Source organism: Drosophila rhopaloa, unplaced genomic scaffold (assembly GCF_018152115.1).
Source record: "Drosophila rhopaloa isolate 14029-0021.01 unplaced genomic scaffold, ASM1815211v1 contig_190, whole genome shotgun sequence".
NCBI classification, from domain to species: domain Eukaryota; kingdom Metazoa; phylum Arthropoda; class Insecta; order Diptera; family Drosophilidae; genus Drosophila; species Drosophila rhopaloa.
The window spans coordinates 1,537,947-1,610,035 of NW_025335073.1; the positions used below are offsets into that span (position 1 = coordinate 1,537,947).

The 72,089-nt window shown below is 43.7% G+C and overlaps 2 pseudogenes; both read right to left on the reverse strand.

Annotated features, from left to right (window-relative positions):
- Positions 1–17,631: 17,631 nt before the first annotated feature.
- LOC123037654 lies at positions 17,632–32,956 on the reverse strand (annotated as a pseudogene).
- A 15,071-nt stretch (positions 32,957–48,027) lies between these two features.
- On the reverse strand, positions 48,028–49,588 carry LOC123037655 (annotated as a pseudogene).
- Positions 49,589–72,089: the final 22,501 nt, after the last annotated feature.

The window sequence follows — 72,089 nt, forward strand, 5'->3', positions numbered from 1 at the left end:
AGCCACCTACAAAAAAGGTTCCCTATCCGAAGACCTGTACCAGCACCGGTGCCCCAACAATGAAGTAGTAGCAGCCTATGTAGCCAGCACCGGTCACGTTCAGCGCGCCAAGCCGGGCATATATATATATCTTTATGCATCTGCGATGCAATTTATAATTAAAGCAAGTTGTGCAGCCCAGGCAGTTTCTAGCTACGGGTCCTCATTTTTTTTTCCTAGGTAGGGATACATGTAATACATTATTATCTCCAGAAAATTAAAAAAAAACTATAAATGCCTGTTACAAAAAAAAATTAATAAGAAAAAAAATGAGAGGGGGTCAGAAAAACTTCCTAAATCTAAAGATAAGGGAATTAAATAGGCTGAAAATACCATCCCAGTACCCTGGGAGGAAAATGTAAAAATTTAAAAAAGAGCTAGTGAATATGTACAGAGAGTTAGATGGGTATAAAAATAAGAAAGATATGAAAGAATAAGATTGTAAAGGTCCTTTTGAAAATACAGATTGCGAATATACATGTATCAGCAAAAACTAAATAAATGAAAATAAAATAAACATTTAATATGAATGAACATTTTTTTTAATGTACAGTAACGCAATATCTAAAACAAAATTTTAATACAGTACAGGAATAATACCCAAAAAGGATCTAATTGACACTAATACAGTGGACTCCACTGCTAACGTAATTAATAAAATCGAATCAAAAACTATTGATACCGATCTAACAAACATATTAGTATCAATAATTGTTTTCATTATGAGTGCATACATTTTGTTTATAGCCTATATGTACCACAATAAGTGTGTATCATAAGATCTAAATTAATAAAGCACAAATAATTGTTATAAAAATATGATTTAAAATAAAAAAGGAGAATTAAATGTTGTCTAAGAAAATGTCCCTTTTGAAAAAGAAATAAAAATGAATAAAAACTAAAAAATAATACACTGGACTGCATTAGAATTACAATGAACCAAATTTTGAGAATAGGGTATTAGCCGTAGTTAGAAACAGAGCAGAGCCCATATTAATTTCAGATTTTGAACATGAGTATATGAATAGGTACAATCTAGTATTTTCCCCGCGTATTCATTGCAGCCGCACGCAAAAAACAATAGTACTGTCCACCGTAAGAAACTGTAAAGTATTCTCGGAAATAGACACATACCCCGTATTAGGACACAAAAATGTGCTAAAAATTATGCACAATTAATACACAAAAAAATAAAAATTAAAATTTTAGTATGGAATGGGAGCAATTAACTCTCCATTTACGAGAATTAAAGGACACCATTGATAAGTCTTACAAATGTATAACCCAAAATAGGCCTATACATTAAGATACAATTAATAAACATGCATTGACTCTTGTAGATTCTTTCCATTCGGCAAGAACCCTAGTTCATGAAAATAGGAAATAAATAAAATGAATTGGTCAAAATTATCTAGTTACGTACAAATCCAGTTACGTACAAATCTAATAACTGTCAAAGATAGGTATAATTTAAATATATCGATACCGACAATTTTAAATACCTTTTGACAATAGATCAAGAAATATACCTAAAAAAAAGATCTACATGATTTAACATTTCCTGCAGTTATAACAGTAACAGAAGCAGAAGAAGAAGACTATATAGAAGGAGATATAAGTGTGGCAGACATAAAAGAAAACATAATGGCAGATCCAGCAGCCCAAAGGGCATATATAAAAGATATCTCGAATGCCATCCCGGAATTTAAGGGACAAAAGATACACCTTCAAAGATTTATAAAAGACAACAAACGACAGCCGGAGAGTGCAGACGTGCTTTGCGCAAGCTCCGGAAAAAAAACCGCTCAAAAGTGAAAAACAATAACTAAAAATACTGGAGTGGTGTAATAAAGGCAATTTTATTGCTTAAAACAGAAAATAATAATTAGTGCTATGTATAAAACTAGTGCAAAGTTATTATAAAAACTAAGAAGTGCCACGAGTGATAGCTCAATGAGCGGCGATTCAGAAAATGAGCGTAGAAGCTCCGTAGACCAGAGAAACAGTTATATCTCTTATTTCTCAACCCGTGATACAGAAGTAGAAAGAAGTTCTTCAAAGAGCAACTCAGCGCTACTGACTATTGACAGTGCGAGAGCACGGTCTTGTTCTCCCGCCCTACTCACACCAACTCCCACTTCATGGAGCTTGCAGTGTAGAACCCCACCCCCAGCTTCGACTCACCAGCCACGAGTACTGCGACCTCGTTAATTTCTGCAACCGCAGCCACTGCAACAACAACATCAACGGTCGCCGTTAACAACAACGCGATTTCGAATGCGTTTGCAACATCTGCAGCGCCAAATAAAACTACAAAGCCAATTGTAAGTACGAGTGCCCATATCGGCAATATCAAACAACAACAAGTGGTTCCGGCTATACAGACTGGCATGGACCGTTACATCCAAATCAAACGGAAGCTAAGTCCGCAAAATAAAATGGTTGGAAATAAACGAAAACAAAATTGCCCTAATAAAGGCAGCGAACAACCAGGGGCATCTAGTAACAACAGATTCGCCCTATTGTCGGAAATTGATAATAATCAATCCGAATCTGGACAGGCTGTTCAAAAGAAAACATTATTAATATTATCAACAAAAATAAAAAAATATTATTAATATTATCAACAGAAATAAAAAGCAACCACTCTTTAAGGCCGAACTGGAGCCAGAAAGCAGAGCCTTGAAGAAAAATGAAGTGCACCCGAACTATAAACTGTAATTCCTGTTGCACAGAAGGATTACTGTTGAAGAACCGCATAAGCGGAATGGCCCGCTGCAATGCACAAACTACCAAGAGTATGGACACACCAGAAACAACTGCGGGCTTCTTTCAGTCTGCGTAGCTTGTGGTGGCTTCCACAAATCCGAACCTTGCCCTGCAAGCAAGGAAGACCCTAAGACAAAGAAATGCGCTAACTGTGGAGATAACCATACCACAAACTACAGAGGCTGCCCGGTCTATAAAGAGCTGAAGAGTCAGTTTCAACAAGCAAAACAAGCACGCTCCCAGAATGCACGAAATGCGTACGTGCAATCCCAAACCACACCTAATGTTTTCTTTGCGAAAGCAGCCAGATCTTCATTTGGGCCCCTCAACACAAATGGGGGAGTTTCGTTCGCCAGTGCCCTAAAATCAGGACTTGCCAATCAGACGGGGTTCCCACAAGCTCAATGCTCTGAGCAAAATATAATAACACCTCAGCAAGCAATAGGACAAATACCAAACAGCTGGAAACCATGATGACTTTACAAGAGGGTTTGATAGAATTTATGTCCTTCATGAAAACAACAATGACAAACCTTATACAAAATCAAAACATTTAAATAAATTTGCTCACATCCCAACAATCTAAATAATCGATGTCTTGTCTTCGAATATCCATTGGGAATGCCAATGGCGTTTCACGCCACAAACTTGAAATAACTCAATTCCTCAATGAAAACCAAATAGATGTAATGGTGCTGGCAGAAACGTATCTCACAAATAAATACAACTTCCAAATAAGAGGTTATACTTCATACTGCACAGATCATCCGGACGGAAAGGCTCACGGAGGAACTGGAATCCTAATCAGGGAACGCATTAAGCACCACTTTCACCAGAGGTTGGCAACAAATTATTTGCAGGCTACATCTATAAAACTACAAGCAGGCAACGGCAGTATCACTATAGCCGCTGTCTATTGCCCGCGTTTTACAATAACTGAAGAGCAATTCTTGGACTTCTACAATTCACTCGGAGATCTCTTTATAGCAGGAGGAGACTACAACGCCAAGCACACGCACTGGGGATCAAGACTCTTGACGCCCAAAGGAAGACAACTGCATAAAGCAATCATAAATTTGAGCAACAAACTCGACTATGTCTCTCCTGGCAGCCCCACATATTGGCCAGCTGACCCCAGCAAACTCCCGGACTTAATTGACTTCGCTGTGACCAAGAACATCCCAAGAAATTTAGTAAGCGCCAAATCGCTATCGGACTTATCATCGGACCACTCGCCTGTTTTAATAACTCTTCTTCAGAGCCCGAAAGTAATCGAGCACCCCTTCAGGCTGACCTCGACTAGAACTAACTGGCTAAAGTACAAAAAGTACGTAAGTTCCCACATAGAACTAACACCACAGTTAAACATAGAGAACGACATCGACTTCTGTGCTGATGCCCTGGAGTTAGTACTCGTGGCAGCAGCCAAAATCTCAACACCAGAAGAGACAATCGTGCGTAGCAACTTGCTCGGGAAAAACGACGTCTACGACGCGTTTGGCAATCCTGCAGATTGCCCCATTCGAAGCAACTCTATAATGATGCCACCTGCAGACTCACCAAAACCCTCAAGCAAGAAGAGGAGCTTGCGCAGCGCCGGTACATCGAGAAACTGTCGCCGACCAGTACAAAGCATCTTTTGTGGAGAGCTCACCCAATTTTAAGCTCTCCGATAGGGGTCAGAAAAACTTCCTAAATCTAAAGATAAGGGAATTAAATAGGCTGAAAATACCATCCCAGTACCCTGGGAGGAAAATGTAAAAATTTAAAAAAGAGCTAGTGAATATGTACAGAGAGTTAGATGGGTATAAAAATAAGAAAGATATGAAAGAATAAGATTGTAAAGGTCCTTTTGAAAATACAGATTGCGAATATACATGTATCAGTAAAAACTAAATAAATGAAAATAAAATAAACATTTAATATGAATGAACATTTTTTTTAATGTACAGTAACGCAATATCTAAAACAAAATTTTAATACAGTACAGGAATAATACCCAAAAAGGATCTAATTGACACTAATACAGTGGACTCCACTGCTAACGTAATTAATAAAATCGAATCAAAAACTATTGATACCGATCTAACAAACATATTAGTATCAATAATTGTTTTCATTATGAGTGCATACATTTTGTTTATAGCCTATATGTACCACAATAAGTGTGTATCATAAGATCTAAATTAATAAAGCACAAATAATTGTTATAAAAATATGATTTAAAATAAAAAAGGAGAATTAAATGTTGTCTAAGAAAATGTCCCTTTTGAAAAAGAAATAAAAATGAATAAAAACTAAAAAATAATACACTGGACTGCATTAGAATTACAATGAACCAAATTTTGAGAATAGGGTATTAGCCGTAGTTAGAAACAGAGCAGAGCCCATATTAATTTCAGATTTTGAACATGAGTATATGAATAGGTACAATCTAGTATTTTCCCCGCGTATTCATTGCAGCCGCACATAAAAAACAATAGTACTGTCCACCGTAAGAAACTGTAAAGTATTCTCGGAAATAGACACATACCCCGTATTAGGACACAAAAATGTGCTAAAAATTATGCACAATTAATACACAAAAAAATAAAAATTAAAATTTTAGTATGGAATGGGAGCAATTAACTCTCCATTTACGAGAATTAAAGGACACCATTGATAAGTCTTACAAATGTATAACCCAAAATAGGCCTATACATTAAGATACAATTAATAAACATGCATTGACTCTTGTAGATTCTTTCCATTCGGCAAGAACCCTAGTTCATGAAAATAGGAAATAAATAAAATGAATTGGTCAAAATTATCTAGTTACGTACAAATCCAGTTACGTACAAATCTAATAACTGTCAAAGATAGGTATAATTTAAATATATCGATACCGACAATTTTAAATACCTTTTGACAATAGATCAAGAAATATACCTAAAAAAAGATCTACATGATTTAACATTTCCTGCAGTTATAACAGTAACAGAAGCAGAAGAAGAAGACTATATAGAAGGAGATATAAGTGTGGCAGACATAAAAGAAAACATAATGGCAGATCCAGCAGCCCAAAGGGCATATATAAAAGATATCTCGAATGCCATCCCGGAATTTAAGGGACAAAAGATACACCTTCAAAGATTTATAAAAGACAACAAACGACAGCCGGAGAGTGCAGACGTGCTTTGCGCAAGCTCCGGAAAAAAACCGCTCAAAAGTGAAAAACAATAACTAAAAATACTGGAGTGGTGTAATAAAGGCAATTTTATTGCTTAAAACAGAAAATAATAATTAGTGCTATGTATAAAACTAGTGCAAAGTTATTATAAAAACTAAGAAGTGCCACGAGTGATAGCTCAATGAGCGGCGATTCAGAAAATGAGCGTAGAAGCTCCGTAGACCAGAGAAACAGTTATATCTCTTATTTCTCAACCCGTGATACAGAAGTAGAAAGAAGTTCTTCAAAGAGCAACTCAGCGCTACTGACTATTGACAGTGCGAGAGCACGGTCTTGTTCTCCCGCCCTACTCACACCAACTCCCACTTCATGGAGCTTGCAGTGTAGAACCCCACCCCCAGCTTCGACTCACCAGCCACGAGTACTGCAACCTCGTTAATTTCTGCAACCGCAGCCACTGCAACAACAACATCAACGGTCGCCGTTAACAACAACGCGATTTCGAATGCGTTTGCAACATCTGCAGCGCCAAATAAAACTACAAAGCCAATTGTAAGTACGAGTGCCCATATCGGCAATATCAAACAACAACAAGTGGTTCCGGCTATACAGACTGGCATGGACCGTTACATCCAAATCAAACGGAAGCTAAGTCCGCAAAATAAAATGGTTGGAAATAAACGAAAACAAAATTGCCCTAATAAAGGCAGCGAACAACCAGGGGCATCTAGTAACAACAGATCGGAAATTGATAATAATCAATCCGAATCTGGACAGGCTGTTCAAAAGAAAATATTATTAATATTATCAACAAAAATAAAAAAATATTATTAATATTATCAACAGAAATAAAAAGCAACCACTCTTTAAGGCCGAACTGGAGCCAGAAAGCAGAGCCTTGAAGAAAAATGAAGTGCACCCGAACTATAAACTGTAATTCCTGTTGCACAGAAGGATTACTGTTGAAGAACCGCATAAGCGGAATGGCCCGCTGCAATGCACAAACTACCAAGAGTATGGACACACCAGAAACAACTGCGGGCTTCTTTCAGTCTGCGTAGCTTGTGGTGGCTTCCACAAATCCGAACCTTGCCCTGCAAGCAAGGAAGACCCTAAGACAAAGAAATGCGCTAACTGTGGAGATAACCATACCACAAACTACAGAGGCTGCCCGGTCTATAAAGAGCTGAAGAGTCAGTTTCAACAAGCAAAACAAGCACGCTCCCAGAATGCGCGAAATGCGTACGTGCAATCCCAAACCACACCTAATGTTTTCTTTGCGAAAGCAGCCAGATCTTCATTTGGGCCCCTCAACACAAATGGGGGAGTTTCGTTCGCCAGTGCCCTAAAATCAGGACTTGCCAATCAGATGGGGTTCCCACAAGCTCAATGCTCTGAGCAAAATATAATAACACCTCAGCAAGCAATAGGACAAATACCAAACAGCTGGAAACCATGATGACTTTACAAGAGGGTTTGATAGAATTTATGTCCTTCATGAAAACAACAATGACAAACCTTATACAAAATCAAAACATTTAAATAAATTTGCTCACATCCCAACAATCTAAATAATCGATGTCTTGTCTTCGAATATCCATTGGGAATGCCAATGGCGTTTCACGCCACAAACTTGAAATAACTCAATTCCTCAATGAAAACCAAATAGATGTAATGGTGCTGGCAGAAACGTATCTCACAAATAAATACAACTTCCAAATAAGAGGTTATACTTCATACTGCACAGATCATCCGGACGGAAAGGCTCACGGAGGAACTGGAATCCTAATCAGGGAACGCATTAAGCACCACTTTCACCAGAGGTTGGCAACAAATTATTTGCAGGCTACATCTATAAAACTACAAGCAGGCAACGGCAGTATCACTATAGCCGCTGTCTATTGCCCGCGTTTTACAATAACTGAAGAGCAATTCTTGGACTTCTACAATTCACTCGGAGATCTCTTTATAGCAGGAGGAGACTACAACGCCAAGCACACGCACTGGGGATCAAGACTCGTGACGCCCAAAGGAAGACAACTGCATAAAGCAATCATAAATTTGAGCAACAAACTCGACTATGTCTCTCCTGGCAGCCCCACATATTGGCCAGCTGACCCCAGCAAACTCCCGGACTTAATTGACTTCGCTGTGACCAAGAACATCCCAAGAAATTTAGTAAGCGCCAAATCGCTATCGGACTTATCATCGGACCACTCGCCTGTTTTAATAACTCTTCTTCAGAGCCCGAAAGTAATCGAGCACCCCTTCAGGCTGACCTCGACTAGAACTAACTGGCTAAAGTACAAAAAGTACGTAAGTTCCCACATAGAACTAACACCACAGTTAAACATAGAGAACGACATCGACTTCTGTGCTGATGCCCTGGAGTCAGTACTCGTGGCAGCAGCCAAAATCTCAACACCAGAAGAGACAATCGTGCGTAGCAACTTGCTCGGGAAAAACGACGTCTACGACGCGTTTGGCAATCCTGCAGATCGCCCCATTCGAAGCAACTCTATAATGATGCCACCTGCAGACTCACCAAAACCCTCAAGCAAGAAGAGGAGCTTGCGCAGCGCCGGTACATCGAGAAACTGTCGCCGACCAGTACAAAGCATCTTTTGTGGAGAGCTCACCCAATTTTAAGCTCTCCGATAGAATCAGTCACTCCGATTAGAAACTCCTCGGGTACTTGGGCCCGCAGTGACGAAGACAGAGCCGAAACATTTGCTTTACACCTACGAAATGTATTTCAGCCGAACGCCGCCACAAACTCTCTTCAACTACCGCCGCTTAGCTCTGAAATTGCAATTAACCCGATTTTGTTTCAAGCACCTGAAATTGCTAACGTCATTAGGAAGCAAATAAAACCGAAAAAGGCTCCAGGGGCGACCTAATAACCCCAAAAATGATAATTGAACTTCCAAACTGCGCAGTGGATGTTATATGCAAGCTATTTAACGGGATCACAAAACTTGGCTACTACCCCAAAAAATGGAAAAAGTCCGTGGAAAGACCACACAATTCCATCATCGTACAGGCCAAGAAAGCTTACTATCGTGCCTGTTCAAATTACTGGAAAAATGCCTGCTCACGCGCATTACACCATATTTAAGAGAACAAAACTTAATCCCGGCACATCAATTCGGGTTTCGGAAATCTTCAGAAATTCGTACAGCCTTCGAACATCGGGAATATTGTAGTGCGATATTCCTCGACGTCTCTCAGGTATTCGACCGAGTGTGGCTTGAAGGCCTTATGCATAAAATCATAACATTACTTCCAGAAAACACTCATAAGTTACTTAAGTCGTACCTCTACCACAGAGTCATTGAGGTTAGATGCAATACAACGACATCCAACGAGTATAACATTGAAGCCGGAGTCCCACAAGGTAGCGCCCTGGGCCCTACCCTGTTTGTCCTATACACAGCAGACATCCCTACGAACGAGAGGCTGACTACGTCAACATTTGCTGACGACACCGCAATCCTGATTTGGTGGTAGTTGAAAAGTGGCTATCAGACTGGCGAATCAAAATTAATGAACAAAAGTGTAAACATATAACGTTGACCATTAAGAGACAATCGTGCCCCCCGCTAACTTTGAATAGTACGCAGATTAAAGTTCTTCTCTACAAGCTTAGTGCATATTTAATTGAAATCTTGTGCGGTGTTATTTCATTTGGGCTTCACCAAAGGTTAGCGTTAGTGAAAAAGCTCACTTACCAATCACAAATATTGCTCGAATATTACTGAGAGTTCCGACGTTGATTTATCCGTCAATAGTGAACTAAATAATATCCAGTTGGAATTTTCAAACCAAGTAGAAAGAATGAAAGAAAATATAATAAACTAGAGCACCCGGAGAACTTTTATAACCTTAGAGTAATAATAAAAAACTGGTATTTCAAATTTCATAAAAATTAATTTGACTCGGAATCAGTGGAGAGCGATGTGATAAACAATATTTTTTGTTTTGTTATCCGGTGCAAAAATAAATAATGATGACGGCTTTCCCATACGCGAACGGGCTACGTATAACTGCCCATGTGAAAAACATTGATATTCCAGATTAATCCCGCAGACATCCAACGATTGGCCTTGCGACTTATTGATTGTCATCGCAAATGCCAATCGAACTGGGAACTGAATCCTCTTGAATTGGAATGGAAGATCTGTTGGAATAATCGGAATTCGTGGGATAAGAACTTCCTCTCCTTTACATTTGCCCTTAATAATCGTCGCATGAATCACGTTGTTCATCAGTTTTTTAACGGACAACAGCGTACCGTTGCATAATCTCGGATGATATAGATTCCGCAGCATTATAATAATTGATCCCACTTTCAGTTGCAAATTATGCGGCGGAGTTCCTGGCACATCCAGAGTTCAAAAATTCTGTCGGATAGGTGGTCGCTTCATCCTCGTCGGTCACGCTGTCAACGGATCTGTATGAATGCAGTTCTCCAGCGATTTGACTTTGAATAACGAAATTCAAACTATCTACGTCCTTATTCTTTGCTGCTAGTATTGCCCGTTCACTAATCCAATCGAGATTTTTATAATTTTGTGCAATGAGTTCCTTTGTGATGAGTTCCTCTTTCGACGATGTGAACTCGCAAAAATTTGCTGGGAACGATATTAGTCCAGTAGAAAAATCAACAGGAATTTCGTAATTGCCAAGCGCCAGCAGTTGTCTCGAGTATTCAGCAGCGGAGGGGTCATTATGAAATGCGACTCTCATATTCGTGGACAATTTAATTTTCTTGACATATCGCCACAAAGAGGACGATTTTAGGCATGCATTAACTTCATCGGCAGCCGTAGATTTCGGGATGACGGGAAGTGTTTGACGAAAATCTCCGGACAGCAATATCAAAGCCCCACCAAATAGTTTCGAATCCCCTCGTAAATCCTTCATCGTTCGGTCAACTGCCTCCAAAGCTCGTTTATGCGCCATTGTGCATTCATCCAAAATGATTATTTTGCATTCTCGCATCAATTTCGCTGTCGCCGAATTCTTGCTCATCGTGCACGTTGGCTGGTCAACAGTCAGAAGATTCATGGGTAGCTTCAAAGCGGAATGTGCAGTTCGACCGCCTTCCAACAATGTAGCAGCAATGCCAGATGATGCAACAGCCAACGCAATTTGAGATCTTGACCGAATCGTTGCCAGAATCAACGAAACCAAAAACCTGATTTTTGCCGAAAAATTCGATATATTAGTTATTATAAAATGAAAAAAAAAATCGACGTCAGTACCAGAGGCTTTAGGTAAAAAAAAAAATAAATGAGCCGTTCTCAGCCAAGCTCCGTAGGCGCCTCCAAGAGAAAAGGTTAAAAAATTTTTGTTTTTTTAATTGTTTACTAGTTAAGATGTTTCTAAAGGTAACTACGTTAAGTTTTTATACCCGTTACTCGTAGAGTAAAAGGGTATATTGTATTCGTGCAAAAGTATGTAACAGCTAGAAGGAAGCGTTTCCGACCCTATAAAGTATATATATTCTTGATCAGGGTCACTAGCCGAGTCGATATAGCCATGTCCGTCTGTCCGTCTGTCCGTCTGTCCGTCTGTCCGTCTGTCTGTCCGTCTGTCTGTCTGTCTGTCCGTATGAACGCTGAGATCTCGGAAACTATAAAAGCTAGAAGATTGGCATTTTGCATGCAGATTCTAGGAGTTCCTACGCAGCGCAAGTTTGTTTCAAAAAGGTGCCACGCCCCCTTTAACGCCCACAATCGCTTATATACGATTTTAAAAATTTAAATATTTCGGAAAAGTAAAAATGCAGTTTTATTGTGTTTATCAATACCTATCGAAATGTAGAAGAAATTTTTCAAATCGGACCATTCGTTAAAAAGTTATGCGTGATCAAAGTTTCTATCTCCATCTCCCTCGCACTCCCTTTACCTGAGTAACGGGTATCTGATAGTCGGGGCACTCGACTATAGCGTTCTCTCTTGTTTTTTTATTAAATTTTGTGATTTTTGGCACGCTTTGAATTCAAAAACTTGATTTTACCTTAAAAACTCGATATATTAGTTATTATAAAATGAAAAACAAAACTCTACGTCAGTACCTGAGGATTTAGATACTATGTGGATTTTATGGGAAATTTATACCAAAATTGTAAATGTAGTTAAACCTATGACCATGACGATTCTTTTAACCACAGATGCTAGCAATATAGCCATAGGAGCAGTCCTATCACAAAATCATAAACCAACGCCAGTAGAACATTGAACGAACATGAAATAAATTATTTTACAATAGAAAAATAATTTTTGCTATCGTATGGGCTTCAAAATATTTCAGATCATACTTGTTTCGCAGTGATCACAAACCCTTAGTTTGGTTGAGTAACATAAGAGAACACAACATGAAATTACAAAGATGGAAAATTAAATAAAATGAATTCGATTATCAAATTAAATTATTTGTCAGGAAAAGAAAATTATGTAGCTGATGCATTATCAAGGGTTAAAATAGAAGAAAAGATGTTAGGAGAAGTTGCTAACAGCGTAGATGCAACAGTACATAGTGCTCACGAAGATAATCAAAATTACATTTCAATACGGGAAAGACCTTTTAATTATTTTTTTCGACAAATTGGATTTATAAAAGGAATTGAAGAAATCAGGGATGTACAATATTATTTTCATAAATTTTAATTTAATTAAATTAACTTACAAAGAAATGACAAGAAATGACTTTCGCAAAAGATACCATCAGATTTTCTTATATTCCTTCAAGCTTATGTAGAAATAATCAATCCAAATCATTTAACAAAAGTAGTAGGATGCACTAAGAAGTTAAAAGATTTCCTTACGTACGCAGAGTTTAAAGAAAAGATATTAAAAAGGCATAAATATTTACTACATCCAGGAATTGAAAAAAACTGCTAATTGGTTTAGGGAAGAATATTATTTTCCAGACTATCAAAAACAGAACATTATTAACGAATGTGAAATTGTAACGTTGCTAAAACAGATCATAGGGACACAAGCTTATCTTTCGAAACTACCCCAGAAATACAAAATTTAAGAGAAATATTTGAAAAATTTGTTTTATATTTTTATATTTCCTACCAGCAATTCTTGTCATGCATTCGCCACTCTTGTTGAGGTCACAAGTTAAGATTGGTTAGAAGATAAAAGGGCCATAATAAAAGTATTTAATGAAATGGGAAAACCGCAAGAAACTAAAGCCGACAAAGATTCGGCAATTATTTGTGTAGCTCTACATAATTGGTTAAATTCAAAAGGAGTCAAGATTCAAGTTACTAAAAGTAAAAATGGTATATCATATATAGAAAGGTTTCATAAAATTGTAAACAAAATTGGAATACTAAGTTTAAATTAATTTTATAATCATAAAAGTAAACATAATGCGACAAATAGAATATCAGCTGACATATTTTTGTATGTAGCAAATTCCGAGTATAACGCACAAGAAAGAAAAACAAAGAAAATTTACAAAATAAATGAAAAAACGTCATGATTTTGAAATATACCCAAGATTTAAACAATCACCATAGTAAAATCAAAAACTACTTACCCATTTAAAAAGACAGGAAGCTTGAGGAATGTAGATGGAAAACATTTCGAAGAAACAAATAGAGGCAGGATAATATCTCAATTCGGCCAATTGAACGTCGGTGTGCAGACGTGTTTTTCCTGTCTTCTTATCGTCAACGAAAATTTAAATAAAAGCAGTGCAAGCTCTAAACAACAATACACAGTGGGGAAAAGACGCTCAGTGTGATGAACTTCGTACTTTTTGTGTAAATAAACAAGAAGAAAATCTAAAACATTAAACTATGAGTGAATTCGACACTCATACGGTGCTCCGAAGTATTTAAACGACAATAAAAAAAACTTCTACACGTACCAGTTAAAAAGCAGTAAAGGCCAGCAAGTAGTACTTAAAGGTATTGAACCGGAGGTAAAATCAGCTGAAGTTACAGGCGCACTGAAGAAGAAAGGTTTTAATGTAAAAAATGTTATTAACATTTTGAATAGAGAAAGAAAGCCACAACCTCTTTTCAAGGTAGAACTTGAACCCGAAACCAAATCCAAGCCTCTGAAAAAAATATGAAGTGCATCCAATTTTTACTCTCCAGTTCCTACTACACCGCAGAATAACCGCAGAAGAGCCGCATAAAAGAAATGGGCTGGTGCAGTGTAATAATTGTCAGGAATATGGCCACACAAGGTCTTATTGCACGCTTTGTCTAGTATGCGTTGCTTGTGGAGACCTTCATGACTCCGAAAAATGCCAAAAAATAAAGAGGATCCCAGCAGCAAAAAGTGTGGAAACTTTGGAGGTAACCATACGGCTAACTACAGGGGCTGTCCAGTCTACAAGGAACTGAAAAGTCTTACACACCAAAGAGTGACCACTGCTCGCTCACATATAACACCTATGAAATCTACGCGTGATGTCTTCCCCCCTACAGCCGTTAAATCTTCAGCTAATAATGAGTTCACCGACAAACACGACTAAGTAATCAATGGCTTCACTCCGTATATTATTGTGGAACAGCGCAAACTCGAGTTAACTCAATTCCTTAATAATAACCATATCGATGTAATGCTACTCGCAGAAACTCTTCTTACAAATAAATACAATTTCCAAATTCGAGCCCTCTAAATTCTCAACGCAAAATAACAATGCTAGCCTAGCTGGAATAGAAACGCCCATGAACTCAAACCGATTTAAAATCTTGGAAGACGCCTATGACGTTGAGGCGGCCGAATCCACTGAAGTCGAGAAAAAGAAGCCAAAACCTCCACCTATTAATATTCGAGAAAAAAGTTCCAATGTTCTTGTCAACAAAATTATCGAGCTTATTGGAAAGGATAACTTCCACATAATACCTCTAGTAAAGGGCAACATCCAAGAAACAAATGTTCAAATGAAGTCTGAAGATAATTACAGAGTGAAGAGTTGGGGCGTCGGGGGTGTTCGTCGTTTGGGGGCAGCTTCGTCGGACGTTGCGGCTGTTGCACGTAGCCGGGCAAGCTGTGGAATAGAAGGTGAAAAACACTCGACGATCGCGGTGCGCAAGAAAAAGAACAAGAGAAACTCGTGGGACTTTTCGTGTTATAGCGCGGACCGGCCGAGCGATGTATCCGATGTAGGTCCCCGTATCTGTCGACCACGGTGTCCGAGAGCTCTCGGATGGGGGTGCGGATGCGGACGTTCGGCTCCACTTTCAAGACCACCTCTAGCTTGAAGCCGTTGTCGCACTTCGACCGAATTGTCGCCGTGCAGATGCTCTCGTCGCCGACGGTCGTAGTCGGCAAGCGCAACGCTGACGCCAATGATGCGTCGATGCAGCTCGTCGGCGTACACGGGTCGATGAGGGCGGCCGTGTCGAAGGTCTTCAGCCCGGTCTCCAAAGTGACCATGGCCGTCAGCAGGACATTCACGCTGTGCCGTTGAAGGATGGACGCAAGTGACGGAGCCGGTGCCGAGGAGGCTGAGCGCGGCGGAGAGGCAAGCGCTCTGCGAGTTGGCGGATCTTGCCGGCGCGAGCGGTGCTGAGAAGCGGCGGATGCCGAGCGCCTTGCCGGGGACAGCGCTTGGCGAGTTGGCGGATTCTGCCGGCGCGAACGCTGTTGAGTAGCCGACGGCAGGGGACGCTCGTGCATATGGAGGAGCGTGTGGTGCTTCCCGTTGCACGTTTTACATTTGTCGCCACTGAGACAACTCCCGTCGGAGTGCTCGTGGGCGAGACAATTTGAGCAGTACTTATTAATAAGCACTGCCCGAAGCCGCTTCTCTGCGCTTAGCTTTAGGAATGGATTACACGGTAGACTCGGCATCGGTAGGAATGTATACCTCGAGTACGTCTGCTTTCCAATGCCTGAGCGCTGCGTGGACGAGGAACCATGATGTGATCTGGTAGTGAGTAATGGATAAAAAAAAAAAGATGATTTGAAACTGCTTAGATGGCGAGGATTGTTGGGAATTATGTGGAGGATGTTGGTTGAGAAAGACGGTTGGAGTGTTCTCCTGGCAGAAGAACCACCTTGGTCACGGGACGCTTGATAATCCTGCGTGCCGTGAGAATGCTGACGACACGGACATTGCCGTCAGCCCCCGGAAAGACAGAGTCGATTCTGCCAAGGCGCCACTCATTCGAGGGCAGATTGTCCTTCTTGACGACTACCATGTCGCCAACGCGGAGATTTGCGGTCGGGGACTGCCACTTGTTACGCTTGTGGAGCTCTTTGAGATACTCCTCTTTCCATCGAGCTTGGAATTGTTGATGGAGCGCCTTTAAGTGTTGCCACCGATTCACAATGGACTTGGATTCCCCTTTTAATTCGGGTTCCACTATGGACAGAAGAGGTCCGCCGACTAGAAAATGCCCTGGCGTCAACGCTAAGAGATCATTGCGATCTTCAGACATAGGAGATAGCGGTCTGGAATTTAGACAAGCTTCAATTTTCGCTAGGAGGGTTGAAAGTGCTTTTGCTATTCGCCGTACTTTCCATATCTATTTCGAGGAAATCGGCATTTAAAAGATGATCGGTTCCGATATGAGCCAGAACTCCTTTGTGGTTGGAGGTCCATTTCCTCAATGGAAAACCAGCCGAATCGAGGGCACTCTGCAACTCGCGAATGGTGAGGTGAGCCTCTTCTGCAGAGTCAGCTCCCGAAAGGACATCATCGACATACATGCAACCACGAATAACTTTACTCGCCCTCGGATGGGTTAGTTGCACGTCGGTCGCCAGCTGTTGCAGTACCCGAATTGCCAGGAACGGTGCGCAATTGACCCCAAACGTAACAGTTTTTAGCTTAAAATCTCGATTGTATCCTTCCCTATCGCGGAATAAGATACGTTGGAACGCTGTCTGCTTCGGATCTACCCAGATCTGCCGGTACATTTTCTCGATGTCAGCACTATACACAAATCGGAAATATCGCCACTTCAGGATCTGGATGGTTAGATCGGACTGTAGGACCGGGCCAGCATGAAGGATATCATTTAAGCTGACCCCATTGTCTGAAGGGCTGTAGGCGTTGAATACCACTCGAAGTTTGGTGGTCGTACTCTCCGGTTTTAGCACTGCGTGGTGTGGCAGGTAGTAACACGCTGAATCGTGGGTAGGAAGGACTTCTCTCATGTGATTGAGGTCGAGATATTCTTGAATAACTGAGTCGTACTTGGAACGACGTACTGTCCCTTTTTAGCCGCTGCTCGTTTCTTAAGAATTGAGCCAGCGCCTGGGATCTGGAATGTCCTAAAGAGCAATTAATGTTCTCAGGATCTCGAAAAGGAAGACTCACGACATACCTGCCTGTCTCGTCCTTTATGGTGGTCCGAAGGAAATTGTCCTCACAAATCACGTCGGATTATTTTGCCACCTTTACTGGCAGATCCTCCACCTCCCAGAGTTTTGTGAGGAGTTTATCGAGGGACGCTTTATACGTGTGTGCAACTTGCGTAGAAAAGGATGATATTTGATCCTGCCTCGGAGCGGGTACTGGTCCTGTTAGAATCCAGCCGAAAATGGTCTCTTGACCGAGAAGTGAGCCACAGATGTTCGCTCGGGTACCGCTTAGTAGAATGGATGGAAGTATATCGGCCCCGATTAGAATATCTATTTGTGCGCTCTCATAAAACTTTGGATCCGCTAGCGGAAGTTCGGGAAGGCCTCGCTGGAAATGTTGCGGAAGCGGACATGAAGGAAGATTTCCGGCTATTTGTGGAAGCACGTAGGCAGTGGTGTTTAACTGCAAACTAGGCCGGGTCGGAGAACGGATTGTGAATTGACAGATCTTTTTGGTCTCAGCGGAGACCGTTTGATTAAGTCCTGAGACCTGTGCTCGGATAACCTGGAACGGCAGTTTAATCGGGTTCAAAAGGCGCTCAGTGATGAAGGTTGCCTCAGATCCGGAGTCTATTAAGGCTCGCGCTTGGAAATTGGAACCTCGATGGCATATATTAATTATAGCCTAGGAGGACTGACCTAGTGCCTGCCGCAAAATAATTCTGAAGCGTTGACTGCGTGCCACTGGCAGCCGAGGGACCGAGAGTATTTGGTCTGGATCTGGGCGTTGGCGTTGGATTTGCGCGCGCTGGGGATGGGCTGCCTCGGTGTAGGAGGGTGTGATGGCGGCCGCGGCACGTGAAGCAGTTATGTGCGCTTTCGCAGTCGCGCAACTGATGTGTCCGCGCAAAGCAGTTTAAACACAGCTGTTTTCTTTTTCTGGAGAAATTTGGCGCATGTGCGTACAGGATGATTTCCTCTTTTACAGAGATCGCACCCTCTAGGTTGCCTAGGTGCTACCCTTGTCTCATATGAATTTATTCTTCGAGACGCCGAGTTGGAAGTGGATGCCCTGGGCTGAGTCTGACTAGAACCTGATGGTCGAACATCATCTATGGCTTCTAGTGTCCTGTGACGCTCCGTTAGGATAACGTTCAGCTCGTGCCACGTAGGGATCTAGGCTTTGTTATGAAGGGACTGCTCCCATAGGGAAAGCGTAAGCTTTGGGAGTTTGGACGAGCACATATACACCAAGAGGCAATCCCAAGTTTCGACCTGAATACGGGACATTTCTAGTGCAGTAAGGCAACCCTGGATGGTACTTTGAAGTTCTTCCTGTGTGACGGACGGTACATTGAAAAGTATCTTTAATTAACTGTTTACTAACAAACGCTTGTTTTCGAAACGCTCAGTGAGGTTATCCCACGCTGATCGAAAGCCATCATTAGTAAGGGGTGAATTTGAAACTATATTGTGAGCGTCGGCACTCGTTTTAGCATTAAGGTGAAATAATTTTTCTACAGGAGTGAGTCCGGGGTTGTTGATATAAATTGCCGTGAATAGATCCCTAAAGGTTGGCCAACGAAGATAGTCGCCGGTAAAAACCTCGGTATCGCACGGCGGAAGCCGGCAGCCTGACGGAATGCATGTCTGAGAAGGATCAGCTGGCGTTGGGGGAGGTTGCGGAAGTTGCGGGGTTTGCGCTATCATATCTGCTATCTGGGCGCCGCACCTTTCGTACGCGCTGTAGCCATACCCGTACTTGGCCTTGAGGACTGGCAAGCTGTCAGCTGCACCTTCTCCGGCTGCTACAAGGCATGCGGTACAGGCATCGTATTCTTTTTTGATGCGGACCCATACCTTTTGGATTTCGTCTCGGCGAATATTGAGGACGGATAACGTTGGAGGGACCGCCGAGGGAATATTTATTCGCGATTCCAATTCGGACAGTCGATCCGAGACTTCAATAAACTGGCTCATAGCGAGGTCGGCAGCCGTTGCAACCATTTTTGTGCTGGCTCGCGTGGTTCTTTCGATGGAAGAAGGAGCCTTTTTGGGAGGTGGCGTCTTGACCTTTTTAGGTGTGGGCGTCCTTACCGTGATTTTTGGTATTTTCGGTGATGGAACAGGGGATAGTTTGTTGGAACTTTCCTGGACATACCAAACTAGGATGCTGTTAGGATGGAATGTGCGCGCTGATATTTCGGACAAAAATCAGAGAAACAATTACGGACCCACTTATGGACCGGTGGAAATAGGGTATCGACTAACTCAAAAAATAGTCGATATGCGTGGCTGAAATATTGTTAAAATTTTCCCCAGGCTTTTGGTGGAACGATGGAGCAAGAATGGAAAAAAAAGACCAAAAAAATACCACAAAATAAAAATACTGAAAAAATACTGTATTTGATGAGGTATTTGTCGTTTAGTATTTTATAGGCGGTGGTTGGCCGAATTAGGATGGGATTGGATGTCCCCGGCAGTGTTTGGAGATTATTGGTTTTGTTTTTCTTTATTTTAAAAAATATTCGGAGACAAAAAAAAAAAAAATACCTTGCAGTGGTATGCGGGTGGTATTTTTTTTTCAATTTTTCTTTTTTATCCCCCAAAAGAAAAAATCGAGTATCGATATATATGTAGATTTACCAAGCTCAATAAATAAGAAAAAAAAACTGGAATGGGCGTTTTTTGGAAAAAATGTGAAACCGAAGAAACAAATTAATAAATCAATAAATTAATAAATTGATTCCACTAGTTCCGCGATGGCGTCAGTATTTTATATATCTCCCCTTTTTTTTTTTTTTTTGGAACTGGCAGTAATTCTCAGTATTTGTTTAATTATATTGGAGTTTATTTATGGGATGATTGAAAAACAACTGCCCGAACTTTTGCGGGCTGTGTATTGGTGACCCTGGAATGCGCGGTATTATCGAGCTTTTTGCGGTACTGCAATTCGCGTGTATGTGTAGATGTATGGATGGATAGTGAACAAAATATGTAGATGAGAAAAACACACTGAGACACAAAAGTTATTTCACGTCGGCTTTAGGAATTTATTTAATATATATTTATTGGATGGCCGACGGAAATACTTGAGCTTTCGGAATTGGGGTGTAGTTATGTAGAAAAATATGTATAAATGTATGTATGTATATATATATGGAAAATGTAATATATGTAATATGGATGTTATATATGTAATATGGATGTAATATATGTAATCAATATGGCGGAAAATTTTATTGTAAATTTTGCCGGCGGGTATGTGTTGTAAATTTTCGATTTATTGTGGACTGTATTTGGATTTTTAATAATGTAAGCAAATATTGTCACAGCGGATGTACAATAAAAAATTAATATCAAAAATATTTGTGGGCCGAAATTGGCGGAACACTTAATTTTTGTTTCACTTTTTTGTGGAAAATTAATTTGAATTCAATTTTGAAATTAATTTATTTTTCACTGTTCACTGAATTTTTTTGAAATTAATTTATTTTTCACTGTACGCTTGACTTTTTATTTGCACACTTTAATTTGGATTTATATTTTTTATTTTCTTCGATTTGATGTTGGATGTATATTTAATGGATGTACGGCCAAAAGCGAATATGAAACTTGTACATCAATATGCACACGAAAAGGAATTAGAAAATAGGCAATATGGCCGCACGTTAAAAGAGAACGAAGAAATAAAAGACGGAATTGGAATTGTAATTTACTAACTGCCGTCGTCGGATTAAATCGGACTTGGATTTTAGACAAATCGTACAGAAAGTCAAACGAATTATGTTCTTCGGATGGCTGACTGTCGACCGGCAGTTAATAAAAAAAATTAATAAATTGGCACTTATCCGGCTGGAAGGACCAAAAAATGAAGAGTTGGGTCGTCGGGGGTGTTCGTCGCTTGGGGGCAGCTTCGTCGGACGTTGCGGCTGTTGCACGTAGCCGGGCAAGCTGTGGAATAGAAGGTGAAAAACACTCGACGATCGCGGTGCGCAAGAAAAAGAACAAAAGAAACTCGTGGGACTTTTCGTGTTATAGCGCGGACCGGCCGGCCGATGTATTTCAGTAATGAGACAATGAAAGACTAACTTAAGCCTAATTGAGCGCTGCGTTTCAAAGCGCAGTGGAGAGATTCCGGGAGCGGGAAGGCGGGAGAGCCTGGAATCGCAAGCGTCCAGTGCGGAAAGCGGGAGAGCCTGGAGTCGCGAGCATCCAGTGCGGGCGAGTAGGCATTCGCTACGAGGGAAGCGCGGGCAGTTTAAAAGAGGGGAGAGCGGCGTAAACACAGAGTATTATCGAAATATCTTACCGAGAATAAAAAGAACTTTTACACGTATCAGCTAAAAAGTAGCAAGGGCCTGAAAGTCGTACTTAAGGGCATAGAGTCCTACGTAACGCCTGCAGAGATAACAAAGGCGCTTCAAGAGAGGCGCATCCACCAGAGAGGAACTTCCGCCCGCACCCAAAATAAACTGATGACAGCTTCCAGATCAAACCCTGAAGTCTTCTTCTCGACTGCAGCCAGATCCTCACTAGGACCCTTAAACTCTGATAAAAATGTGACTTACGCAAGCGCCTTAAAATCAGGACTGGCTAACCCTGTCTCAAAAAGTTCATTTCTGCAATCAGCATACTAAGAACCGAACACGGCTCAGCAGCAACAATTCCCGGAGCAGTCAAAAAGCATTTTTGAAGATATGATATACAGCCTGCAACAAAGCCTTACGGAGTTTATGTCGTTTATGCGCACAACTATGCAAGATTTAATGCGAAACCAAAATCTGGTTTCACAACAATCCTAATAATGACATCCCTAAGGATATCTACGTGGAACGCTAACGTCGTCTCACAGCATAAACTTGAGTTAGCTCAATTCCTACTCGACAACCATATCGACTTAATGCTGCTTTCAGAAACACACGTTACAAACAAATACAATTTTCAACTACGAGGTTATTCATTCTACGGAACAAATCATCCAGATGGTAAAGCACATGGTGGGACTGGAATTCTAATCAGAAGCCGTATTAAGCACCACTATCATAACAAATTTGCTAAAAATTGCCTACAGGCCACATCTATAAATATACAAATAAATACTGGCAACCAACTTACACTAGCCGTCGTATACTGCCCCCCTTGCTTCACTATAGCTAAAGATGAGTTTATGCAGTTTTTCAACTTACTAGGAGACCACTTCATAGCAGTAGGGGACTACAATGCCTAGCACACACACTGGGGATATCGTCTCGTGACTCCAAAAGGAAAACAGCTCAATAATGCAGTTATAAAAGCCAAGAACAAGCTGGACTATGATTCTCCTGACAGACCAACATACTGGCCGGCAGATTCCAAGAAACTACCCGATTTAATAGACTTTGCAATTACCAAAAACATTCCTAAAAATCTGATAAGCACCGAATGCCTCTCGGATCTTTCATCTGATCACTCGCCTGTCCTGTTTATTCACTCCGACATCCAGGCGCATTGGAGCAATCGTTTAAATTGACATCACAGAAAACCAATTGGGTTAAGTACAAGAAATACATTAGCTCACACATTGAGCTATGTCCTAATCTCAACGATGAAGCCAACGTAGACAGATTTGTTAAAACACTGGAGTCTGTACTCGTCTCTGCAGCTCGAGTTTCAACACCCCAAGCTACAAGAACGCAAAGCAACCAAAAGAAGACAAATCTACAAATAGAACAGCTCGTCCTTGAAAAGCGACGCTTACGTCGAGAGTGGCAACTCCACAGATCGCCATCTGCTAGGCAACGCTTAAAATATGCCTCACGTCAACTCACAAAAGCTTTACAGCAAGAAGAAGCACATGTCCATCGACGCTACATAGAGCAATCGTCAACATCTAGTACAAAACACTCACTATAAAGAGCTCACCCTACTCTAAGCTCACCGAAAGTAGCCTATTAGAAATCCCACAGGCGGCTGGGCGCGCAGCGATGCAGACAGCCAGCACGTTTGCCTACCACCTTAAAAATGTCTTCCAACCAAATCCTGCCACTAGTGCGTTCACTTTGCCGACTTAATCATATGAGCCTCAGCTTCAACATTAGCCAATTGAGTTTCGCCCAAACGAAATCGTTAACATCATCAAAGATCAGCTAAATCCCAAGAAATCACCGGGCTGCGACCTAATAACTCCCAAACTGATCACTGAGCTCCCATATTGCGCCGTTTGCACTATCACCCAACTTTTTAATGCCATCGCAAAACTTGGCCACTTTCCAGTGAGATGGAAGGTTAGGTTAGGTTAGGACGGCTGCCAGACTATAGCCTGGCACACTTAGACCTCTGTGGGTCCATTGTGATACCGTATGATCTCTATTTTTGGATCCCCTATCCGTTAAGAGTCAGCCTGTAGGTTGGTCGATCAGCTAGTCCCCCATCCGGAGGATTTAATAAAAGAGCTTAGACTCTTCAGGTTAATCTGCGATATTTCGGTCAGGTCATTTATGAAAGGATATCCTAAGTGTTTCAGTCTAAGCCTGCATAGGGCTGGGCATGAACAGAGTAGGTGTTCCACCGTTTCCTCTTCTTCCTCATCCCTGCAGCTTCTTTTTTGGGGCTTTTAGCCTGCCGGCGTGTGCGCCAACGAGCCAGTGGCCTGTGAGTACTAGAATTAGCATGCCGCACTCAGTGCGGCTGAAATTGAGTAGTTCTGATGTTTTCTTATTTTTTATTGCAGGCCATGTCTGGTGAGAGATTCGGCATTGCGGTGTGTTTTGCCAATGAGTGTTGGCTAATTTGCTGAAATGGTTTTTAATAATTAGCTATACAGTTGCCTACGATATCCCGGTGACCCGGAACCAATATAAGGCTGACAGTAAACTGACTAGCCATCTCGTGGAGAGATTTGCGACAGTCTGCTATTGTTCGGGAGTTTGTATTCGTCGAGTAGATTGATTTAATAGCCGCTTGGCTATCACTATATATGTTTATGTGTCTGTTCTGGGTGTTTAAGTCCCTTAAACAGACGAGTGCTTCCATTATAGCATACACTTCCGCTTGGAAGACACTGCAGTGGTCAGGAAGTCTGAATGACTGCCTGATCTCTAATTGCTCGGAGTATATGCCTCCACCTACGTGTCCGTCTAGTTTGGAGCCGTCTGTATATAAACAGATTGCGTCTATTGAGCCCGGTCGGCCCCGATCCCATACTTCCCTGCCTGGGATCAGAGCTTCGAAGGGCGTGTGACTGTATTCCGGGTTTTACATAGATCCGTTTTTGGCGGGATCAATTTGTCATGCTGAAGAATCTTAGCGTTAGTTGGGCTTTCCATTGCCCCGTATCCCTTAGTCGAATGGCTGCCGATTTCGCCCATTCCATGCCTGCTAAGTTCAGGTTCTGGAGGTTCAAGATCGCATTCAGCGCTTCGTTTGGGGTAGTTCGAAGGGCTCCACTAATACGCAAAGCCGCCATTCGCTGTACTTTGTTAAGGGGAGTTAAGATACATTGTTTGTGTAAAGCGGTCCACCACAGAGCCACTCCATATAGTAGGATTGGCTTGACTACCGCTATGTATATCCAATTGACGATTTTAGGGACCCTAATAGGGTACATACCCTATCTTAGCCCGATTGCTTTTTTACGAGAGTAAAGTGCAATGGTCGCTTTCTTGGTTCTCTCTTGGTTGTTTAAGCCCCATTTAAGTCGCTTATCTAATACTAACCCCAAGTATCTTGCGTGCTCGATAAAAGAGAGATTACAGTTGTTTAAAGTGGGTGGGTTAAGTTTTGGGATTTTGTATCTATTTGTAAAAAGGACTAGTTCCGTTTTTGAGGGATTTACCCCAAGTCCGTTCTTTGTAGTCCATTCCGATAGTGTTTTTAGTTTTGCGGTCATAAGATCGCATAACGTTTGTGGATACTTACCATTAAAGATGATAGCGACATCGTCTGCTTATGCCACTATTTTACAGCCTCCTCCTTCAAGAATCCGCAGTAGTTTATTTACCGCGATATTCCATAAGAGGGGTGATAGTACACCTCCTTGCGGAGTGCCTCTGTTGACTAATCTAGTCTGGGTCGAGGTCCCTAGTGTGGCCGTGACTAGTCTGCTTATCAGCAATTTGTGGATCAGCCCCACCAGCGGTGGCTCAACCCCTAGTTCAGTGAGGGATTCTGTTATTGCCGTGGGAAGCACGTTGTTAAAAGCTCCTTCTTTGTCAAGGAAGGCGATCAAGGTGTATTCTTGTATACTGAGTGATTTCTCGATGTTGCTTACGACCAAGTGTACCGCCGATTCGGTCGGCTTATCTTTGGTGTATGCGTGTTGCGCCTTTGATATCTGCGTCGGGTCAATAATATCTCTAGTGTGTAGAGCTATCAGTCTTTCTAGGATTTTTAGCAGGAATGATGTCAGACTTATCGGTCTGTAGTATGGGTGGCCTTCCCTGCCTTAGGGATGAAAACGACTTTCGTTTCCCGCCATGCTGTAGTTAGTTCTCCTACTGCAAGAATGGTCTGGAAGATTTTTCTCAGCCAGTATATAGCTAGCTCTCCTGCTTGCTGAATATATATATTTTTTTTTTTTTTTGTTTTTATTCATAAATTACATACATAGACAAAATAAATAAATATACATATGATATCCAGGCTTGCGGGACTGCCGTGAAGCATTGCTTCGCCAGGCTGCCTGGCCTGTTTAGGACCTCTCGTTCCTTATGCGTTCCAGCCGCCTCAGTTCCGTCGTGACTTCCGCAGCCAGACTGCATACAGCTGTCCAGTTATCCTGACTCTCCAGCATACTAGGAACAAGTCCCTCCACTGTGATCGGGGTCCCCAGGATTTGTTCAGCTCTTCGGCGCTCTTCTCCGAACCTGACACATGTGGTTAGTGCGTGCTCGGCATTTTCCACTGTTCCGCAGATATCGCAGATTTGGCTTGTCTCGTGGCCGAAGCGATGTAAATACTCCTTAAAGCATCCATGTCCGCTCAGCACCTGTGTCAGATGGAACGTTTGTTCGCCGTGTGGTCTGTTTACCCAAGCCGCTATATTGGGGATGAGTCGGTGCGTCCACCGGCCGGTTTCTGCCCTATCCCATCTTTGCTGCCAGGTTTCAATGGACTTTGTTCTTGACCTTAGTTTTGCCAAGCGGTGGTCCGCCTGTGTGTCAGCTAATTTTCTCGCTTCAAAGTTCTCCGATACCTCAACAACTGCGAGCTCGACTGGTGTTATACCACTGATGACCAGAATGGCCGTGCGGAAGGCGGAGGCTACCCTAAGAGCTCCTATTCTGTAGTCCGACTCTATACCCTTTATGTAGCTCTTTTTTGTTGTCGCCTCGGCCCATATTGGTGCTGCATACATGATGGACGACTTTGCTACGTTAAACAGTAGCTTCCTGCTCGTGGATTTTGGGCCTCTATGGCTAAGCATCATTCGGGACACTGCCATCGTGACTCCGTGAGCCCTCTTATGAGTCGCCTGCAGGTGCTCCCTGTAGGACAGCCTGGTGTCCAGCATGACTTTATAGCCCTTTTCGTCTCCACTTGGGCTCCGCCCACAGTGATTCGTGCCGTTTCCACTTTTTTTCTGCTGCTGATGAGTACCGCCTCGGTTTTCTGCTCAGCCAGTTCAAGTCCTACGATTTGTAGCCACTCACTTATCATGCTGATTGCTGCGTTTGTAGAGCTTTCTACCTCAGCTATGGACTTTTTGACCACTATGACCGCGACGTCGTCCGCGAAGCCAACAACGTTTACGCCCTGCTGGAAGTTTAGTCGCAGGATACCATCGTACATGGTGTTCCACAATAATGGGCCTAAGACGGACCCTTGTGGCACTCCTCCTGTGATTTTGTAGCGTTGAGGTCCTTCGTCCGTGTCATAGTGGAGCAACCTGTCGCTCAGGTAGTCGCTAACAATCGCCTGCAAGTACTTTGGGATGTTCAGCATCCCGAGTGAGGCCATTATTCTGCTCCAGGATGCCGAGTTGAAGGCGTTTTTGATGTCCAGAGTTGCCACCAAACAGTATTGTTTGTTTCCTCCCAGCCACCTTTTGCCTTCTATGGCCTGCCTGGCTATGCGGTCCACGGCTTCTAGTGCATCTAGGGTTGAGCGAGCCTTTCTAAAGCCATACTGACTTTCTGAGAGCCCTCCGGCAACCTCTATTGCCTCTCCGAGTTTGAGTGCCCGATTTGGGATCCCATCTGGCCCTGGTGCCTTGTTGTTTGGTACCTTCTGGGCTATGTTGACCAGCTCCTGTAGGGTAACCGGCGGTATCTGGTGGTCCGTGACACCAAACGCTTCCGCTTGCCTCGTTTCCTGCGCTGGGAAAAGGTGCCTTATAATCTCTCCCAGTTTCTCGGAGCCTGTTGGGGTCACGTTTTTAACGGCGTTGGTTTTTTTCATTACCAACTTGTAGGCCTTTCCCCACAAGTCGTTTTCTGCTTCATCGCAGAGTTGCAGGAAGCACCGCCTTTTGCTGCTTTTTACTTTCCGCTTTAGGATCTTCCTCTTTTGGGTGAAAACTTCCCTTAGTATAGGTCTTTTAGCTTCGCCCTTACGTAGCCTTTTGATGCTTTCACGCATGCTAGATGTTGGGCCGGTTGCCAACATGTCCAGATTGCTGCTTTTCCCAATTGATCCGTGACCCACGTGTTGGATCTAATTGCTTTATAGGGTTCGCTCAGAATTGCCAGGTCTATTTTGAGCTCGGAAATTGTTTGGGTGAGAAGGTCCTGGGCTACCCTGCAGTGGTTGAATATGTGCCGGTGTTATATTGTCCGGTCCCGGTGATTTGTATGGTTTAAAACTATTAATGGACCAGTTTATATTACGGTCTGATAGTAGAAGATTTAAGTTTATTCCTTCTCCAGTGTGTCTTCCTGGGGGATGTCCTGTTTGCAAGGCTCCCTGGGAAGTGAGCGTCTAGGAGTAGGTTTAGGGATTCTTCACTAGAGTCCGACCATGATCCGTCAGCCTTTTGGAGATAGCCCAAGGATACGGCTGTCTTAGAAAGTATTTTTCTGAGCCTTGCGGCATCAGTTGTCTTTTCAATATCCGAGCAGTTCTCTTCTCTTTTCTGATGGCCTTTTTGTATGTGGCTAGTTCCTTTTTGTAGCTTTGCCAGTTTATGTCCTCATTTGTAGCTTTCGCTCTGTTGAACAGGTTTCTGCATTTGGCTCTGAGGATTGATAATTGCTGGGTCCACCAAGGAGGTTTTTTCTTTCCTCTTGGTTTCCCTAACGGGCATGCAGCTGTGAATGCCGCGTTGCATGCTTCTGTGAATTTGTTTACTATATTATCTAGCTCCTGAGTGCAAAGAGTGCTTTCTGGTGGCTCCCTGGGGAGGAAGTTGACAAAGTTGTCTCTATAACATCTATCACATCTGTCGTTATTGATAGGGCAGCCCCACTGAGTATGGTGGGCATTTGCATCGCATCCTATCACCAAACCTTTCTTAAGCTCTTCACATTCCTTTACCAGTCCTCTGACTAGCGCGTCTGGGGGGCCTACCTTTTCAAAGGCCATGTAGGCAGATAGCATCCTAAGCGGCTCTATAGCCGCTTTGCAGCTCCATGCTTATTGCTGTGTTGTCTCCGTGGCTGTAGTTGCGAAGCAGAAATGTACTAAGATGCCGTTTTGCTAAAATGCAGGTTCGAATTTTACCTTGTTTGGGGTCAAGCATAAGCTTGTAATCTTTTGATCCTAGTCCAGCAACCCTGCCTCCTGCTACCCAGGGTTCCTGAACTAAGACCACGTCGGCTTCGCCTTTGGCCAGGCGAAGCAAAAGAGCAGCGGACGCTGCTTTACTGTGATGTAGGTTGATCTGCAGGAGTCTTAGCGACATCCCCAGCTGCAACCTCCACCACAGTAACGTCGGCCTCCGAATCGCTCAGGTCCACTTCATCGATTGCCGGTCCCAGTAGCCGTCCTCCGGCACACCAGAGGCCTCCACTTCCTCCGCAAGCACCTGCTCAGCTGGGTTGCCGGCAGGACCTCCCAAGGAATTAGAGTCCCCTTTGTAAATCTTTATATGTATGGCACTGAAACCATAGTTGAGCGTTCCCCGAGCAGCCTCTATGGGAGCGACCGACTCCTTATTCAGCACCACGATCGCTTGGTTCACGTCACCTGCGTGCTCCTCCACCTTAACGACTTTCCAGTCTTTTGTGGGGAGATGTGGGTTGCATTCTTGCAACATATAAAGGATGTCCTCCGGTGATACGATTGCTGCTGGGAGCCAAATTCTGGCTCGTGGTCTACTGGGGACGTCACACCAATCTAGTGCGACTATGTTCGTAAACTGCTCCGAGCTGTGCTACCGCCTGTTTGTATAGGTCAGCTGATCGCTGATTATCGCAGGCCACCACTTTTGCACTGCCCTGGTACCAGCCCGCGTCCATACAGCAAGGCGATGAACCGGGCTTCTCGCGTACCATACGCAGGCAAATAATAGACATTTATTTCTGGCGATCCTGTTCTCCGGATTTCCCCTGTCTATAAGTCCAAGTAGGACTCGATCTTTGGTAATCTCGGCAAAGGAGACCGACGGCTGGATCTTCGATATCTTCTCCTAGTTTGGGATGGGGCCCTTTCTGGCAGTAATTCTCAGTATTTGTTTAATTTTATTGGAGTTTATTTATGGGATGATTGAAAAACAACTGCCCGAACTTTTGCGGGCTGTGTATTGGTGACGCTGGAATGCGCGGGATTATCGAGCTTTTTGCGGTACTGCAATTCGCGTGTATGTGTAGATGTAAGGATGGATAGTGCCCAAAATATGTAAATATTATATATATAAAGCAAAAACACACTGAGACACAAAAGTTATTTCACGTCGGCTTTAGGAATTTATTTAATATATATTTATTGGATGGCTGACGGAAATACTTGAGCTTTCGGGTGTAGTTATGTAGAAAAATATGTATAAATGTATGTATGTATATATAAGTTATGACCTGTCATGGTCAGAGGGGGGATAATTCCCCTTATATTACCTAAATGATATGATTTTCATGCTGATTCGTCCTGCTGATCCTTCGTCCTTCTTCCTTTCGTCCTTCTTCCTTCGTCCTTCTTATTCCCTTTTATTTAAAACGAATTTACTTTAAAATAAAACTGTAATCGAATTCTTTGGTTACAAGCGGTTTTATTATTCAAAAATATTGTAGTGTTCAGATCGGGGGTACAAATAGAATTAATTCTAACAATTATATTTTTGTGGCTTGTTGGCTTGGGCAGCGTCGCGACGTCAGCAGACCGCTGGCAGAGCGGTTGCAGAAATATCCAAGCCGACACCAACGGTTTTGGGTGTCTGACCCGAAGTGTTTCTCCACTCCAGATGCTAACGCTGCACTTATGCCTGGGCTCGGTGAAGGGTAGGGGTAGCGGCGGCTATAGCTGAGGCAGCTAGCCGACGCTCGGTGTTCTTCCGCTATTGCGCTGTTGCCGATGCAATTCGATCGCTGACGTTCCGTCGCTGTCGCTGTCGCTGTCGTTCTGACGTTGTTGACATTCGGTCGCTGGGTCGCTGTTGCTGCATCGCTGTCGTCGTTGGCGTTCGCTCGCTGGGTCGCTGCATTGCTGTTGCTGGTCTCATAATTCAGCGGTGTTATTGCAGCCACTTGGAATTATAGCCACTTTAATATTGTTGCTGTTGATGACTGAGTGGGGTGAATGGAATGGGTTCCAGTTTGTGGGTAGCCGAGAGGGGTGAATGGTGCGGTGTTCGGTGTCGTAGGGCTCAACAGGGGTAAAGGGAAGGGGGCAGTTGGCTGGTGTTAACTCCTCCCCACCACGATTTTAACAATTTAATTATTTCGGAAAAGTAAAAATGCAGTTTTATTGTGTTTATCAATACCTATCGAAATGTAGAAGAAATTTTTCAAATCGGACCATTCCACACTGGTCCCAATGACCAATATTTTTGCATAAACTAGAAAAATGAAGCTACAGACTTGAAACTTGGCACACTATATAGTTACTATATATGCGAAGTCTGGACAAAATTTTGTGCCGATCGGGCCACGCCTTCCTTTCCGCCCCATAGAAATGCACCCCGGGACAAAAATTTACAAAACATCCACGAAAATTGGGCCAATATATCCAATAAATTTTAAATATATTTAAAATATCTTTAGTAAAGCCAATAGCCAATATTTCCAATAAATTTTAAATATATATAAAATAACTTTAGTAAATATCCCCTCAATCTTCTATCCCCTCCCGCCCTACCAATTTTCAACTTCCAAACTAAATAATGCATCTTAAAAAATTATAATATATTTACTTAATTAATTTTTAATCACTTTCAACATCTAAATCAAAGGAATAGGTATCGTTACATTCAAAGGTATCCAAGTCATCTTCATCATCATTATCTGTAGTAGGATAACTATTTAGGAAATCGACATTTGGTGGTGTTAAAAGATCATTAGCAACAAAGTTCTTAATCCTCTTTTTCAAAGGATCTATGTTTTGCTTTAAGTTTCCAATTCGATGCTGCAACACAAAGTTGTAAAGGCTTTCGGTTTCGCGCCCATGTGCCAGCCAATACTCTAGCATTTCTCCATAACATAGGTCTATGTTGTCTAGCAAAAAGTTTTTTTTTGGAAAATGGAGCAAAAACGAGCAAAAAAGGTTTATGTCATCGTATTGTAAATAAATTCAAGAACAAAACTGCGTTAATAGTTTTTATAATCCGGCACAATCCAACATACTTTTGTTCCAAGAAACACGAAAAATTATAGGTTAAAATTGTTAAAAATACAACTCTACAAAAGCACACATACACAAAGACAAATCACATTAAACAAATATTGCATTAAACATTTAAATTTTACATACCTCCACTAATATTTTCCATTTTACTTTGTTTTAAAATGTTAAGTAGAACTTTTGCAATCTTTCTTTAAAGTGTTGATTTTATTTAGCGCGCCAAAAAGTCAACATTTCTGATCAACGAACTGCTGACTTTCAGGGCTACCAAATTTAACAGGGCTGCAATTTCAGTAACGAAATTGCGATTTTTAAATGCAACGTATATTATTCTACGAAGATAAAATGTTTTTTTTTTCATAACTTCAAAAAAAAAAAATGGGTTTTTGCAAAAATATTGGGCATTGGGACCAGTGTGCATTCGTTAAAAAGTTACGCGTGATCAAAGTTTCTATCTCCATCTCCCTCGCACTCCCTTTACCTGAGTAACGGGTATCTGATAGTCGGGGCACCCGACTATAGCGTTCTCTCTTGTTTTTATTTGGGTTAATACGGCTGGCATTGCCATCAGGTGTGTTGACGAGTAGCTGCTGTAGTTCCGGTCACCAATCGTAATCGTTTCGTTGTCAAATTGTACTATGTACGAACCCTCCAAGTGGTGTTTCTTGATCGGAGTCGATACCGATCCGTTGAAATTTGTTAGAAAGATTGTCCCGTCGTCGATGAGTTCCACTGTTTCCTGGTTGGTCCTCAGATAATCACATTCGGCTTGGCCTCCTTTTAGCAATCTCGGTATACAACTATCCTCATCCAACTTGAATAGGTCTTTTTCTCGGCACACGGTTGTGTTACCGATCGATATGCAATTTCCGAGTAGCGCATATGTTTCCAGGCTGTCCATTGCCAGTGTGGTGTACTTTAGTACCACTTGTTTGCCATCCGATGTCGTTGGGTAAATTTTCATCAATCGATATTTCCTGACCACCACTTTGGGCATTGCCAGGATATACAGGAGAGTAGTCCCGTTTGTGAAAATTTTAGGTCGGGAAAACTCAACTGCTTCCACGACGTTTTGATAAGGGAGGCTGTCCACCTCTGCCAGAATCGTGTCGACTTCCTCGTGGTCCAAGAGGTTTGTGTTGACCACTCCAGTCTTTCCTAGTTGGCAGGCTCTCAGTATCTCGTTGACTTGGTCCGCAATTATGATTGCTTTGTGGAGAATGGCTGTCGTCACGTGGAAATCCCCTTCTATTGCGTTGACTTTCCCTATCACGTCATTCAGCTTCTGGATTGATTCTTGTGCTGAGTCAAATTTGTTGGATTTTGTTGTTCCTTGCCAGGCTGTCTTCTTCTTTCAAAATGGCATTCCAATCTGATTTGTCCAGTGATCCCCGCGACCCATTTCCAAGCTGATCCTAGCCAGTCGATCGAGCGTTGCCTCCGTGACGGTGCTCTATTCATGCGCGAGATCCCTTCTGAAGCTTGCTGCAGATAATGGTCTACCAAAGCACCGATCCGTTGGTCCGTGATTAACTTCGCTTCGTCTGCTATCTGGTCGATGAGCTGCTGCATGCGCCCTAAACTTATGATGTGAGCCAGTTTGAAGACGCCATTGGTTCTCCAGACGGTGCCTTGTTGTAAGGGGACGACCGGTGAATCATATTTAAAAATATGAAGGGTTGCCGCCACATAGATTGCGGACGCGCTTATAGTGTCAGCAAAAGGTTAAATGAAAAATGTAGATTCTTATAATTAGGTCGTTATTCTTTCTTAGTCTAGGTGTCTGTATTCGTGTTTTCTTGTGTCTTATCATCACCCTTTATCCTTTAGTATAGTTTTCTTCTTAATCTAAGTGTTGCTTATCTATTTTTTTATATTTCTTAAGTACTAAAAAATTTTTAGTTGATTTAATTGGTATTTGGAGGAGGTTATGAGTTAGTGAAACATTTAATACACACTTCCCTTTATGTTTTTATTGTGAAACAGTTGTAAAAAATTAAAATAATCTGTTGGCAGCCCTCCCTGTCTGGAAACCGAGAGTAAAATTTTACCTTAGGAGTTCCCAAATTACTTTTTTAAGTGAGATTTGTGAAACATTTTTCCCGATCTTGTTTTTATGGTGACCATACGATCATCCTGAACCTCTTCAGGCTTGAATCGCTGCTTTTCTTTTGTTTTGATGTGTTTGTTGGCGACATATACCGTGTCACCCTGTTCGTAAGAAATTGGGTCGCTTCTATTTTTATTGCGCCCATTGTTGGTCAGTGTTTGTTTATGTTCTATGAGACCTCGAATATCTTCAAAAGTTTGCTCTTTGAAATTGGCCAAACCCTGGTAATTTATTCTAGAGGTACGTTTGAAAAAAATATCTACGGGTTTTTTATTCGTCACCGAGTGGATAGAGTTATTGTACCTGTCTGTGACAATAGGTATCAGTTCCGTGGGTTTGAAAGTCGGATATTCACCCTTCAAGCATCGATATATTTCCATGAATGTAGAATGAAATCTTTCAACCTGGCCGTTTACTTCGCTTTTTTGAGTAGGAGTATGGTATATCTCAATTCCCAGTGTTCGCAAATAATTCAGAACAGTTGGGCACAGAAGACCTCTTTCGTTGTCCGACACTATCATTCTAGGTGCGGTGAAATAATGAAGTGCATCTAATAGTGTCTCGCGAAGATGAATCGCTGACTTTGATTGTAAGGGAAAAAGTTTGGAAAACTTGGAGAATTTGTCGATGCAACTGAGATAAATTTTCTTTTCTAATGTGAAAACATCGATATGAAGTATTTCACACGGGTAATTTGGGATAGGGGTTGGTTGCAGCAACGGTTTATTGGTGTGCCTGTCGTATTTTTGCAGCTTACAAGTGGTGCAGGTCGAAAGCTGTGCACGAATAATACTCGCCATCCTGGTGAAGTAATATTTTTCCAAGACTTGAACGCGGACCTCTTTCGGGCTTCTTCAAATTTCGCAAATTTGCTCTTCATCTGCGATATCTTCTACCAGGCGTTGCGTTATACGAATTTTATATAATTTGAAATTCTGGGAGCAACAGGTTTGTTGCAGTTGCAAGTAATCGTCTGGGATTTTAATTCCATTAATTACTGAGGGTTTCAAGTATTTTATAAGTGAGTCTATGAGGGTTGATGGTGTATGGTCAACAAGCGGAATTGAATGGCGCACATATACAACTTGTGGGTGTTCGCACAAATAATCAGACAAGTCTAACCAAAAAATTAATTGATTTCTGTAGACATTAATCGGGGTTTCTACGTGAGGAATAAAATGAGATGCATCTTGAAGAGCGCTATGAATTGTAGCAATCGAATCGGAATCGGAGGCTTTCCCGGAGCCAGAGCCAAGGTGATTTGCATATGTTGTGACTCGTGATAGAGCATCGGCCACTATGTTCGATTTTCCAGGTTTATAAATTAATTCACAATTATATTCTTCAATACGGGCTTTCCAGCGTTTTAACTTGGCGTTAAAATTCCTATTACCCAGAGCAAATGTTAAAGGCTGGTGATCGGTGTAAATCTTAATAGATCCAGCACCATACAGATAAGAGCGAAGATTATCTAAGGCCCATACTATCGCGAGCAGTTCTCTTTCATTAGTGGCGTAGTTTTCCTCTGTTTGACTCAAAGATCGGGAGATATACGCTATGGGCCGATCTTTGCCAGAGTCCACTTGAGAGAGGACTGCCCCGATTGCGTAGTTTGACGCATCCGTGGTCAGGTGAAATGGTTTAGAGAAGTTTGGGAATGCTAATACTTCCGAAGATGACAGCAGAGTTTTTAAATCGTTGAAGGCTTTCAACGCTTCTTCATCGAGTTCGACTGTAATTTTTTTGGACTGTGAGGACTTCACTCTAGCGAATTCCCCTCGGGTTAAATTTGTTAAGGGTTTTGCGACTTTTGCATAGTCCTTGATGAATTTTCTATAATAGGAAGTCATGCCAAGGAAACTCTTTAATTCTTTGACGGTTGTGGGTGGTTTCATTTTCGTGACACCCTCGACCTTTTTTCCGTCTGCTTTAATGCCGTTTCCAATTACCACGTATCCTAGAAATTAAACATGTGTTGATAGGAAATTTGTTTTTTCCAAATTTACCTGGAGTTTGGCTTTTTCCAATTTGTCAAAGACAGCACGTAGGTTTTTCCAATGGCTATCATAGTCTTCACTAAAAACTATTATGTCGTCGATGTACACGTAGCATATTTTGCCAAGGTGTTCCCTTAATACATCGTCGATCATCCTTTGAAAAATCGCAGGGGCGTTTTTCAGTCCAAACGGAAGACGAAGAAATTCGTACTTCCCATTTAATGTTGAAAATGCCGTTTTAGGAGTGTCGGATTCCAACATGTAAATTTGAAATCCCGAAGTTAAATCGAGGGTGGTAAAGTATTTAGCTTTCCCCAGACTAGCTAGAATTGAATTTATATCTGGTATTGGGTAGGCGTCCGCGATTGTGACAGCGTTCAAACGCTTGAAATCGATGACCATGCGGTATTGTTTTTCTCCGTTCGGTTAGGGTTTTTTTGGAACTACCCAGACCGGGGAGTTATATGGACTTTTTGATGGTTTTATAATACCATCCCGCAAGAGTTCCTCTATTTATCTATCCACTTCCCCTCTCATGTTGGTAGGGTAGGGATAGCTCTTTGAGTATATAGGGTCTGAGGTGCTTGTGCGAATCTCGTGACAACTGTATCGTTTCCTATTGGTTTAAAAAATGGTCCCGTTATACTGAGTGTGATTTTAATGTCACCCCCAGCAGATTGGACAATGAATGGTGTAGATAACGTTGTGGAACCGGCGGAATTTTTGGGGCTTATAAAGTTGTTATTAGCGCTGGTGTCTATGAGGAATTGTAACTTAGCCCCATTTCTAGTCCCATATTCTATGTATGGTATACTAGAGAGGCGTCGGTCATAAAATTTGATTCCCCATCGCTAACACAGGCTACTTCTTGTACGGGGGAACAATGTTCTACCCCTTGAGGTGGGTCCGATAGTTCCTCAGCCTCGTTACCAGACTGCTGTTGGTAGTATTCATTGGAGGCGGGGCTCGAGAATGAAGTGGGCTGTATATTGTAAAGCCTTTGTGCTTTACGGAAGGGATTCAGATTGGAGTTAGCGCTCGGACTTCGTTTGATGCCGCCGGCCTCTCCTTGACGCGAGTTGAAATTAGACCTATAGCTCTGACCTGATTGGTTCGGCTCATATTTAATAGCTGGTCTAGCCCCCTGAAATCTTGGTGGGCCCTGTATGCTTCCACTTGGAGCATAGTTGTGACCTGGACTCATCTGCGGCCTATAGTTAATTTGATGTGTCTGAGGGAATCTCGGTGAATTAGGCTGTCTATAGCCTTGGTAACCTTGGTTAAAGGTTTGTTTAAATAAGGGCGCTCTTGGTGTAGGGTTCCTTGGTTCCATTCTCTGCAACTCTACACAAATGGAGTATGCTTCGTGGACGTCCGCAGGCTTACGGATTATTAAAAGCCTAGACGCGTCGCCACTTAGCCCTCTAATAAAGGCGTTGAGAGCCTTGTCCCTTTGCCCAGCAGAGAAAGCGTTTGTTGTCTCCGTGGAGTAACCCATGCTTTTTATCCTATTCATGATTAGGGTGATATGGTTATTTACTTTAAGGTAGAAGTCCTCTAAGGTGGGATGGTTGGCAACAGATTTATTTCTTGGATTTAAACTAGTATCAAAATTAAGTTTAAATAGCTTTTTCCAATTTTTATTAGATAGTAAAATAAATGGAAATTAATTTGTACCGTGTTTCTTTATTTTTTATTGATAATTTTTATTTGTAAGAAATTAATTTCTAAATTATATTTTTTGCTTTCTCTTTATTTTTATTGATAAACTTACTTGTAGGAAATTGGTTTTTAACTATATTTTTGTTTTTTCTTTATTTTTACTAATAGGGAAATATGTGTAGAAAATTGTTTCACTCACCCTTTTATCCTTTTTATTGGCCTCTTTGCCTTGTGTTTAATGGGATTGCTCAATGTGTTTATTTCGATTTCTTCTTACAAGGTTATTATTCTGAAAGTAAATAAGAATTAGTTTTCGTTTCATTTTCGTTTTTTTTTTTTTAATTTTTGTCAGATTTCTTGGTGTGTGTGCGGTTCATTTTTTCCTTATTTTTTTATTTGTGCGCGGTGGGCCGTATTTGTCCGTTTTGGCGTTTCGCCTACTAAGGTACGGTTGCCACACAATCCACTGTGCAGCTTTTTTGAATGCATTCCACATTCATTAGCCTTTACAGCAGATTGCCACACACAATTTTAAAACATTGGTTTCTGATTATTATTGTATTTTTTTATTATATTTTTTTTTATTTAAATATTTTTCCGCTCGCAAATTAATTGCCGCAGCGGTTTTCTTGTTTTTTATTATGATTTATCGAAATTTTTTACCCTCGCGAATAAGCTACCCATTAGGGTGGACTTATCGCCGCAGCGGACTATTGCCTTCTTTTTTGTTAAATCGGTTTTTAATTTGTGTCCGCGAATATGCCGCGCAACAGTGTACGTGGACAAATCGCCGCGGCAGGTTCACCGATATTTTTTATTCACAATTTTTTTGCGCCCGTGGGGAGTGGCAGCTCTGAACGGCAGCACCCCCACCGCAGCGGATAACTGTGTAACTTTCACCAATATTTTCACTTTAATATTTTTTCTTCACACAAAGCAACATTTTTTTTATTTTAAATTTTATTTAACTTAATTTTACACACACAACACCGTATTCTGAATTTTTTTACCCTTTTCTTTTCCTTTTCTTTTTTTTCCTTTTTGGGGGGGTTTCTTCCACTTCCACAGGGAAGTGGAGACTGCTCGGGCGCCAGTTATGACCTGTCATGGTCAGAGGGGGGATAATTCCACTTATATTACCTAAATGATATGATTTTCATGCTGATTCGTCCTGCTGATCCTTCGTCCTTCTTCCTTTCGTCCTTCTTCCTTCGTCCTTCTTATTCCCTTTTATTTAAAACGAATTTACTTTAGAATAAAACTGTAATCGAATTCTTTCGTTACAAGCGGTTTTATTATTCAAAAATATTGTAGTGTTCAGATCGGGGGTACAAATAGAATTAATTCTAACAATTATATTTTTGTGGCTTGTTGGCTTGGGAAGCGTCGCGACGTCAGCAGACCGCTGGCAGAGCGGTTGCAGAAATATCCAAGCCGACACCAACGGTTTTGGGTGTCTGACCCGAAGTGTTTCTCCACTCCAGATGCTAACGCTGCACTTATGCCTGGGCTCGGCGAAGGGTAGGGGTAGCGGCGGCTATAGCTGAGGAACCGACGGCCGGTGTTCTTCCGATATTGCGCTGTTGCCGATGCAATTCGATCGCTGACGTTCCGTCGCTGTCGCTGTCGCTGTCGTTCTGACGTTGTTGACATTCGGTCGCTGGGTCGCTGTTGCTGCATCGCTGTCGTCGTTGGCGTTCGCTCGCTGGGTCGCTGCATTGCTGTTGCTGGTCTCATAATTCAGCGGTGTTATTGCAGCCACTTGGAATTTTAGCCACTTTAATATTGTTGCTGTTGATGACTGAGTGGGGTGAATGGAATGGGTTCCAGTTTGTGGGTAGCCGAGAGGGGTGAATGGTGCGGTGTTCGGTGTCGTAGGGCTCAACAGGGGTAAAGGGAAGGGGACAGTTGGCTGGTGTTAACTTATATATGGAATATGTAATATATGTAATATGGATGTAATATATGTAATATGGATGTAATATATGTAAACAATATGACGGAAAATTTTATTGTAAATTTTGCCGGCGGGTATGTGTTGTAAATTTTCGATTTATTGTGGACTGTATTTGGATTTTTAATAATGTAAGCAAATATTGTCACAGCGGATGTACAATAAAAAATTAATATCAAAAATATTTGTGGGCGGAACACTTAATTTTTGTTTCACTTTTTTGTGGAAAATTAATTTGAATTCAATTTTGAAATTAATTTATTTTTCACTGTTCACTGAATTTTTTTGAAATTAATTTATTTTTCACTGTACGCTTGACTTTTTATTTGCACACTTTAATTTGGATTTATATTTTTTATTTTCTTCGATTTGATGTTGGATGTATATTTAATGGATGTACGGCCAAATGCGAATATGAAACTTTTACATCAATATGCACACGAAAAGGAATTAGAAAATAGGCAATATGGCCGCACGTTAAAAGAGAACGAAGAAATAAAAGACGGAATTGGAATTGTAATTTACTAACTGCCGTCGTCGGATTAAATCGGACTTGGATTTTAGACAAATCGTACAGAAAGTCAAACGAATTATGTTCTTCGGATGGCTGACTGTCGACTGACTGCAGTTAATAAAAAAAATCCGGGCAAGCTGTGGAATAGAAGGTGAAAAACACTCGACGATCGCGGTGCGCAAGAAAAAGAACAAAAGAAACTCGTGGGACTTTTCGTGTTATAGCGCGGACCGGCCGGGCGATGAATTTCAGTAATGAGACAATGAAAGACTAACTTAAGCCTAATTGAGCGCTGCGTTTCAAAGCGCAGTGGAGAGATTCCGAGAGCGGGAAGGCGGGAGAGCCTGGAATCGCAAGTGTCCAGTGCGGGAGAGCGGGAGAGCCTGGAGTCGCGAGCATCCAGTGCGGGCGAGTAGGCATTCGCCACGAGGGAAGCGCGGGCAGTTTAAAAGAGGGGAAAGCGGCGTAAACACAGAGTATTATCGAAATATCTTACCGAGAATAAAAAGAACTTTTACACGTATCAGCTAAAAAGTAGCAAGGGCCTTAAAGTCGTACTTAAGTCGTACTTAAGGGCATAGAGTAACGTAACGCCTGCAGAGATAACAAAGGCGCTTCAAGAGAAGGGATTTAACGCTAAGACAGTCTTCAACATCTTTAACAGGGATAGAAAGCCGCAGTCACGCTTTAAGGTTGAGCTCGAACCAGAAAATAAGCCCCTAAAGAAATACGAAGTGCACCCCATTTACAATCTTCAGTTCCTGCTGCACCGCAGAATTACAGTTGCGAACTGCCATTCCAAATTAAACCGTCGTCGCATGCAGACGTGTATTTATTGTGCTCCGGAAAAAAAGTATTCAATAAAATCACAAAAGTGCAGTGACCGATTTAATAAATCTACTATAACGCGAAAAGACGCTTTCAGCGATGAAATCGCGAATGTTTATATTGATTTGTCATTTAATTAATATAAAACTTAACACTTAAAACTCTAATTAACTTTACCACAAATACAATGAGTCTGAACGACGTTCGCACACAACGTCAACGTGAGCAAGACGATAGACGGCTCTCAGTGCAAAGAAATAACGCGTACTTCTCTTTTAAAGCAACCGAAAATAATGCAAGCTCTGATCAAGCGCGGGCAATTACCCCAACTTGACCGAGTTCTTAAACGTAGCGAGCGAGAGAGCGCGTTCTTGCTTCCCCTCGCTACCATCGACGTCTCTGCGGCCAAAGAGCGCTGAAAGTGCTCCAATGCAGGTATGCAATAACCTAAGCTCATCAGCAGTAACTAGCACCGCAATTTCTTTAACAACGTCAACTGTAACTACAACAACAACTGCAACCGTATCGACTGCGCGTTTAATGACATCATCAGCTAGCAGCGCAAATATTAATACGTCTGCCGCTGCGCTGCCCGAAAAACAGAACAAAACCAATGAATGTGCTAAGCCGGCTGTGCAGACTGGCATGGATCGCTACATCCAAATCAAAAGGAAGCTGAGCCCTCTAAATTCTCAACGCAAAATAACCCGTAACAATGCTAGCCTAGCTGGAATAGAAACGCCCACGAACTCAAACCGATTTAAAATCTTGGAAGACGCCTATGACGTTGAGGCGGCCGAATCCACTGAAGTCGAGAAAAGGAAGCCAAAACCTCCGCCTATTTATATTCGAGAAAAAGGTCCAATGTTCTTGTCAACAAAATTATCGAGCTTATTGGAAAGGATAACTTCCACATAATACCTCTAGTAAAGGGCAACATCCAGGAAACAAAGGTTCAAATGAAGTCTGAAGATAATTACAGAGTATTATCGAAATATCTTTCCGAAAATAAAAAGAACTTTTACACGTATCAGCTAAAAAGTAGCAAGGGCCTGCAAGTCGTACTCAAGGGCATAGAGTCCGACGTAACGCCTGCAGAGATAACAAAGGCGCTTCAAGAGAAGGGATTTAACGCTAAGACAGTCTTCAACATCCTTAACAGGGATAGAAAGCCGCAGCCACTCTTTAAGGTTGAGCTCGAACCAGAAAGTAAGCCCCTAAAGAAATACGAAGTGCACCCCATTTACAATCTTCAGTTCCTGCTGCACCGCAGAATTACAGTTGAGGAACCGCACAAACGCAATGGACCGGTACAATGTGCGAACTGCCAAGAATATGGCCATACAAGGTCATACTGTAAACTGCGCCCGGTGTGTGTAGTTTGTGGAGATCTTCATGACTCCGCACACTGCCCAGCGAGCAAAGATGACTGCAACTCGAAAAAGTGCGGCAACTGCGGTGGCAATCACACTGCTAACTACAGAGGCTGCCCTGTCTATAAGGAGCTGAAAAGTCGCATCCACCAGAGAGGAACTTCCGCCACTTTCGCAAAACTTGGCCACTTTCCAGTGAGATGGAAAAAGTCGATTATAATAATGATAGCAAAGCCAGGAAAAGACCACACAATTCCCACGTCGTATAGACCTATAAGCCTACTACCATGCTTATCTAAACTCTTTGAAAAATGCGTATTGACTCGGATAAACACATACCTAAGAATCCAGGAAGGAATTCCGTCACATCAATTTGGGTTTCGTGAAAAGCACGGAACAATTGAGCAGGTAAACCGGATAACATCAGAAATTCGGTACGCGTTCGAAAAACGAGAGTACTGTACTGCCATATTTTTAGACGTCTCTCAAGCATTTGATAGAGTTTGGCTAGAAGGTCTAATGTACAAGATCGAGACAATGCTCCCCTACAACACCCATAAGCTTTTAGAGTCTTACCTCTACGACAGAAAATTTGCTGTTCGATGCAACACTGCTATAACTGACGATTTCACTATTGGAGCTGGAGTTCCTCAAGGAAGCGTGCTCGGGCCAACATTATATGTCCTCTACACAGCAGACATCCCAACAAGCACACGACTAACAACATCTACGTTTGCTGATGATACAGCCATTCTCAGCCGCTCAAAATGCCCGATGCAAGCAACTGCGCAGCTCGCTCTTCATCTGGTCGATGTAGAAAAGTGGCTTTCAGATTGGCGAATTAAAGTGAACGAACAAAAATGCAAGCACGTTACGTTCACCCTGAACAGCAAAACTGCCCGCCGCTCATGTTAAACCATACTCTACTCCCGCAAGCAAACGAAGTGACATATCTAGGAGTACACCTCGACAGAAGACTCACATGGCGCCGGCACATTGAAGCCAAAAGAACACACCTAAAGCTAAAAGCCAGTAGCCTTTATTGGCTTATCAACGCTCGGTCTCCCCTTAGTCTTGAATATAAAGTCCTGCTGTATAACTCGGTACTAAAACCTATATGGATGTACGGCTCTCAGTTATTTGGGAATGCCAGCAATAGCAATATTGACATAGTCCAGCGAGCTCAGTCGAAGATCTTGAGAACAATCACCAGGGCACCGTGGTACGTTCGCAACGAAAACATACATCGCGACTTAAACATTCTACCAGTCAAAGAAGTGATCGCAGAACAGAAGGAAAAGTACTTTACCAAGCTATCGTTGCACCCTAACCACCTGGCGAGAGGTCTTACAAGGTTGATCAACCAATCACGCCTTCGTCGCAATGACTTACCCACCCAGCGACCGACTTGAGGCACGCGCAACCAGAATGCAGTCTTATTATACTGTTAGTTAAATTTTAATGTTAAGATTCGTAAACTTATTGTTAGTCTCAAAATTAAGAGAAGATTCAATAAATAAAAGCAAAGTTAAATAAAAAAAAAAAAAAACTGCCAAGAATATAGCCATACAAGGTCATACTGAAAACTGCTCCCGGTGTGTGTAGTTTGTGGAGATCTTCATGACTCCGCACACTGCCCAGCGAGCAAAGATGACTGCAACTCGAAAAAGTGCGGCAACTGCGGTGGCAATCACACTGCTAACTACAGAGGCTGCCCTGTCTATAAGGAGCTGAAAAGCCGCATCCACCAGAGAGGAACTTCCGCCCGCAAAATAAACAGATGACAGCTTCCAGATCAAACCCTGAAGTCTTCTTCTCGACTGCAGCCAGATCCTCACTAGGACCCTTAAACTCTGATAAAAAATGTGACTTACGCAAGCGCCTAAAAATCAGGACTGGCTAACCCTGTCTCAAAAAGTTCATTTCTGCAATCAGCATACCAAGAACCGAACACGGCTCAGCAGCAACAATTCCCGGAGCAGTCAAAAAGCATTTTTGAAGATATGAAATACAGCCTGCAACAAAGCCTTACGGAGTTTATGTCGTTTATGCGCACAACTATGCAAGATTTAATGCGAATTCAAAATCTGGTTTCACAACAATCCGAATAATGACTTCCCTAAGGATATCTACGTGGAACGCTAACGTCGTCTCACAGCATAAACTTGAGTTAGCTCAATTCCTACTCTACAACCATATCGACTTAATGCTGCTTTCAGAAACACACGTTACAAACAAATACAATTTTCAACTACGAGGTTATTCATTCTACGGAACAATTCATACAGATGGTAAAGCACATGGTGGGACTGGAATTCTAATCAGAAGCCGTATTAAGCACCACTATCATAACAAATTTTCTAAAAATTACCTACAGGCCACATCTATAAATATACAAATAAATACTGGCAACCAACTTACACTAGCCGTCGTATACTGCCCCCCTCGCTTCACTATAGCTGAAGATGAGTTTATGAAGTTTTTCAACCACTTCATAGCAGTAGGGGACTACAATGCCTAGCACACACACTGGGGATCACGTCTCGTGACTCCAAAAGGAAAACAGCTCTATAATGCAGTTATAAAAGCCAAGAACAAGCTGGACTATGATTCTCCTGACAGACCAACATACTGGCCGGCAGACCCCAGGAAACTACCCGATTTAATAGACTTTGCAATTACCAAAAACATTCCTAAAAATCTGATAAGCTCCGAATGCCTCTCGGATCTTTCATTTGATCACTCGCCTGTCCTGTTTATTCACTCCGACATCCAGGCGCATTGGAGCAATCGTTTAAATTGACATCACAGAAAACCAATTGGGTTAAGTACAAGAAATACATTAGCTCACACATTGAGCTATGTCCTCATCTCAACGATGAAGCCAACGTAGACAGATTTGTTAACACACTGGAGTCTGTACTCGTCTCTGCAGCTCGAGTTTCAACACCCCAAGCTACAAGAACGCAAAGCAACCAAAAGAAGACAAATCTACAAATAGAACAGCTCGTCCTTGAAAAGCGACGCTTACGTCGAGAGTGGCAACTCCACAGATCGCCATCTGCTAGGCAACGCTTAAAATATCCCTCACGTCAACTCACAAAAGCTTTACAGCAAGAAAAAGCACATGTCCACCGACGCTACGTAGAGCAATCGTCAACATCTAGTACAAAACACTCACTATAAAGAGCTCACCCTACTCTAAGCTCACCGAAAGTAGCCTATTAGAAATCCCACAGGCGGCTGGGGGCGCAGCGATGCAGACAGAGCCAGCACGTTTGCCTACCACCTTAAAAATGTCTTCCAACCAAATCCTGCCACTAGTGCGTTCACTTTGCCGACTTTACCATATGAGCCTCAGTTTCAACATTAGCCAATTAAGTTTCGCCCAAACGAAATCGTTAACATCATCAAAGATCAGCTGAATCCGAAAAAATCACCGGGCTGCGACCTAATAACTCCCAAACTGATCACTGAGCTCCCATATTGCGCCGTTTGCACTATCACCCAACTTTTTAATCCCATCGCAAAACTTGGCCACTTTCCAGTGAGATGTAAGGTTAGGTTAGGTTAGGACGGCTGCCAGACTATAGCCTGGCACACTTAGACCTCTGTGGGTCCATTGTGATACCGTATGATCTCTATTTTTGGATCCCCTATCCGTTAAGAGTCAGCCTGTAGGTTGGTCGATCAGCAAGTCCCCCATCCGGAGGATTTAATAAAAGAGCTTAGACTCTTCAGGTTAATCTGCGATATTTCGGTCAGGTCATTTATGAAAGGATATCCTAAGTGTTTCAGTCTAAGCCTGCATAGGGCTGGGCATGAACAAAGTAGGTGTTCCACCGTTTCCTCTTCTTCCTCATCCCTGCAGCTTCTACAAAAATCGTTTTTTGGGGCTTTTAGCCTGCCGGCGTGTGCGCCAACGAGCCAGTGGCCTGTGAGTACTAGAATTAGCATGCCGCACTCAGTGCGGCTGAAATTGAGTAGTTCTGATGTTTTCTTATTTTTTATTGCAGGCCATGTCTGGTGAGAGATTCGGCATTGCGGTGTGTTTTGCCAATGAGTGTTGGCTAATTTGCTGAAATGGTTTTTAATAATTAGCTTGCAAGTAGCCATAGGCATGCCAACATTCTCCTTTCCTGGAAGGAGAGGTATGGTGGTGTCTTGCCTGGCTAGCTCGTCTGCTATACAGTTGCCTACGATATCCCGGTGACCCGGAACCCATATAAGGCTGACAGTAAACTGACTAGCCATCTTGTGGAGAGATTTGCGACAGTCTGCTATTGCTCGAGAGTTTGTATTCGTCGAGTAGATTGATTAAATAGCCGCTTGGCTATCACTATATATGTTTATGTGTCTGTTCTGGGTGTTTAAGTCCCTTAAACAGACGAGTGCTTCCATTATAGCATACACTTCCGCTTGGAAGACACTGCAGTGGTCAGGAAGTCTGAATGACTGCCTGATCTCTAATTGCTGCCTGATCTCTACGTGTCCGTCTAGTTTGGAGCCGTCTGTATATAAACAGATTGCGTCTATTGAGCCCGGTCGGCCCCGATCCCATACTTCCCTGCCTGGGATCAGATTTTAGGGGACATACCCCATCTTAGCCCGATTGCTTTTTTACAAGAGTAAAGTGCAATGGTCGCTTTCTTGGTTCTCTCTTGGTTGTTTAAGCCCCATTTAAGACGCTTATCTAATACTAACCCCAAGTATCTTGCGTGCTCGCTAAAAGAGAGATTACAGTTGTTTAAAGTGGGTGGGCTAAGTTTTGGGATTTTGTATCTATTTGTAAAAAGGACTAGTTCCGTTTTTGAGGGATTTACCCCAAGTCCGTTCTTTGTAGTCCATTCCGATAGTGTTTTTAGTTTTGCGGTCATAAGATCGCATAACGTTTGTGGATACTTACCATTAAAGATGATAGCGACATCGTCTGCGTATGCCACTATTTTACAGCCTCCTCCTTCAAGAATCCGCAGTAGCTTATTTACCGCGATATTCCATAAGAGGGGTGATAGTACACCTCCTTGCGGAGTGCCTCTGTTCACTAATCTAGTCTGGGTCGAGGTCCCTAGTGTGGCCGTGACTGTCTGCTTATCAGCAATTTGTGGATCAGCCCCACCAGCGGTGGCTCAACCCCAAGTTCAGTGAGGGATTCTGTTATTGCCGTGGGAAGCACGTTGTTGAAAGCTCCTTCTATGTCAAGGAAGGCGATCAAGGTGTATTCTTGTATACTGAGTGATTTCTCGATGTTGCTCACTACCAAGTGTAGCGCCGATTCGGTCGACTTACCTTTGGTGTATGCGTGTTGCGCCTCTGATATCTGCGTCGGGTCAATGATGTCTCTAATGTGTAGACCTAACAGTCTTTCTAGGAATTTTAGCAGGAATGATGTCAGACTTATCGGTCTGAAATCCTTCGCTGTAGTATGGGTGGCTTTCCCTGCCTTAGGGATGAAAACGACTTTCGTTTCCCGCCATGCTGTAGTTAGTTCTCCTACTGCAAGAATGGTCTGGAAGATTTTTCTCAGCCAGTTTATAGCTAGCTCTCCTGCTTGCTGAATATGTGCCGGTGTTATATTGTCCGGTCCCGGCGATTTGTATGATTTAAAACTATGAATGGACCAGTTTATATTACGGTCTGATAGTAGGAGATTTAAGTTTATTCCTTCTCCAGTGGGGGGATGTTTTTTTCTTTCCTCTTGGTTTCCCTAACGGGCATGCAGCTGTGAATGCCGCGTTACATGCTTCTGTGAATTTGTTTACTATATTATCTAGCTCCTGAGTGCAAAGAGTGCTTTCTGGTGGCTGGGGAGGAAGCTCGATAGAATTTCTTTGTATTTATGCCAGTTTGCCCGCCTGGGGTTGGCAGAGCTGACCGGCGCAGGTGACACTAGGGACAAAGTTGTCTCTATAAACCTGTGATCTGAAAATGAGTGCTCGTCGGAGACAGCCCAGTTTGTGACTGTGCTTATGAGTGAATCTGATGCCAGGGTTAGATCTATGATCGTTTGGCACGTTTTTGTTATAAAAGTAGGGGTATTGCCCCTGTAACAAAGAAATAAGTTCGAAATTAGAATGAAATCAAATAAAGACTCACCTCTGTCGTTGTTGATAGGGCAGCCCCACTGAGTATGGTGGGCATTTGCATCGCATCCTATCACCAAACCTTTCTTAAGCTCTTCACATTCCTGTACCAGTCCTCTGACTAGCGCGTCTGGGGGGTCTACCTTTTCAAAAGCCATGTAGGCCGATAGCATCCTAATAGAGCCGCTTTGCAGCTCCATGCTTATTGCTTGTGTTGTCTCCGTTACTGTAGTTGCGAAGCAGAAATGTACTAAGATGCCGTTTTGCTAAAATGCAGGTTCGAATTTTACCTTGTTTCGGGTCAAGCATAAGCTTGTAATCTTTAGATCCTAGTCCAGCAACCCTGCCTCCTGCTACCCAGGGTTCCTGAACTAAGACCACGTCGGCTTCGCCTTTGGCCAGGCGAAGCAAAAGAGCAGCGGACGCTGCTTTACTGTGATGTAGGTTGATCTGCAGGAGTCGGAGCGACATCCCCAGCTGCAACCTCCACCACAGTAACGTCGGCCTCCGAATCGCTCAGGTCCACTTCATCGATTGCCGGTCCCAGCGCTCGCATCTCTCTGCTCAGCGACGAGTCGGTTGAGTAGCCGTCCTCCGGCACACCAGGGGCCTCCACTTCCTCCGCAAGCACCTGCTCAGCTGGGTTACCGGCAGGACTTCCCGAGGAATTAGAGTCCCCTTTGTAAATCTTTATATGTATGGCACTGAAACCATAGTTGAGCGTTCCCCGAGCAGCCTCTATGGGAGCGACCGACTCCTTATTCAGCACCACGATCGCTTGGTTCACGTCACCTGCGTGCTCCTCCACCTTAACGACTTTCCAGTCTTTTGTGGGGAGATGTGGGTTGCATTCTTGCAACATATAAAGGATGTCCTCCGGTGATACGTTTGCTGCTGGGAGCCAAATTCTGGCTCGTGGTCTACTGAGGACGTCACACCAATCTAGTGCGACTATGTTCGCCCCTTCGTAAACTGCTCCGAGCTGTGCTACCGCCTGTTTGTATAGGTCAGCTGATCGCTGATTATCGCAGGCCACCACTTTTACACTGCCCTGGTACCAGCCCGCGTCCATACAGCAAGGCGATGAACCGGGCTTCTCGCGTACCATACGCAGGCAAATAAGAGACAGCTTGGACTCAACCGCCTTCCATTTATTTATTTGGCGCAGATGCGCACATAGCGGAGGCGTTAGCGACAATCTTTCTGTCCCCCGACATCCCTAGTTTCGGCTGGGGCCCTTTCTGAAGCCTACTGGTGCTTGCAGTGGAACCATCGTTCATCTTTGCAGCGCCAGGTTTTTGTGGAGTTCCCGTCTCCGTTTTCTTATTTTTATTTTTATTTATTGTTTCCATAATTGGTCCCACGAGCTGCGGAGAAGGGGAAAGGTCCGCCCGGGCAGAGATCCGCGGTACCCGGGTAAGGCGGTAGATAGAACAGGGGGTCGCCATCTCCCTGAGCCCTCCGTTTGAGACTGAGCTAGTTGTTGATCCGGGCCCCCAGCCAGGCTGACTCTTGGCACGGTCCGAATTACACCGTAGTCCGGCCCGGAGGGAGATGTTGTTTGGGAGAGGAAGTAGGTAGGTGGTGTGTGGGGGATATTGCGTTTGTGTAAAGCAACTGTTTAGATGCGGCTGAACAAATCGCATCGTCGGTACTGCCTCGTTTCAAGATACCCGATGGTGGTCCGGGACTGCTTATTTGCTGGGGTTTCCGTCCACGATTCCGTGTTTGACTTCCACCGCCAGCTTATTCGCAATTGGCCTCGAGTGAGGTCGTCCGCTATTCGCAACCTGCGACCCGCTCGGTCGCCCCAGCTAGGCGGCTTCAGGACCATCTCACAAGTTCCTCAGACCGAGCAGTGAGATGGAAAAATTCGATTATAATAATGATAGCAAAGCCGGGAAAAGACCACACAACTCCCACATCGTATAGACCTATAAGCCTACTTTCATGCTTATCTAAACTCTTTGAAAAATGCGTGTTGACTCGGATAAACACATACCTAAGAATCCAGGAAGGAATTCCGTCACATTAATTTGGGTTTCGTGAAACAATTGAGCAGGTCAACCGGATAACATTAGAAATTCGGAAAGCGTTCGAAAAACGAGAGTACTGTACTGCCATATTTTTAAACGTCTCTCAAGCATTTGATAGAGTTTGGCTAGAAGGTCTAATGTACAAGAACAAGACAATGCTCCCCTACAGCACCCATAAGCTTTTAGAGTCTTACATCTACGACAGAAAATTTGTTGTGAGATGCAACACTGCTATATCTGACGATTTCACTATTGGAGCTGGAGTTCCTCAAGGAAGCGTGCTTGGGCCAACATTATATGTCCTCTACACAGCAGACATCCCAACAAGCACACGACTAACAACATCTGCCCGATGCAAGCAACTGCGCAGCTAGCTCTTAATCTTAAAAGTGGCTATCAGATTGGCAAATTAAAGTGAACTAACAATAATGCAAGCATGTTACGTTCGCCCTGAACAGGCAAAACTGTCCGCCGCTTATGTTAAACCATACTCTACTCCAGCAAGCAAACGAAGTGACATATTTAGGAGAACACCTCGACAGAAGACTCACATGGCGCCGGCACATTGAAGCCAAAAGAGCATACCTAAAGCTAAAAGCCAGTAGCCTTCATTGGCTCATCAACACTCGGTCCCACCTTAGTCTTGAATATAAAGTCCTGCTGTATAACTCGGTACTTAAACCTATATGGATGTACGGCTCTCAGTTATTTGGGAATGCCAGCAATAGTAATACTGACATAGTCAAGCGAACTCAGTCGAAGATCTTGAGAACAATCACCGGGGCACCGTGGTACGTTCTCAACAAAAACATACATCGCGACTTAAACATTCTACCAGTCAAAGAAGTGATCGCAGAACAGAAGGAAAAGTACTTTACCAAGCTATCGTTGCACCCTAACCACCTGGTAAGAGGTCTTACAAGGTTGATCAACCAATCACGCCTTCGTCGCGATGACTTACCCACCCAGCGACCGACTTGAGGCACGCGCAACCAGAATGCAGTCTTATTATACTGTTAGTTAAATTTTAATGTTAATATTCGTAAACTTATTGTTAGTCTCAAAATTAAGAAAAGATTCAATAAATAAAAGCAAAGTTAAATAAAAAAAAAAAAAAAACTGCCAAGAATATAGCCATACAAGGTCATACTGAAAACTGCTCCCGGTGTGTGTAGTTTGTGGAGATCTTCATGACTCCGCACACTGCCCAGCGAGCAAAGATGACTGCAACTCGAAAAAGTGCGGCAACTGCGGTGGCAATCACACTGCTAACTACAGAGGCTGCCCTGTCTATAAGGAGCTGAAAAGCCGCATCCACCAGAGAGGAACTTCCGCCCGCAAAATAAACAGATGACAGCTTCCAGATCAAACCCTGAAGTCTTCTTCTCGACTGCAGCCAGATCCTCACTAGGACCCTTAAACTCTGATAAAAATGTGACTTACGCAAGCGCCTAAAAATCAGGACTGGCTAACCCTGTCTCAAAAAGTTCATTTCTGCAATCAGCATACCAAGAACCGAACACGGCTCAGCAGCAACAATTCCCGGAGCAGTCAAAAAGCATTTTTGAAGATATGAAATACAGCCTGCAACAAAGCCTTACGGAGTTTATGTCGTTTATGCGCACAACTATGCAAGATTTAATGCGAATTCAAAATCTGGTTTCACAACAATCCGAATAATGACTTCCCTAAGGATATCTACGTGGAACGCTAACGTCGTCTCACAGCATAAACTTGAGTTAGCTCAATTCCTACTCTACAACCATATCGACTTAATGCTGCTTTCAGAAACACACGTTACAAACAAATACAATTTTCAACTACGAGGTTATTCATTCTACGGAACAATTCATACAGATGGTAAAGCACATGGTGGGACTGGAATTCTAATCAGAAGCCGTATTAAGCACCACTATCATAACAAATTTTCTAAAAATTACCTACAGGCCACATCTATAAATATACAAATAAATACTGGCAACCAACTTACACTAGCCGTCGTATACTGCCCCCTCGCTTCACTATAGCTGAAGATGAGTTTATGAAGTTTTTCAACCACTTCATAGCAGTAGGGGACTACAATGCCTAGCACACACACTGGGGATCACGTCTCGTGACTCCAAAAGGAAAACAGCTCTATAATGCAGTTATAAAAGCCAAGAACAAGCTGGACTATGATTCTCCTGACAGACCAACATACTGGCCGGCAGACCCCAGGAAACTACCCGATTTAATAGACTTTGCAATTACCAAAAACATTCCTAAAAATCTGATAAGCTCCGAATGCCTCTCGGATCTTTCATTTGATCACTCGCCTGTCCTGTTTATTCACTCCGACATCCAGGCGCATTGGAGCAATCGTTTAAATTGACATCACAGAAAACCAATTGGGTTAAGTACAAGAAATACATTAGCTCACACATTGAGCTATGTCCTCATCTCAACGATGAAGCCAACGTAGACAGATTTGTTAACACACTGGAGTCTGTACTCGTCTCTGCAGCTCGAGTTTCAACACCCCAAGCTACAAGAACGCAAAGCAACCAAAAGAAGACAAATCTACAAATAGAACAGCTCGTCCTTGAAAAGCGACGCTTACGTCGAGAGTGGCAACTCCACAGATCGCCATCTGCTAGGCAAAGCTTTGCAACTGCTCTAAAAATGAGTCTGAAAAGTACCGCTCCCACCAAGCCACGATCAACAGTTTCCCCTCATCAACCAGGAAAACAGTCTACGAACAAAATTGAAACAATGATAGTAATCTTCAACAAAGTATGATGGATTTCATGTCATTCATGCATTCATGCAAGTTCTTATGCGAAACCAGAACGTTTTGATTGAGCTGCTTGTTGCTCAAAAACAGACTAAGTAATCAATGGCTTCACTCCGTATATCACTGTGGAACGCCAATGGCGTCTCACAGCTCAAACTCGAGTTAACTCAATTCCTTAATAATAACCATATCGATGTAATGCTACTCGCAGAAACGCATCTTACAAATAAATACAATTTTCAAATTCGAGACTACTTTTTCTGCAACACGAATCACCCAGAGGCATTCTGGGATTCTGATTAGAAATCGCATTAAGCACTGCTTCCACAATAGCATCGCCACTAACTATATGCAAGCTACATCTATAGATGTACAGATGGATCACCGTTCTTTAAAGCTTGCCGCCGTATACTGTCCTCCTCGGTTTACAATATCCAAATCCCAATTCATGGACTATTTCAACTCTCTGAGCGAACAATTTATAGTAGCAGGAGACTTTAATGCCAAGCATACGGTCTGGGGATATCGACTTGTTACTCGCCTGTACTCCTTCAACTCAATCTACATCCAGTTGCGGTAGATAAACCATTCAGACTAACAACGAATAAAACCAATAAGCTTAAGTACAAAAAATATGTAAGTCCGCATATTGAGTTGAATCCACGTTTGAATGACGAAGCTGATATCAACTTATCCACAAACACTCTTGAATCCGTCTTGGTCGCAGCAGCTCGCATGTCAACTCCACAAATGCAAAAACATCGTACAATCATAGATACACGAACGTTGAAATAGAACAGTTTGTTCTAGCAAAGCGACGGTCACGGCGAGACTGGCAATCCAACAGATCACCATCTGCAAAACAAAGGTTAAAAGACGCTACACGGAGGCTCTCAGCTGCATTACGTCATGAAGTAGAAAGTTCCCAAAAACATTACATAGAGCAGTTATCCCCAATGAGGTCCAAGTTCCCACTTTGGAGAGCACACTCATCACTCAGCGCACCATTAGAAGCTGCAATGCCAATAAGGACATCCACAGGCAACTGGGCGCGCAGCGACGGAGAAAGAGCCGACAGATTTGCAGAACATCTTCAAAATGTATTTAAGTCCAATACAGCATCAAACGGGATCTCACTGCCAGCAACATCAGATATCGACACAACTACGTATGAACGAATTGTATTTAGACCACATGAGTTACTCAAAATTATAAATGAACAACAAATCTCCAGGGTGCGACCTAATATCACCAAAAGTGATTATTGAACTTCCTTTCTGTGCAGTTCGAGCTATTTGCCAACTCTTCAATGCAATAACGAGACATGGAGACTTCCCAGAGAAATGGAAAAAGTCGATCATTCTAATGATACCAAAATCTGGCAAAGACCTCACAATTGCTTCATCATATAGACTAATTAGCTTACTAACGTGTCTATCAAAACTCTTCGAAAAATGCTTCTTGGCACATATTACCCCATATCTCAGAACACACAACAAAATCCCGACTCATCAATTCGGTTTTCGAGAAAAACCGGGAACTATCGAGCAAGTCAACTTCAGAAATCCGAAATGCATTCAAACAAAGGGAGTACTGCACTGCGATATTTCTGGACGTATCGCAAGCTTTCGACAGAGTATGGTTAGAAGCTTTAATGCACAAAATAACAGAAATGCTCTCAACCAACACTCACAAACTTCTGAAGACATACCTTTACAACAGGAAATTCTCAGTAAGATGTAATGCTGCCATGTCCGATGATTACATCATCAGAGCCGGAGTTCCTCAAGGCAGAGTGCTCGGACCAACACTCTACCTTATCTACACTGCAGACATCCCAACGAGCATGCAACTAACCACATCCACTTTTGCTGATGACACAGCGATCCTAAGCCGCTCGAGATGCCCCAAGCAAGCAACGGCGCAACTTGCTAAACACCTAGTAACAGTGGAGAAATGGCTATCCGACTGGCGAATCAAAGTTAACGAACCAAAATGCAAACACGTAACGTTCACACTTAACAGGCGACTGCCCTCCACTTACTCTAAACAACACAGTGGTTCCGATAGCAAATGAAGTAACATATCTTGGCGTACATCTCGATAGACGTCTTACTTGGCGCAGCCACATTTAAGCCAAAAGAGCACACTGGCTTATCAATAGCCGCTCGCCCCTTAGCCTGGAATATAAGGTACTTCTATACAACACCGTTTTATAGACGGTAACAACAGTGTGGATATAATGCAAAGAACTCAATCAAAAATTCTCAGAACCATCACCGGGGCACCGTAGTATATTCGGAATGTAAACAGTCACAGGGACCTTCACATATCACTCGTCAAAGAAGAGATAGCACAAATCACAACAAAGTACTACAACAGGCTATAAGTAAAACCAAATCATCTCGCGAGAGCCCTCACGAGAGTTTCCAGCAGTTCTCGTCTTCGCTGCAATGACCTTCCAATCCAGCGCTAATTATTAGGAACATGAAGTCTCTATTCAGTTAAAATTAAACTGTTAGATAATGTATTATTTCAAGATTTGCAATCTTATTATCCAAAACCGGATCCAACGAATTTCGAATATCACTATTTAAGTATTAATATAACTAAAACAGAGCACCAATTTAAAAAACTTTTAAAAGAAGACAATGAATTTAATTATATTATTCAAATCCGTTATCTATCAAAAAAACTTAAAAGAGAAATAAGTGGAATTAAAATAGCTAAACGTAATAAGCGAGGATTATTTAACATTATTCGTTCAACTTACAAATGTTTATTTGGAACATTAGATCAAGATAATAAAGAAGAGTTAGAGCAGAAAATAAATAACTTATCAGAGAATAATATACAAAACACAGATTTAAATATGGTCATTGACGTAATAAATAATGGAATTGAGGTTATTAATAAATTTAAAGAAGGTGATGATAGGGAAGAACATGCTAACGTTTTAATATTTAACTTACAATTTTTTACAGAATATATAGAATATATTGAGTTAGGAATGCAGTTGACCAGGCTTGGTTTATTTAACCCTAAATTATTTAAACTCGATGATTTAAGGGGGGGAGGGGGGTTATGGTTAATTCGGAAAAAAAGGCCTATTTTCATGGATTTTGTCACACGATACGGTTAATGTCAGATTAATTATTTTATAATTATATTGTGACGGTTCGTCGTTTTGTCGGGTGGCTCAGGGATGGCCAGGGTTCGTCACAAGAATTTGTTTGTGTCAGGCGTGGTTGCTGAAAGAGAGTTCCTACCCAGCCCAGAGTAGAAGTCATGGCTTGGGGACCCTGAAGTCAGCCACAAGAGAGAGAGAATGTTTTGCTTGGGGACCCTGAAGTCAGCCACAAGAGAGAGAGAATGTGTTGCTTGGGGACCCTGAAGTCAGCCGAAAGAGAGAGAGAGAATGTGTTGCTTGGGGACCCTGAATTCAGCCACAAGGGAGAGAGAATATTTTGCCTGGGGACCCTGAAGTCAGCCACAAGAGAGAGAGAATGTTTTGCTTGGGGACCCTGAAGTCAGCCACAAGAGAGAGAGAGAATTGCTTGGGGACCCTGAAGTCAGCCACAAGAGAGAGAGAGTTGCTTGGGGACCCGAATGTCAGCCGCAAGAGAGAGAGAGAGAGTTGCTTGGGGACCCGAAAGTCAGCCACAAGAGAGAGAGTTCGGCCGGTGAACCGTGCCGTAAAGAGGTGTGATCAGACGTCTCCTAGGGATACCTCCAGGCCGGTAAGCCGAGAAGGTAAGAGGGAGGAGGAAGTACTACGGGAGCTAACTACAATGTATAAGCGGACTTGGATCGAATGATCTAGTCCACCAAAAAAATGTGTGCTTACCACCACTGGGGAGTTGCCTCTATACCCTTAGAAGGTTGGCTGCTAAGTGCCTTTCTATAGCCCGTGGTCCGTCTTAAATAGGGCTCGGCGAGATCTAGTGTGTCCGTCGCCTGTGGGATTTGCCGGTCTAAGTGTGACCATCTCTCTAGGTCTAGTGTGCCCCTACACGCGTGATCGTTGGCGCGCGCGCTTTCTTAGTTTGAATTTTAAATTAAATGCTTCTTTCGTTTACTTTTTATTCTTTTTATTCATTCATGTCATGGATTCGAGTGGTGTTGAATTGTAACATAGTTCCCTCTATTTGATATCACTCGCCAGGTCTTTTCTCCATCAGCCATCGCTGCTGTTTTCCGGGTTTCTTCCCTACCAGCTTCTCCTTGATGTTGTTTCTTGCTGTTCTGGACAGTGTTGCTCCCTCCGGTAGCGTCCATCCCTCGTCGTTGGACTCCTCCTAATGGAGCTCTAGGATGTCTCTATCCGGATGCTCTAGGATGTCTCCTGGGCGGTTTTGACTGTTTGGCTGTTGCCTTGCCCGGACTGGATGTTCCTGGTTGGTGCCGTGGTCTTCATCTTTGCCGGTGCTGTCCTTTTCCGAGCGGTTCCCGTCATCGGTATTGGCTCTTATGGTGTTGGTTTACGTTTGGGGTGTGGTGTAGTGTGATGACTAATGTTATGTGAGTTGTGTGTTGTGGAGTAGTGGCATTTGTGACGTGTTTGGTTATGTGTATTCAATGATAGATTGTGCTTTTCATGTGTTGCTAGCTTATCGTGTTCGGTCTGTATTGTATTTGTTCCTACGTACTGTTTGGTGTTTCCGATGTATACTCTCTTTGTTTTTCGTGTGTTCGGGTCTTTCACTGCCATGATCACTGGTGACACAAAATTTTTTACCTTCCAGGGGTCGTCGTACTTTGGTGCTAGTTGGGCGTTACATTTTTCTGCCGCTTTTGACAGATAGTGCGTCTTGCACCATACCAAGTCTCCGACATCTGGTTTCCAATCCCTTTTTCGTAGATTGTAGTGATGTTTTTGTTCTTCCGCAGATTCTTTTGTAAGCTGTGTTGCCTCCTTTCGCAAACCTTTTAATCTGTTCCATCTTTGTTCTATACTTTCCTCCTGTAACCCCGATCCTTTAGTTACCCTGTCGAACATCGTGTTTGGTAATCTTAACTCTTTCCGAATACCAGCTGCGCAGGGCTATATCTTGTGGATTCCGATACACTGCCATTGTATGCTAGCATTAGCTCTGGTAAATGTTCGTCCCACGTGGTCTGATCCTCTCCTGCTAGCTGTGCGATCATCGTTTTGACTGTTCGATTCGTTCGCTCGGTAGGGTTCTCCTGGAGCGTGTACGGTGCCGTCAACTGTTGCCGTATCCCCCATTTTTTCATGGCCAGTCTTGTTTTTCCTCCTGTGTACTGGACTCCATTATCTGAGATCAGGGTTTTTGGCGATCCAACTTTCGCAACTACCCTTTCTCTAAAGACTCGGACGCATTCCTGTCCGCTGTAGCCTGTCGGATTGCTGAAAGTTCCATCCACTTCGAGAATTTGTCCATGATTACTAATAGTGTGGTGTTTCCGTGCTTTGATCTGGGTAGAGGTCCCACGAAATCCACACATATGGTTTCCCACGGTGCTTCTGCCACTTTTGTCAGCATCTTCCCAGCTTTTTTCTGTTGCGATAACTTGTATTTTTAGCAACACTCGCATTTCTGTACGTATTTCCTTACGTCCTTGTTCATTCGTGGCCAGAAATATCGGTTCTTCACCCTTCTCAGTGTTTTGAACATGCCCAGGTGTCCTGCTTCTGCTGTACTGTGGTTTTCCGTTAATACTTGTTGAATTTCAGCCCCACTTACGCACAGTTTCCATGGTTGTGTGTTTCTCCGATTGCTACCCAGTTTACATAGTCTGCCTGCTTTTTGGGTCTCGTTCCAGTTCCTTGTATTTTTCCTCAATCCATGTCTCCGTGTACTGTATTGTTTTCAACTCGTTCTGTGGTGTTCTGGATAAGGCGTCTGCTACCGCATTCCATTTTCCCTTTCTGTACTGGACTTCAAATTGGAATGGTTGTAGGCCTAGCGCCCATCTGGCCACTCTTCCCGACGGGCTTTCTATTGAGTTTAGCCCCTTCAAAGCCATGTGGTCTGTTATCACTATGAACCGATAGCCTTCGAGGTACATCTTGTACTTGTTGATGCCCCAATATATTGCTAAGCATTCTTTTTCGGTTGCGCTGTAGTTTTTCTCTACTTTACTCAACCTCCTGCTAGCAAACGCTATCACATGCTCCCCGTCCTCTCCGTCCTGTGTTAAGACCGCGCCTACGCTTAAGTCGCTGGCATCCGTTTGTAGTTTAAGCTGCCTTGTGAAATCGGGGCATGCCAGTACCGGTGCCTTTGTTAGGCTCGTTTTCAGTTGGTCAAACGATTCCTGTTGTTCTTCGGTCCATTCAAATTTTTGACCTTTCTTGATTAAGCCTTGCAATGCTCCTGCCTGCTCGGTGAAATTTGGTATGAACCGTCGGTACCATGATGCCATTCCTAAAAAGCTGTGTACTTCCTTTGTGGATCTCGGCGCTGGTAAGTCTCGAATTGCCGCTACTTTGTCCGGGTCTGTCTGAATGCCCCGATCGCTTATGACGTGTCCCAGGTACTAATCCCAGGTCTGGATTAATCCGCAGGTTCGCGTTCTGAATACCTCTGTTAGCTTCTCCAAATGTTCACGTTTGCTCTGGCCAATAACCACTATGTCGTCCAGATATGCAAATGCAACAATTCCATTTCTGGCCCTATTATTTAGTCCAGTGCTCTTTGAAACGTTGCTGGAGCTGTGGTTAGCCCAAATGGCATAACCTTCCACTGGAAAAGTCCACGTCCGGGGACTGTGAGTGCTGTGTATTGTCTATTATTCCTATCCATTGGGATCTGCCAGTATCCTGACTTGAGATCTATCGTGCTGATGAACTTTGCCTCTCTTAACTGGTCCAAGACGGAATTCATTCTTGGTACCGGATAGGCGTCTTTTTCTGTCTTGTCGTTCAGTAGTCGATAGTCCACACACATTCTCCATTCGTTGTTCTTCTTTCTCACTAGCACTACTGGCGCGCTGTACGGGCTACGTGAGGGTTCTATGAGTCCCAGTGCCAACAACTCGTTCACCTGTTCATTGATGATTGCCTGCTGTTTTGGATTTCGAGGATTGAGGTACTATTTAATCGTTTAATCGGTTTATCATCCTTGAGGTAAGTCTTATGCTTTGTTATATTACTGGTTCCCTGCATTCCTTCAAATACTTCCCTCTGCGTTTCCAGAAAGTCCTGTACTTCCTTTTCGGACGGTTCCCCTGTCGTGTCTTCTTCCTCCGTATTCGTCTCCGGTTGGTCCTCTTCGTCTCCGGGCTCTCTTATTTCCAGCTCTAAGTTTCCACACCTCAGCGTGCTGTGTACCCCCGCCAGAAAGTCCATCCCTAACAGTATTCCTCCTGCCACTTCTGTAAGTATCATGAATGTCACACTGAAAAATGTTCCTCCAAATTGGATTTCTGCCGTGAATTCTCCTATCGCCTTCTGCGTTGTTCCGTTGGCCATTGTTATTTCTCCACGGGCTCCACACCATTTGCCCTGGTGTTTCAGATCTTGATATCTGTTTCTGCTTATAGCGCTCCTTGATGCTCCTGTGTCCACGATTCCTTTCGCTGTCCTGTTTCCGACCCTTATCCGGGCTACTATTTGGAACCCATCGCAACACAACTGTTCCCCTGCTGCTGGCTCTTTTGTTGCCGCCTGAGTTGCCAGCTTTATCTTCTCAGGGCTCCTGCGTTTCCCGTCCCCGCCCTGTAGCACTCCGTGGTTATTGTACCGTTTCTTCCATAGATCCAGCAAAACAGCCTCGGTGGATTGTTACACGTGCGTGCCCCATGTCCGGTTCCTCCGCAGCGCATGCATATCTCCGGTCTTAGCTGCTGCACATGCTGGCTTGACTGTGTCCAGTCCTCTGCCGCTATTCCTTCTACCTCCTCCGCTAGTTTGAGAAACTCAGTCAACGAGTTGAATTCTGCCCTCCTAGCGTACAGCTTTATCTTGCTCCTGCTGTTTTTGTATACTCGGTCCAGTTTGGCCTCTTCTGAGAGTTTCGTGAATTGCATCAGTTTTCTTAGTCCCATTGCGTATTCTCTTACGGGCTCCGTTTCTCTCTGCTTCATCTGTGCAATCTGATTCTCAAACTGTTCCTCATACCTTGGTGGTAAAAAGTATTTTAGCAGTTCTGTTCTGAGCTGCGTCCATGTTAAGATCGTGCTTGGCGTGGTGCTCCACCAATCACTCGCGATCCCCTCCAGGATGAATGGCATCGTCTGTATCAGCTGGTCCTTCCGTATTCCGTATCCGCCTACCCACTGTTCCATTTTGCTTAGGAACTCCAGTGGGTTTGTTGTTCCTTGGTACCGGATGCCCCATCGACGTACCCGGTCTATGACTTCTGTTTCCATTTTTATTTCTAACTTTCCTTCCGTTTCGTCCCCTAGACTTGCTCCTTTGATGTCCATTATCTCCTCCTATTCCCTGGTTACCACGATCGCCTGAATTGTTTCTTTCGCCGGGCTTTTTTCCCTCTTATATTTTTCCGACAGTTCTGCGAGTCTTTGTCTGACCGTTTCTGTATGATCCGTTTTCTTTGCGAACGCTGCCAACAAACGTCTTAAATCCTTACTTATTTCTGCCGTTCCTAATCCGAACTCTTCCGTGTATTTCGTTAGTTCGCTCTTAGGTGCCAGATATACCGAGCTCGACATTACTCCGATGGTGTCGGTTTATCTCCTGCAACCATTTTAACGGTTCGTCGTTTTGTCTGGTGGCTCAGGGATGGCCAGGGTTCGTCACAAGAATTTGTTTGTGTCAGGCGTGGTTGCTGAAAGAGAGTTATAACTAGTTGGTTATAACTAGGTTTTATTTCAGTAAGTATCTTGACATTTGATTAATAGCTAACGAGTTCTCCGGTTTGGCGGGGTGCCGCCCTCGCTGCCTTCGCTTCTTTCGTCCACTTCGAATACCTGGTATCGGGAGCCGTCCAGCTGCTCGAGAGGAACAGCACGGGATCCCGGCTGTGGCAGAATAGTCCCCGCGATGGGTTGCCTGAAATGAGAATGGGGTGCTTGGGGACCCTGAAGTCAGCCACGAGCGAGAGAGAGTTATTTAGTGCTTGGGGACCCGAAAGTCAACCGCAAGAGAGAGAATGTTGCTTGGGGACCCTGAAGTCAGCCACAAGAGAGAGAGAATTTTTTGCTTGGGGACCCTGAAGTCAGTCACAAGAAAGAGAGAATGTTTGGCTTGGGGACCCTGAAGTCAGCCACAAGAGAGAGAGAATGTTTTGCTTGGGGACCCTGAAGTCAGCCACAAAAGAGAGAGAATGTGTTGCTTGGGGACCCTGAAGTCAGCCACAAGAGAGAGAGAGAATGTTTTGCTGGGGGATCCTGAAGTCAGCCACAAGAGAGAGAGAGAATGTGTTGCTTGGGGACCCTGAAGTCAGCCACAAGAGAGAGAGAATGTTTTGCTTGGGGACCCTGAAGTCAGCCACAAGAGAGAGAATGTGTTGCCTGGGAACCCTGAAGTCAGCCACAAGAGAGAGAGAGAATTGCTTGGGGACCCTGAAGTCAGCCACAAGAGAGAGAGTTCGGCCGGTGAACCGTGCCGTAAGGAGGTGTGATCAGACGTCTCCTAAGGATACCTCCAGGCCGGTAAGCCGAGAAGGTTAGAGGGAGGAGGAAGTTTTACTACGGGAGCTAACTACAATGTATAAGCGGACTTGGATCGAATGATCTAGTCCACCAAAAAAAAGACTTTGGTGCTTACCACCACTGGGGAGTTGCCTCTATACCCTTAGACGGTTGGCTGCTAAGTGCCTTTCTATGGCCCGTGGTCCGTCTTATTTAGGGCTCGGCGAGATCTAGTGTGCCCGTCGCCTGTGGGATTTGCCGGTCTAAGTGTGACCATCAATCTCGGTCTAGTGTGCCCCTACAAGCGCGATCGTTGGCGCGCGCGTTCTTAGTTTGAATTTTAAATTGAATGCTTCTTTCGTTTACTTTTTCTTCTTTTTATTCATTCATGTCATGCTTTTTTGTGCGCACAGCGTCAGAAAATGTTACCTATGCTTTCACAAATTTTCATCGAAATAAAAAAATATATGAGCCGTTCGCAGCCAAGCTCCGTAGGCGCCTCCAAGAAAAAAGGTTTAGCGGTGCATAACTCGTTACTGGATCATAAGAAAAAATTTAAAGGAAATTGTTTATTAGTTAAGATGTTTCTAAAGGTAACTACGTTGATTTTTTTTTTTTTTTTAATTTTGGGATTTTTGAAGTAAAAACGTGATTTTGGCCAAAAAATTCGATATATTATATTAGTTATTATAAAATGAAAAAAAACTCGACGTCAGTACCTGAGGATTTAGGTTCAGAAATAGTGTGCAAAATTTCAAAACGATTCGTTCAGTACATTTTGCAGGATCGTGTTCACCGACTTTGAAGTTTCAACTTTTCAGGACTGGTTTTAAAGTTCTGGACTTCTAAAAATCGCTGACTCACCTAAGTTATACTGCCCATAACTTATAAAGTTTTACTGGGATCAATCTAAAATTTTAAAGCAATATTCTTCAAATATTGCATCCGAAAAAAAATTTTAAAAATTAAATTACCTGCGTCACAATATAGGGCATTTATAAATAGATGCAGACTTAGAATACATTACGCTGACCCTAGACATAGATCTTCGAACGGACAAATCGAGAGAGCACATTTCACACTGACAGAAATTACTAGATATATTAAAGAACAACGTAAGCTCAGCCCGCAGAACTATAGACTTGGTAATTCTGATAAAATAACTCTCGACACCTCAAAACAATCTACAATAGAGAAGGCCATAGAAGCAAACAGATTTGCTATTTTTGCAGATAAATCCGATGATACACCTCCTGAATACATCGTAGGGGACAATAAAAAGGCTAAGCCGCCGCCGATTTACATTCGAGAAAAAAGTTCTAATGCTCTCGTAAACTCGATACTGAATCTAATCGGACCAGACAATTTCCACATAATTCCATTAACAAAGGGAAATATTCACGAAACAAAAGTTCAGACTAATACGGAAGTAAACTACAAAATTTTGTCGAAGTATTTAAACGACAATAAAAAAAACTTATACACGTACCAGTTAAAAAGCAGTAAAGGCCAGCAAGTAGTACTTAAAGGTATTGAACCGGAAGTAACACCAGCTGAAGTTACAGGCGCACTGAAGGAGAAAGGTTTTAATGTAAAAAAATGTTATTAACATTTTAAATAGAGAAAGGTAGGTTTTAAAGGTAGAACTTAAGCCCGAAACCAAATCCAAGCCTCTGAAAAAAATATGAAGTGCATCCAATTTTTACTCTCCAGTTCCTACTACACCGCAGAATAACCGTAGAAGAGCCGCATAAAAGAAATGGGCCGGTGCAGTGTAATAATTGTCAGGAATATGGCCACACAAGGTCTTATTGCACGCTTTGTCTAGTATGCGTTGCTTGTGGAGACCTTCATGACTCCCACAAATGCCAAAAAATAAAGAGGATCCCAGCAGCAAAAAGTGTGGAAACTGTGGAGGTAACCATACGGCTAACAAGAGGGGCTGTCCAGTCTACAAGGAACTGAAAAGTCTTACACACCAAAGAGAGACCACTGCTCGCTCACATATAACACCTATGAAATCTACGCGTGATGTCTTCCCCCCTACAGCCGTTAAATCTTCAGCTAATAATGAGTTCACCGACAAACACGAAAGCTTTGCAACTGCTCTAAAAATGAGTCTGAAAAGTACCGCTCCCACCAAGCCACGATCAACAGTTTCCCCTCATCAACCAGGAAAACAGTCTACGAACAAAATTGAAACAATGATAGTAATCTTCAACAAAGTATGATGGATTTCATGTCATTCATGCATTCATGCAAGTTCTTATGCGAAACCAGAACGTTTTGATTGAGCTGCTTGTTGCTCAAAAACAGACTAAGTAATCAATGGCTTCACTCCGTATATCACTGTGGAACGCCAATGGCGTCTCACAGCTCAAACTCGAGTTAACTCAATTCCTTAATAATAACCATATCGATGTAATGCTACTCGCAGAAACGCATCTTACAAATAAATACAATTTTCAAATTCGAGACTACTTTTTCTGCAACACGAATCACCCAGAGGCATTCTGGGATTCTGATTAGAAATCGCATTAAGCACTGCTTCCACAATAGCATCGCCACTAACTATATGCAAGCTACATCTATAGATGTACAGATGGATCACCGTTCTTTAAAGCTTGCCGCCGTATACTGTCCTCCTCGGTTTACAATATCCGAATCCCAATTCATGGACTATTTCAACTCTCTGAGCGAACAATTTATAGTAGCAGGAGACTTTAATGCCAAGCATACGCACTGGGGATCTCGATTTGTGACTCCAAAGGGAGGGCAGTTGTACAATGCAATAATAAAAGGAAGCAACAAGCTAGACTGTGTGTCACCTGGGACACCTACATATTGGCTAACAGATCCCAGAAAACTGCCAGACTTGATAGATTTTGCAGTCACAAAAACATTCCACGCAACCTGATAAGCGCCAACTCCTTATCAGATCTATCGTCTGATCACTTTTCTGTACTCCTTCAACTAAATCTACATCCAACTGCGGTAGATCAACCATTCAGACTAATAACGAATAAATCCAAAAAATATTTAAGTTCGCATATTGAGTTGAATCCACGTTTGAATGACGAAGCTGATATCAACGTATCCACAAACACTCTTGAATCCGTCTTGGTCGCAGCAGCTCGCATGTCAACTCCACAAACGCGAAAAACATCGTACAATCATAGATACACGAACGTTGAAATAGAACAGTTTTTTCTAGCAAAGCGGCGCTCACGGCGAGACTGGCAATCCAACAGATCACCATCTGCAAAACAAAGGTTAAAAGACGCTACACTGAGGCTCTCAGCTGCATTACGTCATGAAGTAGAAAGTTCCCAAAAACATTACATAGAGCAGTTATCCCCAATGAGGTCCAAGTTCCCACTTTGGAGAGCACACTCATCACTCAGCGCACCATTAGAACCTGCAATGCCAATAAGGACATCCACAGGCAACTGGGCGCGCAGCGACGGAGAAAGAGCCGACAGATTTGCAGAACATCTTCAAAACGTATTTCAGTCCAATACAGCATCAAACGGGATCTCACTGCCAGCAACATCAGATATCGACACAACTACGTATGAACCAATTGTATTTAGATCACATGAGTTACTCAAAATCATAAATGAACAACTCAACCTAAAAAAATCTCCAGGGTGCGACCTAATATCACCAAAAATGATTATTAAACTTCCTTTCTGTGCAGTTCGTGCTATTTGCCAACTCTTCAATGCAATAACGAGACATGGAGACTTCCCAGAGAGATGGAAAAAGTCGATCATTCTAATAATACCAAAACCTGGCAAAGAGCCGAGGCTGTGCCGGAAACCGCCGTGGGACCCTCTCATCCTTTTGGACCTTTCCCACCCAGGTTGGTTTGGTATTTTCTCTATTTTCCAGTATTTTTTTCTATGGTTGCCACCTCGGGCGGTTGGTGCGGAACCAAACTTGACCTATTTTAGTTTTATACCCAAAAATCCATATGATCGCTTAACCATTACTAAATTATAATACTTAATTTTATATCCCTTACATACTTATGGTAATAATGTGAAACTTAGACAACTATTGCTTAAATATATATTGTAGCAACCTAGCCGTGAGGCGGGATCGTTACACCTCCCCCTTTCCTACCGGGGCTGATGATGAGCCGCCCGTCACTCTTCACGGTGATGATGTAATGCCAATCCATCCCCTTGAAGGCAAAGCGAACGCGGTGCCCTCGTCCGGCTTGTTCGGCCGCCCTCTCGGCGATCAGACGAATGGCCGATGCCGGCAATCGCCGCAGTTCGCCCGTCTCAGTCCAACCTTCAGGTAACGGGGCTAACTCGTCTCGAGGTACTATCGGAGTCGCTATGGATGAGGTCAACTCCTCCATGTACGACCCGTACCAACCGGTCCCCTGGATCTCGGTCAAGACCTTATCGAGAACTCCGTCCTCCCATTCGGTCGGTGGTGCTCCTGGCGGTGCGCAGATCAGGGACTGATGTGACGTCGATTGGACCGCAACGTCGTCCTCCTCGGCCTCGTCCGTAGGGTCCGGGTCTGCTGTACTGGCCCCTGCTGCCTCCGAGTTCTGGAATACCCGACAGAACAGGGGGCGATACTCTACCCCGTCCTCGCTGTCGGTCGCCAAATCGCGCTCCGTAAAACACTTCACGTGGTGAGTCCCGGGGTGTGAGCTCGCGCGGAAACGCTTCGCCTCCTGCCCTCCGGTCTCCCGTGGTGAGCGCCGTAGTTCAACCGGCAATGTCTGGGCCGCCTGGACGCGAGTCTCCCTCGGCGAGCGTTGTCGGTAAGTTGGCGACGTCTGGACAGACTGGGCACATGTCTGCTTCGACGAACGCTGCCAGCAAGTCGGGGATGTCTGCGTTTCCTGCGTGCGGGTCTTCTTCGGCGAGCACGGCGGTCGATGGGGGGACGTCGGGACCTCTGCCTGGGGATGGAACGTCGCGTCCCAATCCAGAGCGGGGGGCAGCGGTGGTGATGGAGGTTCGTCTACGTAAGGACCTTCGGCGTGTCCAGGGTGTCTTAAACACGACCGACTTGACCTCGATGCGCATCATCGCGACATGCCCTTCCCAGCGGCTGACTTGGTCTTCGACCGTACGATGACACGAGTGTTCAATGGAGGGACGTTGGTGGGACTCAGTGTATCGCGGGTGACCGCCTCGAGGGTCTCGCCTGGTCCACGGCTGTTCGTCGTCTTCTCGCGGTGCGTAATACCCTGGCCCCTGTGAGCGACGACCTCTCGTATAATCCTGAGGCTCGTCGCGTTCGTCGCTGTCGCTCGCGTTGCTGGAGTCGTCCTTGACGTTTATGGCTCCACATGCCCGCAAACCGCGACCTACCTGTACCCCCAGGGTCCTGGTCGTCGGAAGACTCAGCGCCGCCGTGTGTGTCTTCTTCACCTTGGCCATCGTCAGTAACCTGGTCCTCTGCGATCTCTCCCTCTTCGCCTTCCGATGTGTCCGAATCTCCTCCGCTGTATCCTTCCGCGACCCACTCGTCGCGATCGGAAAGGTCGTGATGAAAATATTCAGTATCGTCGGAACCATCCGACAACTCGATGACTTCTTCCATCTGAAGGCGGAGACTAAATTTATAGATACGAGACTCTTATTGTTTAAGCTCCCTACCTATCGGTGCCCATATAATGGCAAGACACTACTTTCCCGTCGTCGTATAATTGCCCTCCGAGGCCGTGAGTCGACGGTTGGCGTACGCGATGACCCTCTCCTGGCCTTCGATATCTTGCGACAAGACTGCTCCTAGTCCCACGTCGCTAGCGTCGGTTTGCAGCAGTTGGTAATGGCCGTCACTTTCTCCGGGTCGGTTTGGACTCCCTCGGCACTAATCACGTGGCCTAGGTAAACTAACCTCCGCCTGAAGAACGCGCACTTCTTTGGATTCACCTTCAGGTTCGCCCTCCGCAGCCTACGGAAGACTTCGGCCAGGTTGGACAAATGTTGTTCCTCCGTGGCGCCTATAACGATGATATCGTCTAAATAGGCGAAGGCAAACGGCTCCATGTACGCACCAATCACGCCATCCAAAGCGCGTTGGAAGGTTGCGCTGGCCGAGTGAAGCCCGAAGGGCATGACCTTCCACTGGTATAGGCCTCTGCCCGGAACGGTGAAGGCCGTGAATTGGCGGCTGTCCTTGGCCATGTGTATTTGCCAATAACCGTGCTTTAAGTCCAGCGTCGAAATGTATCGGGCTTGTCGTAGCTTCAAACTTCTGGCAGAATGTTGTTGATCCTGGGGACGGGGTATGCGTCGGGTACCGAGTGAGCGTTCAATTGTCTATAATCAACACATGCGCCATTCACCCGTCTTCTTTTTGACCAACACTATGGGTGCGCTATGCGGACTCCGCGAAGGTTCGATGGCGTCTTCGCGGAGTAGTTCGTCCACTTGGGTGTCGATCACGCTCTGCATTGCCGGATTCCTTGGGTAGTACCTTTGTTTCAAGGGCTTATCGTCTCGCATTATAATCCGATGCTCCGCCACGTGTGATACACCTCGAAGCTCCTTGAAAAGCGCCAACTCGCTGGTGATGAATTCCCGCTGGTCGGGTCTCAGATCATCCTCTTCCGCCATTGGTTCTTCACCCTCTGCTTTGTCGATTTCATCCAGAAAGTCCTCCAAGGCCCTTCCCGGTCCGTCGTGCCTCCTGATCCCGTCTCCTCCGTCGTTCTTTAATTCTCCTGATGGGGCCATCTGACGCATGATCCGGTTGTGTGCGGGGACCTCACTCTGCTCTGTAAACATGGTGCCCTTATCGTCGGGTTCCTGACCCCCTATAACCGTCATACTCCTTCCTTCGAGTATTTCCGGGTTCGTGTCCTCTGATGACATCCGATCGACTTTGCTCGGCCGCAGTCGGGGGTCTTCCACCGACGGGCTCAATTTTACCTTTAAGGTAGCTTCTCCGCACTGAATCCGTGTTCCCATTGCCGCCAAGAAATCCATACCTAATATCACGCGATCCAACATGGTTGGCATCACCAAGAATGGCATCCACACTCGCGTGCCAGCTAACTCCACGCGAGTACGCCATAGCTTCTTCACTGCCAGGCTTGACCGATCCGCTAACGCTATCGTAGTGATTATCTCTTGCATCTTCTCCGGTCTTGCTACCATACGAGCGTACCCTTCACTCGCAAAGCTCCTCGACGCTCAATGTGTCCCTTCGACCGCAGTCCCAACAAAAGTTCAGAAGTGGGTTAGTACAACCCCGCCTAAAGTGACCGACTTCTCCACATCTACGACAAGCTCGCTGTACGTCGACGTTTGAGAGGGGCTGCCTGATCATTCGGTGAGTTGCATAGCCTCCTTGAGAGGGTACCCCGTAGCCTTGAAAGGGGTTCGGCGTCAGACGGGCGTTGGCCCTATCCCGGTCTGCAGTCACCGTCCTAGGAATACCTGCGCGACTCGACGTCAGCTGTTTCACGCTTTCGTATTCCGTTGCCATTTGGGTTAATTGCTCCAGCGTCGCGAACTCGTGGCGTCTTATATACAGACGATATTCTGGTGCCATATTTTCGTAGATCCGATAGAGTCCTTCTTCCTTTTGGTATCCGGCTTGCTGCATCTTGGTCCTCAACTCGACCAAATATTCCTTAAATGTCTCATCCGCTCCCTGGATGTGGGCTCGGATTTCGTCCTCTAGTCGCTCGAAGTAATGTGGGGGCAGGAAGAAACTTAAGAACTCGGCGCGAAACTCTGCCCACGTAGCTGTCTGAAAGCGGCTCGTGCGGAACCATCGTGCTGCCCTACCTTGCAAAATCTCTGACATGGCGCGGGGTACTTCCTCCTGGTTGATTCCGTAGGTTGCTATCTTCTCTTCAAGTTCGGCGACCGAGGTCAGCGGGTCCGACGCCCCGTCGAATCGTAGATTCCATTTATGCATCCGCTCGGCTAGTAAATGACGAGGAAGAGTAATAATGAGTGGAACTTCTGACTCTGGCGGCTTCGACGCGCCATGATTTCCGAGTGATGAGGCGATAAAATCTCGTGACGTGCCGGGATGGACTCCTCGATAGCTTGTCAGTCTTCCGGGAGAGCTATGGCCGGCGAAATATGGAACCTGACTCTGATCAACTTGGGTTATCTTGGCTCCCGGCATGAAACCTTTGTCGCCTCCTAGACGGTTCGGAGTGACGGCTCTCGAGCTGTACTGCTCCTGTAGTTGAGCGAGTCGTTTCCACACCGACTCTGGAAACGATCCTGTGCTTACGAGTGTAGCGAACGCCTTCTGCGTTTCTGCTACGGTACCGTCGGCGCTAAACCCGAACTCGAGTGCTAGAGCGGCTAACTCATCTTTACGGCGGGCATAAATCCATCGTACTCCTACGCCTGGGTTTTCTATAGAATCGGCTTCTTCGTACTCGCCGTCGGACTCCTTCGTATTAGCCATGGTTTATTGTAATACGTGAAACTTCTTCCTTTTCCTTTGCTTTATCTTTTCCTTTGCCTTTCCTTTTACTTTAACAGTTGTAACACTCGGCAGGTGCGCGATCCTTCGGGATAAAGATCTTTATCTTAGTGGGACTTTAGGCCATTTTGGTGTTGCTCTAGTTAGCCTCAATGTCCATGCTCGGGCGCCACTTGTAAGGATGCTCTCTGGCCAAGAAACAACTCTCAGTCGGATCCAGAGGTCCTTTTACAAGAAATTTGTAAAGTCACTGAGACATAGGGCTAGAGAATAATGTTCGCGTGGCGAACTATGATTTTTGATCAATTGTCCCGAAGATTCTAGGCAAATTCGCTCGAGGGGGGAGAGGGTGTTCCTTCGGGCGAGGCCACAGCCGGATTCTATCGTGGTTGGCCGAAGTATGCGGTTCGGGGGCCAAGAAACCCACGCGCTGGACCTTCGGGCGAGGCCGTGCCGGATTCTATCGTGGTTGGCCGGCTGAAAGCTAGTCTGATTAGTCAAAGTCGGAAGGATCTGCCATTCCGCTACGATGTAGGATTAATGGGGCCAGTGAGAGGATCTTCCGTCTCACCGTCGGAGTTAATAGGATACGAAGGGATCTGCCACTTCGCGGTGGGGTATTAGGGAAGGATGCGTGAGAGGATCTTCCGTCTCGCCGCGGGGGTTAGTAGGACACGAAGGGATCTGCCACTTCGCGGTAGGGTATTAGAGGAGGACACGTGAGAGGATCTTCCGCCTCGTCGTGGGGTTAGTAGGACACGAAGGGATCTGCCACTTCGTGAGGGGGGAGGGAATTAAGTAGGAGG